The 70,892-nt window shown below is 48.0% G+C and overlaps 1 protein-coding gene and 1 long non-coding RNA gene across 8 annotated transcripts; one reads left to right on the forward strand and one right to left on the reverse strand.

Moving 5' to 3' along the window:
* Positions 1-11,430: 11,430 nt before the first annotated feature.
* On the reverse strand, positions 11,431-17,555 carry LOC307185980. Of its 5 annotated transcripts, none has more exons than XR_013828224.1 (6): positions 17,263-17,555; positions 16,942-17,104; positions 14,069-15,251; positions 13,450-13,604; positions 12,818-12,964; positions 11,431-12,019 (listed from the first exon to the last, which is right to left on the reverse strand). It is a non-coding gene; the product is annotated as an uncharacterized lncRNA (long non-coding RNA). The 5 variants fall into 5 exon arrangements; XR_013828225.1 differs by having other exon boundaries at positions 14,069-14,199; positions 15,187-15,251; positions 16,942-17,555; XR_013828223.1 differs by lacking the exon at positions 16,942-17,104.
* Positions 17,556-17,632: 77 nt separating this feature from the next.
* On the forward strand, positions 17,633-58,777 carry PIGG (phosphatidylinositol glycan anchor biosynthesis class G (EMM blood group)). 3 transcript variants are annotated; one of them, XM_079921061.1, is made up of 13 exons: positions 17,633-17,912; positions 18,818-19,023; positions 26,379-26,588; positions 27,894-28,082; positions 28,998-29,139; positions 35,859-36,071; positions 39,844-40,061; positions 40,221-40,502; positions 41,730-42,187; positions 44,477-44,668; positions 49,707-50,016; positions 53,593-53,756; positions 57,294-58,777. In XM_079921061.1, the coding sequence occupies exons 1-13, from the start codon at positions 17,759-17,761 to the stop codon at positions 57,505-57,507; spliced, it is 2,952 nt and encodes a 983-aa protein (XP_079777187.1). In that variant the 5' UTR covers positions 17,633-17,758; the 3' UTR covers positions 57,508-58,777. The 3 variants fall into 3 exon arrangements, with proteins under 3 accessions (XP_079777187.1, XP_079777189.1, XP_079777188.1); XM_079921063.1 differs by lacking the exons at positions 39,844-40,061; positions 44,477-44,668; positions 49,707-50,016; positions 53,593-53,756; positions 57,294-58,777 and having other exon boundaries at positions 41,730-41,812; XM_079921062.1 differs by lacking the exons at positions 17,633-17,912; positions 18,818-19,023; positions 26,379-26,588; ... (1 more) ...; positions 28,998-29,139; positions 39,844-40,061 and having other exon boundaries at positions 35,914-36,071.
* Positions 58,778-70,892: the final 12,115 nt, after the last annotated feature.

Below are 70,892 nucleotides of genomic sequence, written 5' to 3' on the forward strand. Positions count from 1 at the left end.
CCGCTGAACCCTCACACTGACTCAGCCCCAGGCCTAAAGCCTGGCATAGTGGGTACTGAGAAAGGACCCTATGAACTCTCAAATAAACCAAGGAATTAAATCTTCCCGACCACGAATTTAGCAATGGTTTCTTAGATTTGACAGTAAAGCATAAGAAATGGAAGAAAAAAATAGATACATTGGATTTCCTCAAAATTACAAACCTTTGTGCATCAAAAGAGGCTATCCAGAAAGTAAAGAGACAGCCCACAGAATGGAAGACAATATGGGCACATGATATATCTCATAAGACTCTTTACCTAGAATATACCTGGGACTTTTCCAACTCATCAACAGAAAGACAAACAGTACAATTTTTGAAACAGACAAATAACTTGCATGGACTGCTCTCCAGGCAAGACATACAAATGGTCAACAAGGACATGAAAAGATGGCAAATGTCAGGAGTCATGATGAAAATGCAAATTAAAGCCACAGTGTGATGCCCCTTCACACACAGTAGAATAAAAATAAATTTTCAAATAAATTTTAAAATATGTAAATAAAAATAACAAATGTTGGCAACAATGCAGAGAAATTGGAACCCTTAAAAGTTACTTGTGGGGCTTCCCTGGTGGCGCAGTGGTTGGGAGTCCGCCTGCTGATGCAGGGGACGCAGGTTCGTGCCCCGGTACAGGAAGATCCCACATGCTGCGGAGCGGCTGGGCCCGTGAGCCATGGTCGCTGAGCCTGTGCATCCGGAGCCTGTGCTCCGCAACGGGAGAGGCCACAACAGTGAGAGGCCCGCGTACCGCAAAAAAAAAAAAAAAAAAAAAAAGTTACTTGTGGATATGTACAATGGTGCAGTCTATGTGCACAAACCTTTAGCATTTACTCAAAAATATAATTACCATGTGGTTCAACAACTCCACTCCTAGATATATACCAAAAAAATGGAAAACAGGCATTCAAACAAAAATTTGTACACCAGTTATTCATAGCAGCACTGTTCACAATAGCCCAGGGTAGAAAAGATTTAAATGTCCATCAGCAGGTAAATGGATAAGCAAAATAAGGTAGATCCAGAAGCTGCATTATTCTGTCATATAAAGGAATAAAGTAAGATTATACAGCCGCTGTGGAAAACTGTATGGTGGCTCCTCAGAAACATGGAAAACGTATGATCCCTTGATTCCACTCCAGGGTGTACAACCAGAATATTAGAAAGCAAGGACTGGAACAGATATCTGTACCCCATATTCACAGCAACACTATTCACAATAGCCAAAAGGTGGAAGCAACACAACACATCCTTCAACAGATTAATGGATAAGTACAGTGTAGCATATACACAATGGAATATGATTCAACCTTTAAAACTAAGGTAATTCTCACACATGCTACAATGTGGATGAACCTTGAAGTCATTATGCTAAGTGAAACCAGCCAGACACGAAAAGGACAAACGTTCTATGATTCCACTAGTATGAGGTATGCAGATAAGTCAAATCCAAAAACAAAGTAGAATAAGGTTGCCAGGGGTTGAGGGGAGTCAGTGTTTAATGGCTACGGTTTCACATGGGGAAAATAAAGTTCTGGAGATGGATGGTGAGGATATTTTTACAACAATGCGAATGTACTTAAGGCCACAGGACTGGATACTTACAAATGGTTGAAATGGGGCTTTCCTCGTGGCACACTGGTTAAGAATCCGCCTGCCAATTGCAGGGGGCACGGGTTCAAGCGCTGGTCCTGGAAGATCCTGCGTGCCGCAGAGCAACTAAGCTCGTGAGCCACAACTATTGAGCCCTCGTGCCACAACTACTGAAACCCGTGCGCCTAGAGCCCGTGCTCCGTAACGAGAGAAGCCACCGCAATGAGGAGCCTGCACACGACAATGAAGAGTAGCCCCCGCTGGCCGCAACTAGAGAAAGCCTGCGTGCAGCAGCAAAGACCCGACACAGCCAAGAAATAGAAAATAAAATAAAATAAGTTTTTTAAAAAGCTTGTAAAAAAATGGTTTAAATGGTAAATGTTATGTGTTTTTAACCACAATGGAAAAAATGAATGAAATAGTGATCAATGTTACAATGCGGATAAACAGAGAAAACATCCCAAGTGAAAGAAGCCATACAGAAAACCACCCAGATCATGCTCATCTTGTACACTTTCAATCCAGCAAGGTTTTTAAAGTGAGGGAAAGCCCCAGTGATGGTTCCAAGAAGAGAAAACTGGATTCGAATAGAAAATTACATTTCCACAAAGCTGGGGCAGCTGGTGAAAGTTGAAGCGGGTCTGTGGATAGGATTATAATGTGGAAACCATAATTATTCCTCATTATGGGGTTATGTGCTGGTTCCCTGGGAGAGTGGCCCTCCCACTCTCACAGGGTAAAACACACTGGAGTATTTTGTGAAGGTGGAAAACTTTATACTGCTATTTAAAGTTTTTTATACACTTGAAATTTACTAGAAAATAAAGTACTTATCAAAACAACCATGTCATATGATGCCAGAAATACAGACATCAAACTCAGTTATAGAGGCCGAGCCCTACCCAGATCCAGTTCACCCACTGTGGGGATGCTAACCACCCTTGTAGGAGTCCACATACCACAAGAGGCACCATGGGAAGATTGTATTGGGAGCCACTATGCCTTGGGTGCTGTGGATGACCTGGATGTAGATGAAACAGTGGGATTTCTGAATTCTAGTTTTCCACATTCAACCACCAAATAACTGTTACATCTAAAAAATGAATTCAGTAAAGCTGCAGGATACAAAAACAAAAAGAAAAATCAATACACAAAAATCATTTGTGATTCTATACACTGATAATGAACCATCAGAAAAAGAATTAAAAAAAAAAATCCCGGGCTTCCCTGGTGGCGCAGTGGTTGAGAGTCCGCCTTCCGATGCAGGGGACACGGGTTCGTGTCCTGCACCGGGAAGATCCCGCATGCCGTGGAGTGGCTGGGCCCGTGAGCCATGGCCGCTGAGCCTGCGCGTCCAGAGCCTGTGCTCCGCAACGGGAGAGGCCACAACAGTGAGAGGCCTGCGTACCGCAAAAACAAAATAAAATAAAAAAGAAGGAAAGAAAGAAGAAAAAAAAAACTACCCCAATATAACTTATAAATATGAATGTAAAAATCTATCACAAAATAATAGCAACATGAAACCAACAGAACTTTAAATGGATAATGCCATAAGCAAGTATCTCTACACCAGAAGTTTCAGGTTGCTCAACATATTAAAAGTAAGCAATGTATTAAAGCACAATAATATCAATTAATGCAAAAAAACTACAGGGAAAATCCAGTGTTATTTCATGACAAACACTCAAGAAAGCAGGACTAAAAGGAAATTTGTTCAATATGGAAAAGAGTGGTACAAAAAGCCACCGCAAACATCATGCTCAATGCTGAAGACTGAAAGATTTACTCCTGAAATCAGGAGCAAGGCCAGGAAGCTGGCCTCCATCACCGTTACTCAGTAGTGACTGGAAGTTCTACCCAGACTCTTGAGGAAAAAATGAAAGGCATCCGTGGGTGAATGGAAAAATTAAAACTGTGTCTCTTCACAGAACATAGGTCACATCATCTTACATATAAAACTACCTATAATCAGCAAAGAAATTATTTGAGCTAATCAACTAATTAAGCAAAGTTATAGAACAAAATATCAATTCATGAAAATCTGTCTTATATGTATACGCTAGCAAAAAATAATCTGAAAAAGAATTTATGAGAACAATTCCGTTTTAAATAATGTCAACATCAATACTTAGGAGTATATTTAATCAAGGTACAAGATTTGTTTTATGTATGTAAATTTGTACGTTTGAAATTACTGGAAAGTAAATTACTTTTCAAAACATCATGTATGTCAATAGCACGCCAGAAAAGCAGAGAAAACATCAAACTTCCATATAGAAGCCAAGCTTTACCCAGATCCAGTTCACCCAAAGTCCACATGTCATTTAGAGGCACTGGGGGAAGGTTATATTAGGAGCCACTGTCCTCCGTGTTGCGGACGACCTGGATACGGTAGAAACAGTGGGATTTTTGAATTCCAATTTTCCATTTCATTCCACAAAAAAGCTATTAGAACTAATAAATGAATTCAGTAAACTTGCAAAATCAATACACAGAAATCAATTGCATTTCTAAACACTAATAATGAACCATCAGAAAGAGAAAGAAAGCAACCCTATTTACACCTGCATCAAAAAGAACAAAATACCTGGGAATAAAGTTAACCAAGGATGTGAAAGACCTGCACACTGAAAACTTTAAGACATTGATGGAGAAATTGAAAAACACACCAATAAATGGAAAGACATCCTGTTCTCAAGGGACGGAACAATTAATATTGTTAAAATACCAATTCTACCCAAAGCAATGGACACAGTGAACGCAACCCCTCCCAAAATTCCACGGTATTTTCCCCCAAAATAGAGCAAATCCTCCTAGTATCTCTGTGGAGCCACAAAGGACCCCAAATAGCCAAAGCGACCCTGAGAAAAGAGAACAGGCTGGAGGCATCTCCCTCCCTGACTTCACACTTCATCACGAAGCTACAGTCCCCAAAACAGCGCGGAACTGGCTCATAACAGGCGCAGGGACCAGAGGAACAGGACGGAGAGCCAGAATTCAGCCCACACGGACGGGGTCAGTTAATTCATGACACAGGGACCAAGGACACACCACGGAGCACGACACTCCCCACAGTAAATGGTGCTGGGAAAACTGGACACCCCATAGCTCATGCTGGCTACCCTGCACACAAACCTGACCAAAAACCCAGCTTTGCACACCAAGCCCTGCCTCGGTCACATGAAGAGGGACCCCCTCAGCCGTCAGTCGCCCACAGGAAGCTTCTCCCCACTTTTCCTCACTGTCTCTTCACCTTTCCCTCAGGCATCACCTGGGTCCTCAGGTAACCTGTTCCCTAGTTAGCGTGGACGCAGCCCCACTTTGTCGTGAAGCCGAAACCCCAGCGAGTCCTAAGGCGACGGAGACCGAGCTCCTCTCAGCAGAGACGCTGAGCCGGGCGTCCCACGCGAAGCCCCCGCCCCCGCGCCTCAGGAGGCACAACGCCTCTCAGCTGCGCTCAGAATCGAGTCCGCAGGGAACGCGCATGCGCTGTGGGTCAGAGAGGGGAGCTTGGCGCCACCATGTGGTCAGTTCAGGAAGTGCAGGCAGCGCCTCCCTCACAGGTCACTGGAGACAGCGGCCCCTACTGACAGAACTACGGAATCCATTAAACTGGAAATTCAAACTGAAGTGGAGTCTCTATCCCAAAAGTTTTCTAAAATTAGTTGAGGAACAATTAACTGGAAACCATTTGGAATGAAATGAATGTAGATGCAAACTTTACAACTTATACCAAATTCACTCAAGGTTATTCAGAGGCAAATTTTATTTTATTTTATAATTTATTTTTGGCTGCGTTGGGTCTTCGTTGCTGCACGTGGGCTTTCTCTAGTTGCATCGAGCGGGGCTACTCTTCGTTGTGGTGCACGGGTTTCTCATTGCAGTGGCTTCTCTTGCTGGGGAGCACAGGCTCTAGGCGCGCAGGCTTCAGTAGTTGCGCAGCGCAGGCTTAGCTGCTCTGCAGCATGTGGGATCTTCCCGGACCAGGGTTCGAGCCCATGTCCCCTGCATTGGCAGGCGGACTCTTAACCACTGCACCACCAGGGGAGTCCCCACAGACAAATTTTAAATACAAAACTATTCAAAACTATAGAAGAAAATTGACATGAGCTTGGGTTTGCCCATGTAAATCATGAGCTTTGGAGTTTTAACACACAACACAAAAAGGCAATCTAAAAATGAAAACAAGCAATAACATGGACTTAATTAAAGATTTGTACTCTGTGAATGACCTTACTCAGAAAATCAAAAGGCAAGTCACAAACCAGGAGAAAAATATTTGCAAACACATATCTAATAAAGGTTTTGTCTCAAAATACAAATAACTCTAACACAAACAACCCAATTAAAATAGGGAAAGATCTGAATGGACACCTGGCCAAAGAAGATACACAGACAGTACACAAAACTATGCCCAGGACTACGGGGCAGAAAAACAATGGTCCAGCTCAACTCCCTGAGCCATTTGTGACTGTGGACTAGTCCTGTCCTTCATGGAGGTGTCAGAGACATGGAGAGAGAGGAAGGGGAAGAGGGCCAGTTATGCTTAAACCTAACTCTAACCCTGACCATTCCAGCCACTTTCATTTGACATGGTCTAAGAAGTCCTAGTCATAGTAATGAGATTTTAAAAAATAAAAATAAAAGGAATCTCATAGCAGAAGAAAAAGTAAAACTGTCACTGTTTGCAGATGACAGGGTGCTCTATACAGAAAACCTTGAAGACGACACCCAAAACCAAATAGAACTCATCAGGAAGCACAGTTAAGTTGCAGCACACAAAATCAATCTACAGAAATCGGCTGCATCTCTATACACTCACAACAAAATGCCAGAAGGAGAAATTAAGAAAACAACCCCATGGACAGTGACATTAACAAAGATAAAATGCCTAGGAATACATCTAACCGAGGAGGTGAAAGACCTATACTCAGAAAACTGGAAGACATTGATGAAAGAGACTGAAGACGACACAAACAAATGGAAAGACATACCATGCTCATGGATTAGAAGAATTCGTATTGTTAAAATGATTCCACACCCCAAGGCTATCTAGAGATTCAATGCCATTTCTAGAAAAATACCAATGGAATTTTTAGGAGAACTAGAACAAGACATGAAGCCATAAAACTCCTAGAAGAAAACATAGGCAGTACACTCTTTGACATCAGTCTTAGCAATACTTTTTGGACCTGTCTCCTCAAGCAAGGGAAACAAAGGCAAAATAAAGCAATGGGACTCCATCCAACTGAAAAGTTTTTCAATGGCAAAGGAAACCATCCACAAAACAAAAAGGGCAGCCTACTGAATGTGAGAAATATTTACAAACAATATATCTGGTAAGTGGTTCATACACAAAATAGACCAAGAACTCACTTACACAAGTTAGCCTCCCAAAAAACAAAAACCCAAATAAAAAATTGGCAGAAGACCAAACATGTTTCCAAAGAATATATACAGTTGACCAAAAGACACACGAAAAGATGGTCAGCATCACTCATCATCAGGGAAATGCACATCCAAACCACAGTGAGATTATCAGCTCACACCTCAAAGAATGGCTACCATCTAAAAGACAACAAATAACAAGTCTTGCTCAGGATGTGGACAAAAGGGAACCCTCATGCACTTTTGTTGGGAATGTTCATTGGTACAACCACTATGGAAAACAGTATGGAGGTTCCTCAAGTAATTAAAAATAGACCTACCATATGATGCAGGAATTACACTTGGGGGTATCTTTCTGAAGGAAACCAAAACACAAATTCAGAAAGATACATGCAGCCTTATGTTCATGGCAGCTTTATTGGCAATAGTCAAGATGTGGAAGCCACCAAAGTGTCCATCAATAGACAATTGGATAAAGAAGTTTTCATATATATGTATGAAAACTGGACACACACACACACACTGGAATATTACTCAGCCATAAAAAGAATGAAATCTTATGGCAACATGAATGGACCTAGAGGGCATTATGCTAAGTGAGATGTAGCAGACAGAGAAAGACAATTACCTTACGATATCACTTATATGTAGAATCTAAAAAACAAAACAAATGAACAAACACCACAAAACAGAAATGGACTCATAGATGCCAAGAACACGCTGGTGGCTGCCAGATGGGAGGGAGTGGAGGGATGAGTGCAATAGTTGAGAAAGATTGAGAAGTTCCAAATTCCAGTTATAAAACAAAAGTCCTGGGGTGTGATTTACAGCATAGGGAATAGAGTCCATAATCCTGTAATAACATTGTATGGTGACAAATTGTAACTAGACTTATCTTGGTGATCATTTTGTAGAGTATAAAAATATCAAGTCACTATGTTGTGTTCCAGAAAACTAATATATAATATTGCCTGTCAAGTATACACCAATTTTAAAAAAGAAGAAAAAATACTATCTTAAAAAGAGGAGGGGGAACTGCCCTGGTGGCGCAGTGGATAAGACTCTGTGCTCCCAATGCAGGGGGCCGGGGCTTGATCCCTGGTCAGGGAACTAGAACCCACATGCATGCCACAACTAAGAGTTCGCATGCCACAACTAAGAAGGCCACATGCTGCAACTAAGACCCAATGCAACCAAATATATAAGTAAATACATTTTTTAAAAAGTGTTGGGGAATTCCCTGGTGGTCCAGTGGTTAGGACTCTGTGCTTTCACTGCTGAGGGCGCAGGTTCAATCCCTGGTCAGGGAACTAAGATCCGGCAAGCTGCACGCTGCAGGCAAAAAAAAATTTTTTAATTAAGAATGTGTAAAAAAGAGTGTAGTGAGATAAAGAGCGGGCGTCAGATGAAACTTTCAAAGGATGCTGATTGAAAGGCCAAGTGCCTCCTGCAGTTTGACTCTCAAGTGGCCCAGGCAAACTGAGGACTTGCAGAGGAGGAGTCATGTGATGCTACTGGAATGTTCATTTGTTTCTTTGTTTAAATGGGGTTTATTTTTTTAAAGAAGTTTTGAATTCACAGCAAAATTGGGCAGAGTACAGAGAGGTGCCACGTGCCCCCTGCTCTGCTGTTACTGCTCTCTCCATCCACCCCCTCCCCCCCACCCACACAGGTGCTCAGACTTTCCCTCTCCCCAACTATCCTATCAACATTCTGTGTGTTGGTCACTATCGCTGAATCTACATGGACACATCATGGTCATCAGAGTCCAGAGTTTACACTAGGGTTCACTGCTGGTGTTGTACATTCTATGGGTTTTGACAAATGTATCTCGCCATGAATGTATCACAATGAATAGTTTCACTGCCTTGAAAGTCCTCTGTGCTTGAGCTGTTTATCATACCCCACCCCTTAACCCCGCCACAAACCCCTAGCAACCCACCCTTTCCGTGGTTCGCCTTTTCCCGAATGTCATAGGTAGTTGGTACCCTCAGCTGTGGCACCTTTCCAGATTGGCTTCTTTCAGTGAGTGACATGCAGTTAAGGTGCCCCACCTGTCACCCCGTGGCTCCCTCTCTCTCTCATTTTTCTTTTCAGTGCGAAGAACATTCTGCTGCATGGATGGAGCCCCGTCTATCTGTCCATTCACCCCCCGAAGGACATCTTGGTTGCTTCCAAGTTCTGGCAGTTATGAATAAAGCTGCCGTAAACGTCCGGGCGCAGGTTTCTGTGTAGATGGAAGCATTTGACTCATTTAGGTCCATCAGTACCAAGGAGTTTGAGGGCTGGATCGTAGAGGAAGAATGCGTTTCATTTTGAAAGACAGAGCCCACGTTCACAGAGCTTCTGAAGATGGTCGCTGAGAGCATGTCCGCATGCTGAGGAGTCAAGCCAAGGAAGGAGGTAGAATTCAAAGATGCCGGCAGGGAAGATGTGGCCGAGACCGAACCTGACCTCCACCCTCTTAGAGCTGACGGCTGGTCCTGAGAATTAAATGGGCGTGAAACAGACTCACAGGACGGAACCATACACATTTATTTCCCACAAGTTTTCCCTGACCCAGGGCGCCCTCCTAAGGAAATGAAGAAAGACCCAGAGAAGTGGCGAAACCTAAATTCTTTTCTGTTGGGTTGAACACAGAGAGGCGATTGTGGAAAAGGACCTACACTATGTGGGGAGGCTAAGGAGGTTGAGAATTATGTTGAACAAGGTCTGTTTGTACAGAATTCTCTCACTCTCCACTGTCTGCCCTTGACGATCGCAATGTCACTCTCCTTCCAGCAGAGGGAAGGCGTCTTCCTCTGGGGGGTGGGGGTGCAGTGGCGGCGGGGGGGGGGGGGGGGGACATGTTATCTGCTGCTTCCAGGAAGGAAGAGGAGAAGGTTCAGAACGCCCTTCTGCACCTGCTGTATTGTGGGGGGGGGGGGGAGTTGTTTTTGCTTTGTTTTTTGAAGTGTCAGTAGCTCAAGACAATATTCTGGTTTCCTTTACATCTAAGTCCTTTACCTGGCGTCTGGCTTCTGACAGGAGGAGGGACACGTTTCTGACATGACAGGCGGGGCAAGCAAGGAGGGATAAGATGGGTGCGGGCCCGTGCCTGTTCTCATGTGTTGGGAAGATGATTCTGCTTTTGCCAGATGGGATCTAATTTGTCCATGAACAATCTAGCAAGATATCAGCTGAAAAGAGGAAGAGCAAAGGTCAGAAGAACGTGGAGAAGACGGATGATAGATGCTGGGGTCTCCTGAGCAGTGATTTCATCAGAGGCACATGCACATCCCTGGTCTCTGGACCACCATGTTTAAGGCCGATTTGGTGTGTAAGTCATTTTCAATGTACGGTGGTACCATCAGGCCACTTTGGGGTACTGTCTCCGGCTAACCTGAGTGGTGCCGTCGTGCCCACATAAGACGGGGCTCACCCGGGGTTGGCATGGTGCCAGAGAAAGGGAGACAGCGGTATGTCATTGAGCTTAAGGTATTTCTAAGAGAGTGACTCTCTGAAGTGACTGAGGTAGGAAAGCAGATGGATATCTGTCTCCTTGTTTGTTGGGTATGGGGATGGGGAATTTGTTTATTTTCTGGATGAGGTGAAAGAACTCTTAAAGTGAAGGTGTTTCTACAAGGGGTCTGTCAGGATGAGAGGGTGCAGGTCAGTCCATATGCCAAGAAATCCAGAGAATCTATAATGGCTCAGGCTCAGGCCTTTTCTCAGAAACAGGCAGAGACAGGAGTTGGCTTTGGTCACCACAAAGCTAACTGGCACCTCAGTAGTCTCGACAGAAGGTTCCCAAAATGAATTGATTTGCAGGGGCCAGCATGCCTGCAGCCGTCTGCCCTCAGGTCTCAGCCCCCAGGTGGGGTACCTTTCACAGGAGAGATTTATTTCTTCCTAAAAAGAAAAAAGAGGTAAAAAGTGTCTCTCTTGCATGGCTCTTTTCTTAAGTAACATTAATTCAAAATAATCAATGTCACTAAGGCATACTTTGAGGGAAATGCCCTCAAATGCCCCCACTCCCCTGATTCCAGGGGAGACTTCAGGTGGGAAGCACGAGGACCAACCATCTGCATCCAGGATCCCATCTGTAAGACCACACAGATGTGAAATCAACAGAAATGTAAACAAATCTGCTTGTGTGTGAGAGACAGAGACAGACAGAGACAGACAGACCCTGAGAGAGATGCACCACACCGTTCAAGATGGCCACCTCTGGGGGCGGGGTTGGCAAACCTCTTTTCTTTAGGTCATATTTCAATTTTTTATAACATGTGTGTATTACTTTAATAATTATAAAAAGATTACAATCATATGTCAAGTGTGATCCATTCATCACTCATCTATGGAGTAATTAAAGTACAATATTTTATTTTTAAAATAAAAATGATTTATTAAAAGATTTATTACAAGGACAATAAACATTTATAACAGTAAAGTAATGAATTCTAAAGGAATTAAGAATCAAGTAAAGAACAAAAGTTTTTGGTGACTCAGTACCAGGCCAGCTAGGTGGCAGTACATAGCAGGGTTGGGGCAAGTTTCTCCAGGAGGTTGTATGTGTTCTGAATCAGCCTCCAATAGAGGTGAGGGAAAAGGTGTACAAGAATTGTACACTGAACACATGCAGATTAGAAAAGACAGTCTAGTTATTTTTTTTAATTAATTAATTTATTTATTTATGGTTGCGTTGGGTCTTCGTTGCTGCACGCAGGCTTTCTCTAGTTGCGGAAAGCGGGGGCTACTCTTCGTTGCCTACTCTTCGTTGCCGTGCGTGGGCTTCTCATTGCGGTGGCTTCTCTTGTTGAGGAGCACGGGCTCTAGGTGCACGGGCTTCAGTAGTTGCCGCACGCGGGCTCAGTAGTTGTGGCTCACGGGCTTAGTTGCCCCGCGGCATGTGGGATCTTCCTGGACCAGGGATCGAACCCACGTCCCGTGCATTGGCAGGTGGACTCTTAACCACTGCACCACCAGGGAAGTCCCATCTTGGGTGTTCTGGATGACCTGGATGTGGTAGAAACAGTGGGATTTCTAATTCCAGTTTTCCACATCAACCCACCAAAAATCTATTAGAGAAATTAAGAAAACAACCCCATTTACCGTAACATCAGAAGAACAAAATACCTAGGATTAAACTTACCCAAAGATGTGAAAGACCTGCACACTGAAAATGTTATGACATTGATGAAGAAATTGAAGACGTAAATAAATGGAAAGATACCCTGTGCTTGTGGACAGAAAGAATTAGTAGTGCTAAAATGTTCATTCTACCCAAATACACACATTCAATGCAATTCCTACAAAAATGCCAAGGGCATTTTTCCCAGAAACTGAACAAACAGTCCTGACATTTGTATGGAAACAGAAAGGACCCCGAACAGCCAAGGGGATCCTGAGAAAGGAGAACAGCAGCTGGAGGAAACTCACTCCCTGACTTCAAACCATATTACGAAGCTACAGTAACCAAACAGTGTAGGAATGACACAGAAAGAGACAAAGGGGTCATAAGAATAGAATAGAGAGCCCAAGAATAAGCCCACACACATGTGGTCAGTTAATTTATGCCAAAGCTGCCAAGGACATACCCCAGGGAAAGGACAGTCCCCTCAATAAACTGCCTGGAAAATGGAACATCACAAGCCAAAGGAGGACACGGGACACTGCAGCACACACAAAACTCACTAAAAACCACAGTTTTCCACATCAAGCCCCTCCTCTGCTGGGTCCTCTGGAAACAGACACCCACCCCAGGCAGTCAGCCAGGCAGTCAGCACAGCAAGCTTCTCCCCACCTTTTCCTCACCTTTTTCTCCCAGGGAGGCACCTCCCAGCCAGTCCTGAGGAAACCGAGCTCGTCTCAACGTGGATGCAGCCCTGCACTGTCCCGAAGCCAAATCCTTGGAGGTTCCTGAGGAGGCCAGGCTCCTGTCAGCTGTGCACAGGGCCAGCCCTGTGTGCAGAAAAGGCAGGTGCGCACTCGTAAGAGGAGTGGGCTTGTCACCCTGTGCTGGCAAAGTGGGAAATGCAGGCTGCACCCACTCCCAGTTCAGAGGAGACCGAGTTCCCTGCTGGCCGTCCTGCTGAATCCACTAATGTTTGGAAATTCAAACATATGGCAGCAAATATGCCATGACTTCTTGAAAAATAGGTATAGAACAATCAGAAACCATATGCAATGAAATGAATGTAGACACAGACTTTGCAACTTACACCAAAAGTCATTCCAAAGTGTCCACAGACAAATTTAAAATATAAAACTATAAAAACTATAAAAGAAAACATAGAAGAAAGTCTACATGACCATGGGCTTGGGCACATAGATCATGAGGCTTGACTTTTAACACACAACACAAAAAGCCAATGCACAAAAGGAAAAAAGTTAGTAACATGTTCTTTGTAAATTAATTTTTTTTTATTGAAGTATAGTTGATTTACAATGTTGTGTTAGGGCTTCCCTGGTGGCGCAGTGGTTGAGAGTCCGCCTGCCGATGCAGGGGACGCAGGTTCGTGCCCCGGTCTGTGAAGATCCCACATGCCGCGGAGCGGCTGTGCCCCGTGAGCCATGGCCGCTGAGCCTGCGCGTCCGAAGCCTGTTGCTCCGCAACGGGAGAGGCCACAACAGTGAGGGGCCTGCGCACCGCAAAAAAAAAAAAACCATACAATGTTGTGTTAATTTCTGCTATACAGCAAAGTGACTCAGTTATTATACACATATATACATTCTTTTCCATTATGGTTTATCCCAGTAACGTGTTCTTTATAAAATTAAAAATTTCTACTCGGTGAAATGCCTTTTCCAGAAAACTGAAAAACAAGCAATAAACTGGGAGAAAAATATTTGCAAAACACATATCTGATAAAGAATTTGTACTCAAATTATACAAAGAACTGTAAAACAAACAACTGCATTAAAAATGGGTGAAGATCTGAATAGATGTCTGGCCAAAGAAGATAAACAGATAATAAGTGGACAAAAACATGATCAACATCATATACCATTAGGGAATCACAAAGTAAAGCAAGACAGCGATACGGACCTATGAGAACTACTAACCTCCTCCCACAAGGACGACCCTGATCACTGGAGGGTGGGGAACAACAGCTCTCCTTCATCGCCGATGGAACGCGTAGACGGCCTTGAGATACAGTTTGGCAGGCTTTTCCAAAGCCAAACAAGTCTCACACCTTGAGATAATTACACAACTTCTCACACCTTCAATAATTACACAACTGCTTTGTAAAACTCTATCCAAACAAAAACAAGGATGCTATTGTGCACGGAAACTCTACTCATAATGTCTAAACCTAAATGGAATCAGGATGTCTTCAGTAGATGGATGCATAAGGAAACTGGGGTACATCCATGTGAAGGGGAGCAAAATGTGAAACGCCAAAATACGGAATTTCTAGAGACCCCAAAGAGCTAAAACAATTTTTCACAAGAAATTCAAAGTTGGAGGGTCACACTGCCCAATTTCAAATGTTAGTACACAGCAGCGGTAAATAAAATACTCCCCTCTCCTGAAGTGTGGGTGCCACACAGTGGCTTCATCCTAAAGAAGACACGCAGTACAGACTTAGGGAAAAAGGAACTTCACAGTGGGGAAAATCTGACAAACACTACCTGAGCCAGAAGGGCAACGCTAACATGAACAGTGATAAGTTGCCTGATGTATGTTCCCACGATATAAAGTCACAAGAAAGCACTTTACCCCTGTGATCTGCTTCCTCAAAACCCGTGACCCCATTTTAATCACAAGAAAAACACCAAGTAAATCCCAATGTGGGACAATCTACGAAATACCTGACTAGTCCACCTCAACACTGCTGAGGTCATAGAGTGAAGGACAGTGTGAGAAAATGTCAAAGCCGAAAACATACTAAAGTGACATTATGACTCAATGCCATGGGATACCCTGGATGGGATCCTAGGACACAAAATGGAAGAACGAAGGGAACCCAAATAAAATATGGATTTTAGTTAACAATAAGGTACCCATATTTGTTCGTAATTGTGACAATTCTGTTGAAAACTAGAGAAAGAGGAAAAATTAAAACTCAAATAAGAGAAACCTATTGCATCAAACTGGAAATCCACAGGAAATTGGTGATTTCCTAGCAAAAGCACACAATAACAAAAGGCATGTTAAAATAAGGAAAATACGAACAGACCAACTCGCCTCCCGGGGACTTCCTTCCCCTGCTGGCTGTCCTCTCATTATTCTGGATTCTCACTCCTGGACCAGAAAGGAAAAGGAACAGAGATGTTCAGCAGCCCCTGTAAGGTCTGACCCCCACCCAGTGTCTGCATCTCCCCCAGCCATGCCCAGCTGAATAACGACACACTGCCAGAGGGATTCCCAGGGATCACTGATTCTGTGTCACCTAGGAGTTTTGTTTGTTTGTTTGTTTGTTTCTGGAGTACAGTTGCTTTACAACGTTGTGTTAGTCTCTGCTGTACAGAAAAGTGAATCAGCCTTACGTACACATACATCCCCTCCCTCCTGGACGTCCTTCCCATCCAGGTCACCACAGAACACCAAGTAGAGTTCTCTGTGCTATACAGTCGGTTCTCACTAGTTATCTATTTTATACATAAACCTAGAATATCATAGTTTTAATTCACAGAAACGTCAAAGGCTATTTAGGGAGGCCTATGTGTCTAGGAGTCAAGGGTGGCCTCTGGCTAGCGGCTAAGAGGAAGCCAGGGCCTCAGTCCTACTGCTGCAAGGAAATGAATTCTGTCAACAACCTGAGTGAGAGTGGAACTGGATCCTTCCCCAGTCGAGACTCCAGATGCAAACACAGCCCTAGCCAATACCTCGAATGCAACCTTGCAGAGGACCCACCAAGCTATGCCCAGGCTCCTCACCCACAGACACTGAGATCATAAATCATAAAACTTAGTTTTAAGTTACTAAGTTTGTGGTATTTGTTATGAAGAGATATAAATCTAATACAGACTGTATTTATTTGCTAGGGCTGCCATAATAAAGTACCACAGATTGGGTGGTTTAAGCAACAGAAATTTACTTTCTGACAGTTCCAAAGAACAGAAGTCCAAGATCAAGGTGTTGGTAGTGTTTGTTTCTCCTCAGGCCTTTCTCCTTGGCTCCTAGATGGCCACCTTCTCACCATGTGTGCACATGGTCTTCCCTCCGTGCCTGTGTGTCCCAATCTCTTTTCTAAGGACACCAGTCACATAGGATTAGAGCCCACCCAAATGACCTCATTTTGACTTAATTATATCTTTAAAAGCACTGTCTCCAAATAAAATCACGTTATGACCTACTGAGGGTTAGGCCTTCAATATATGAATTTTGGGGAGCACCCAATTGAGCCCATAACAAGAACCACTGGAAGGGAGAAGATGTTTTTTGTTTTTCTGAGATGTTAGCAAAGTGTGGAGATTCAAAGCTCAGGCTCAGAGTCAGACTGATAGCTCTGAATCTTGGCTCTGTGGCTGTTTAGCTGTGTTACTTTGGATATGCTACTTTACATTCTGACATCATTTCTTTGTCTGCAATAAAAAATAATAAAACTACCTACTTCAAAGTGTTGTTCTGTTAACCAAATAAAATAATCCATTTAAAGGGCTTGATCTAGTGCCCGGCAGGTGATAAACTAGATAAACCTCAGCTGTCATTAAATGGTTATTATCAACACGCATGGTTACTGTGTACTGGTGAGAAGGTGGTAGAAGCTTAGACTGTCATCGTCAGAGCTTGGGAAAACTGACTCGTTATAGACTCATCACATTTAAGGCTCGGAGACACACCTTGGAGTCTGCCTTGGGCCTAGTCTCCTTAAAGGAGAGCCTTAGAAGGGAGGTCGGGTGCATAAGCCTTAACAAGGGAAGGCTCTGGGGAGGAGGATGTGAAGAAAACAGGAGAAAGCAGCAGGGATGTGGTCTTAGCTTAAGACTACCTTCAACTTCATTCCAGAGGAGCTCGGAGCACGAATAGCACGAGTCAACTCTCTTGGAGGCAAAGGAGCTGGGCCTTTATACTGCAACCCCAGTCAGCCATGAGCTCCAGGCGTTTCGGGAGTGGTAACTTCCAGGGCGCAGCAGTTCCCCAAGGACAATTAACTATTCAGAGAAGGGGGCGGCTGTGAGCTGTTGGCCCCCAGCACACCCAGAAGCCGGAGATGGAGGCACCAGGCAGTAAAGGGGTCTGGATGCGGCCCCAAGAAAGTCCCGAGGTCCAATCCCGCACAGGGACACCCAGACCCAGGAAGTCTGCTTGCCTTCTGGAGGTCACTTAGCGAGGTAACGGCAGCCCAACTCGAAGCCGTGGTCGGAGACGGCGTCCTCTGCACAGACCTGCCCAAGACACACGAGGGCTCTCAGGGCGACGGCACCTGACTCAGCAGGCTGCCGAAGAGCAAACGCGGCAAAATGCGTGACAGCTCCTGGCAGGAGGCACGGCACACAGCATAGACTCCATAAACCCGAGACAGCCGGAGGGGCTCAGACCGTAACACGGGGCTGGCGGTGCCTTGCCGGCTGACGCCCCAGAAGTACACGAGACGCCCGTGAGCTCAGGGCCGCCCCGCCCCGGAAGCGCCCGGACCCTGGCGCGTATTTCCGGCGCGACGGCAGCCGCGGGGACGCCGGGCACCTGTCCTGACCTCCCGTTCGCGCTTGCTCGGAGGCGGCTCCCTGGAGGCGGAAGCCGGTGCTTTTGGGCGAGACGTGACTTGGAGTCCGGGAACCCGGATCCCGGCCGGGCGGGTGGGCACGATGCGGCTGGGCTCCGGGACCTTCGCCGCCTGCTGCGTAGTGATCCAGGTGCTCGGGGTCGCGCTCTTCCTCCGAGGATTCTTCCCGGCTCCCGTTTGTTCCTTTTCCGGGACGGAGCACCAAACAGAGTCCCCAGCGCCCGAACCCTCGGCTGGTATGGACCGCTCCCCGGGCGTCTCTGCTCCCCGGGCCCCACTCTTCCCGGAGGACCCTCCTTATGAGCCTCGCCTCTTGGACATCTTCCCGCGGCTCCCGGGTGGTCTCTTCCATTCTGGTCCCCACCCCCTAGGGTCCCCTTCTTACCGTTCCAGCCTCCTTTTATGTATCCTACAAGTTTGTGGCAAGCACCACTACCAGCCCTACTAAGATCCTCCTCCCTGGTCACCGCAAAGTAAGATCTCCATACCCGTAAAGAGTAAGCGTCTCCCCAGCTCTACTCATCCAGTGACACCCCAACCCCCTTACCTGAGCAGATGTTTGGGTCACTGCCTGTTCCAGGCACCCTTTTTGCTCAGGAAGACACAACAGATAAGATTGCTGCCGACCTCTCGTGTTTTCTTCTATGGCATTCCTCTAAGACCCCGTTTTTTCCAGTAGTTAAGACCTCCCTGCCTAGGCCCCTCCCTGGCCCTCACCTACCCAACAGTATATCTTAGGTAAAGGAACTCACGTTTTGGATCAAATCCACACAATACCAGCTACTAACCATGGAAAGACAGTTTGTAAATGCTCGCCCATCCCCTACCTGCAACACTGTGTTTTAGGGCAATCTCCCTAATGTCCCATTCCAGGATACTCACGAAGGGACTCCTCTGTGCCAGTACTCCCCATCATGCTAAGGGGAATTCACTACATAATATTAGGGCTCCCTGAGCTTACTTGTTGCCCACCCCCTGATCCCAGCGTTGTTTCCCAAGAACAGGCCTTTTTCTTTGGCTCAGGATATGTAGGTGTGACAGAGTATGTGCTGGAGAAGTAAGCAGAAACTGGATTATAAGGTGCTTGAATGCTAAATAAAGGTTAAATTCAATTTTCTTTTTCTTTTTCAAACACTCTTAGGAGCCATTTCCAACTGGACCAAGCTCCCACCACCTCTCTTCAGTAAAGTTGTTATTATGCTGATAGACGCCTTGAGAGATGACTTTGTGTTTGGGTCAAAGGGTGTGAAATTTATGCCCTACACAACTTATCTTGTGGAAAAAGGATCATCTCACAGTTTTGTGGCTGAAGCAAAGCCACCTACAGTTACTATGCCTCGAATCAAGGTAAAGAGTTTGACTGAACGTATTATAGGTCATGGTTTGGCTCTTTCAGAGGTTTAGAGGGGCTCTCTGTAGTCTGTTACTTGGAGTCCCAGTTTTAACTAAGTGGAAATTAGTTTGGTGCTGTCAACTTGGCTGGGGCAATAGAATGCTGAAAAAGCCTCCCAGATAGGATGGAACTAAGACCCATGATTTATGCCCTCTGTAAAGGTAGCCAACAGCTCATGCTTCATGGGAAGCATAACATTTAGAGCCAGATCATCTAGGCCAATCTAATCCAAGAGATACCATGCTCCTTGCTAACCTGCTATCTTCTTTAATCATCAGGGGGTCAGTTAGAATTCTGGGAGGAGCCTCTAGGGTTATCTAGTTCAGTCACTTGACTTTATGGATGAGGAAGCAAATTCAGATAAGTTAAATAACTTGTACAAAATTTTAGTATACACAGTGACCAAACCAACATGATCTGGCCTCACAGATACCTGTTTTTACTCTATAAACCGCCTTCAGGTGTTCAGGCTAGTGGGAGTGCCTTTGAAGTACATATGCTTTACTGCTTTACTTAAAAACTGTGGGGAAAGAGAAGAGTAAAGCTTTATTGATTTGCTCAAAAACAAGTTTTTTTTTGAAAATAACATCTCTGCCTTCATGGAACTTTCAGTCTCTAATGAGAGACGTAGCCGTTAAACAAATGAACGTACAAGTAAATGTGCAGTTACAAAGTGTGATTAATGCATAATGAAAAAGAACAGAGCGTGATGTTCAGTGCTGGTTGGGGGCTCAATTTAGATCGGGGTGGTTCAGAAAAGCCTGTCTGAGGAAATTGCATTCACACTTAGACCCGAAGGTTGAGTAAAGAAGTGGGATCAGAAAAGGACAGAGGACCTTAAAAGTTTGTGAATATACTGCAGGCCGGTATGGTGTAGAAGTCTCTGGCTGAACCTTACATCTGTGGATGATCGTGTGACACCTTATTAGTTGGTGAGAAGGTGTCACTTCTTGATTTAAAGCTTGGGGGCAGCATTAGTAGTTACTCAGCAAATGTTTACTGGGTGAGTAAAGCAGTCTGGGATTGAAGGGGTTCATGCCGCATCTTTTACTGACTTTTTTTTCTTGAGTTTCCCATTCTCTCTGCCTCTTTTGGATGTGGTTTGGCCTTCATTCAATATTTATTGAGGATCTATATGTACTGTGTGCTGTTCTAGATAAGAGGGATTCAGTGAAAAAACAAGACAGCAACTGTCCTGTCCTCATGAAGCTTACTTTCTAATTGAGGGGACAGAAAATATGTAAGTATACAAATAAATAATCAAAATTGTTTCAGGAGGTGATAAATGCTACGGAAGAAATTGAGGAGGAGAATGTGATGGAGAGTGATGGGGAGTCGGGGAGGCCACCTGTAGTCAGGATGCTTGGGAACAGCCTTTAGGGGTGCAGTCGTTCTGCTGAAACAAGTCCTGTGGAAGCTGGAAGCAAGGCATCCAGGCTCCTGACCACCAGGATCACTGCTTTCTTTACCTGTCCTGTCAGAAGTGTGGGAGGAACCCATTCCTCCTTTGTTCTGATAAGAAAAGAGTTGTTAGGAATCTGGGCAGATTTGTAAGAAAAAATGTAAGTGAGCGTGGTGGCTCCAGGTTCTGTTCAGTCTTGCACATTGGCCGGTGTGGCCCTCCCTTTGGTTTCATTTTACCAAACCAGTGTTTTGTTTTGGATCCTTTGCAGGTTCTTGCTCCTCATTCTCTATCAGGGAGGAGCTAGTATACAGGAAGTCCATCCTGGAGTTAGGGTTACCTTGCTCTGGAATTTGATAGGATCAGGTAGTGTTGGCTAAGGAGTGTGTCCCCTGCCCTGCCTCCACCTAGGAAGGGACTTAGTTCATCTGGAGGTGCTGATACAATTGCCACGAGACACCAGTTTTAAAATTTCAAGACTAATGTCTCTAGTAGCATGTTCACATGTTAAGATGCTGCAGCAGCTTCCTTCTAAAACATTGTAACTGATTTTTGAATGCCTTTCCTTTTCCTGGGAATTTATAGTTGTAACAGCGGCAGTTACCACTGGCTGTGGTGCACCCGTGGTGCAGGCACTGTCTTGTACACTCTTACCACAGCCCCATGGAAGCTCCATGATGTTGGTGCCACTCTCTTCTCCATTTCCCAGATGAGGAAACAGGCTTGAAGTGTGAAATCTCACAGCTGGCATCAGAAACCGAGCATAACCTTATGTTTGCCTAGTTCCAGAGCGTTGCTTGGTCACACTGTGTCATACAGCAGCACTGTGTTACACAGAATAAGGTGACCAGATCAAATTCTCTTTTAATAGTCACTGCAGAGCCCTCCTTAATTCTCAGAAGTCAGGAAACTGCTGTTCCCAAGACCACAGCAACCCCAGGGAAACCTCCAAGGAGATGACAGACAAGCGCTCAAAATTCCTGGGCTCTCAGCTGCAACTTTTTTGCTGCCTACATGTTTCCTGGGGTGAAGGGGATACCAGGTAGTCCCTGCCCTTCTTAAAAATGTCCGTGTGAACCCAAACTAGTGTGAAGAGGAGGGAGGTACCTTATAAAAGCCCAGAGGAAAGGGTGGGTAGACTCAACCCCAAGTGGTGGGAGACATTATAAACAAAGTCAACTGACAGACAATAAATGGAAAAATTATTTACAGTTAACAAGATGTGAACCCCATGATATGTAAAGAGGATCCAATCAAGGGCAACAATCCAGGAGCAACTGGACAAAGGATATAAAGAAATCCACATAGAAAGAAATTGAAATATGCCAGTAAGCATAGGAAAAGATTCTTAACTGCACTGGTAATCAGATTAAAGGCAACTAAAGAGTCTTATCACATTGTAAAAATTGAAAGGTTGATGATAACACTCCTCACAAGAAATGAGGTGAACAGATCTCTGTATACTGTTTATGTGACTAATTGGACTCAGCCAGCACCTCCACTACCCCCACTGTAGGCCAGTCTGCTATGGTGTGAGCCTGGACTGTAAAACTATCCCAGCACTTCTCACCCAGAACCTGTCCAAACAGATCACGTTGCTCTGCTCTAGTCCCAACAGTCCTCCAGTGGCTTACACTCTGCCTCCTAACCCAGGCCTCAGGGTGCGTGGTCTTCCCCCGTTTGCCTCTTCACCCTCATCTGAGCCGATTTCCCTCTTCCTGTGTGTTTATCCACGCAGATCACACCTAGCTCCGTTCCCCATGTATGCTGCCCCCTTTCACCTTGGGGTTTTTGCAGTTTGCTGTGTTTTGCCCTGGAAAGCCTCACCTCACCTCACCTAGACAAAACTCCACCTTCACGCCTCAGCTCAAATGGCACTTCCACTGGAGGCTTTTTAAAAGCAATTGCCGTTACATTTTTCACAGAACTAGAACAAAAATTGCACAATTTGTATGGAATCACAAAAGACTCCGAATAGACACAGCAATCTTGAGAAACAAAAACAGAGCTGGAGGAATCAGGCTCCCAGACTACTATACTACAAAGCTACAGTAATCAAGACAGTATGGTACTGGCACAAAAACAGAAATGTAGATTAATGGAACAGGATAGAAAGTCCAGAGGTAAACCCACGCACATGAGGTCACCTTATCTTTGATAAAGGAGGCAAGAGTATACAAAGGAGAAAAGAAAGCCTCTTCAATAAGTGGTGCTGGGAAAAATGGACAGCTACATGTGAAAGAATAAAGTTAGAACATTTTCTAACACCATAGACAAAAATAAACTCAAAATGGATTAAAGACCTAAATGTAAGGCCAGACACTATAAAACTCGTAGAGGAAAACGTAGGCAGAACACTCAATGACATAAATCACAGCAAGATCCTTTTTGACCCACCTCCTAGAGAAATGGAAATAAAAACAAAAATAAACAAATGAGACCTAATGAAACTTAAAAGCTTTTGCACTGCAAAGGAAACCGTAAACAAGACCAAAAGACAACCCTCAGAATGGGAGAAAGTATTTACAAACAAAGCAACTGACAAAGGATTAATCTCCAAATTTTACAAGCAGCTCATGCAGCTCAATATCAAAAAAACAAACAACCCAATCCAAAAAATGGGCAGAAAACCTAAATAGACATTTCTCCAAAGAAGACACACAGATTGCCAAAAAACACATGAAAAGATGCCCAACATCACTAATCATTAGAGAAATGCAAGTCAAAACTACAATGAGGTATCACCTCACACTGGTCAGAATTGCCATCATCAAAAAATCTACAAACAGTAAATGCTGGAGAGGGTGTGGAGAAAAGGGAACCCTCCTGCACTGTTGGTGGGAATGTACATTGGTACAGCCACTATGGAGGACAGTATGGAGGTTCCTTAAAAAACTAAAAGTAGAACTACCATGTGACCCAGCAATCCCACTACTGGGCATATACCCTGAGAAAACCATAATTCAAAAAGAGTCATGTACCACAGTGTTCATTGCAGCACTATTTACAATAGCCAGGACATGGAAGCAACCTAAGTGTCCATCGACAGAGGAATGGATAAAGAAGATGTGGCACACATATACAATGGAATATTACTCAGCCATAAAAAGAAACGAAATTGAGCTATTTGTAATGAGGTGGATGGATCTAGAGTCTGTCATACAGAGTGAAGTAAGTCAGAAAGAGAAAAACAAATACCATATGGTAGCACGTCTAAAAAATCTAAAAAAAAAAAAAAACTGGTTCTGATGAACTTAGGGGCAGGACAGGAATAAAGACACAAACATAGAGAATGGACTTGAGGACATGGGGAGGGGGAAGGGTAAGCTGGGATGAAGTGGACAGTAGCATGTACACTACGAAATGTAAAACAGATGGCTAGTGGGAAGCAGCTGCATAGCACAGGGAGATCAGCTCGGTGCTTTGCAACCATCTACATGGGTGGGATTAAAGAGGGTGGGAGGGAGACGCAAGAGGGAGGGGATATGGGGATACACGTACGCATAGAGCTGATTCACTTTGTTATACATCAGAAACTAACACAACATTGTAAAGCAATTATACTCCAATAAAGATGTAAAAAAAAAAAAGAGGAAGAGTGACAAAAAGAAAACAGACATACAGAGAAATAAAAGGGACACATGCGAGACTGTGTCCTTTGAGTGACTGAGAGAGCGGCTAGCCTTAGTTTCTGTTAGCTTTCCAAAAGTTAAATCTCTCCTCTCTGCTCGTGGGTACTCAGTATCCATAAAATAAATTCTCTTTTCTGCTTTCAAAAATAAAAATAAAACAATTGTCATTAAATTCGTCTTGGATATATACATTGTATATCCAAACACTGGAGTACTTTGTAGCTGTTTTTAAAAAAGAAGGTGAAATACCTGTATGTTTTCTGTGGAAAGGGGTTCATGATATGTCATTAAGTGAAAAAAGCAAGTTGCAGAACTATCTATAGTTTGTTACCATTTTGGTTAAAAAAAAAAAAAAATACGTACTTCATGTATTTCTGATTGTACATATACGGATGAAAGGATACTCACCCAAAGTAACTGGTTACCTTTAGCAAGTAGAATTTTGGGGTGAAAGGCTCACATTTAAAAAAATAACTTCATTGAGGTAGAATTTTCATACAGTACAGTATAGTACAGTTTGATGACATTGACCGAGTATACACATGCGTGCGACTCCACCTCGGCTCTGGGCCCTGATCCCCACCCGGGAGTGCTGGTGGCTGTCGCTGTTTTGCTGACTTGCTGAGGCTACTTCTAGAGAGTCTGTCTCTCCTGAAGTCCTGAAATATACACTCACTGATGTCTCTGCTTGTTGTGTTTTTTTAATTCCTGGTTTTTTTTTTAAGCCACTCTTCCTGAGGGGCAGCCAGGTCGGGATGGCTGAGTGGTGAGCCAATGACTGGTCACAGGTTGTGCTTAAACACATTGTGGTGTGGCCTCCACTCTCTACAGGGGGTCTTTGTGTGTGGCTCCAGCCCTCAGCCACTCTTCAGGCAGTTTATGAGTCTTCCCTGACTCTCACTTTGTTTGAGCAGGGCCTGTGTTCAGCTGGAAGGACCAGGCAACTAGGCCCTCTCTGTTCTCGCCTGAGTGTACACTCACCCTGTGTGTGCACACAGCCTTCCAGATTCCAGGACCATGTGGGAGCTCACAGAAGCCTACCGCATCTGTCCCATTCCCCAGACCCCCTTTGCAGACCCCCTTTTTGCTGTGTCTTACTACAACCAGCATTGCAGCCTCAGGTAGCTGTGACGTTGGCCCTCCCTGTTTTCGCTTTGTCCCTGGCATGGGGCTTCTCCGTGGAGTGCTGGATTGGGCAGGCCCCTCCGGGTCCTCGTGGCTGCCACATCACAGAACTGGGTGTGCGGGAGGGGAGCAGCCCAGGTTAAAACACCACAGGTACTCTCAGTTCTTACCGAAATGCGGACGTGTTTTGGATAAGAACATTTCAATTTGTGTATATCTTCGTTGAGTTCAAAGTCTTGAAGGGGTTGTTTTTGACAGTTTTATCCAGTTTTATCGTTGCTCTTCAGGGAGAGGGTTTGCCAAGCTCCTCATTCTCAAAGTCCAAGATTAACTCATTTTTGCGTTACTTTGCTGTTAAAGAAGTCTTGGCAAAATTATTACACTTGTTAGCATTGTCCAGATTCCTCTATTTTCATTGCACAGGTCCCTGGATGCCAGTGTTGTAGGTTGTCAGCAAACTCCAGATCATGGAGACCCACGACCCATTTAGATTCTGCTAAAATGAGGGAGGTGGTTGACTTAGTTCTATAGCAGAAAGGTGTGAAGACATGTCGCACCCACCTGCTCCTCCAAGAAATTACGGTGCTGGGTGGGGCGGGGAGGTGGCCCCACCAGCATCCCTGGGCGAGTTTACTGTGAGGATTCCTCAGAGTTCCTGTTTAGGGACCGCTTTCCTCCCTGGGTGTGTGGGAGGCTGCTCTTTCTCTCGGGCGGGGGGGTGGACAGTAGAATGACTGGGTTTCAGGATCAGTGTGCGGAGTTTGCTTGTCCCATGAAGCAGATCTGAAGCTTAGATGAGGACCTGATGGTGGGTTTGGGTATACAGAGTGCATACCACCCTTTGCCATTTGTTTCATTTCTTATCATCCGTCACTGCTTTTTTGACCACAGCCCTCTAGCTACCCCACGGCCTTCTCCTTTGTCCTCTCATCGGCTGAAATATGATCAGTTCTTCACTTACTGAGTTTGCTGGTTTTGCCAAGAATCTGTGTAGCTTTTCCCCCTTTGTCCTAATACTGGCCCAGCCTTCAGCACTGGTGTTGCTTTAGCTCTATGCTTGCCTCTTCCATTCGTTGGAATCACCTTCTGTGCCTGTTCCCACGCTGTGCTTGGACTCTGTGGTCTGACCCCTGAATGCTTCCTTCTGCAGGCGTTGATGACGGGGAGCCTCCCCGGCTTCATCGATGTCGTCAGGAACCTCAATTCTCCCACACTGCTGGAAGACAACGTGATCACACGAGCAAAAGCAGCGGGGAAAAGAATCATCTTTTACGGAGATGAAACATGGGTGAAGTTATTCCCAAAGCATTTTGTGGAATATGACGGAACAACCTCTTTTTTTGTATCAGATTATACAGAGGTCAGTTTTTAAGAAAAATATATTCTATGAGACAGAGCCTGCTACCCTCTAACAGTGAGAGGCAATGTTGTTTTGTATGTGGCTTTTATCAATATACTGAGAATAGTGTGGAGAGATTGAAAAAATTGTTCCTCCCATAATCAGCTACAAGCCAGGACCATAAACCTTAATGCAAGTGTGAGCATAGTTCTGTGAGCCCAAAGCCCAGACCGGGTGAGCACCCACTGACGGGTACCGGGGGTCAGGAAGGGCTTCCCAGGAGGAGCCGCTCAGCCGGAGTTTCGACAGGTGAGTGGGGCCTTCGCAAGTGGACAGAATGGGGTGGCAGAGTCTGCGAGTCAGAGCCTGAGGTCCCCACGGTCTGCCTGGGATCCTGCCTTGCTGCTGTTCTCCTGCGAGGGCAGCAGCATGAGGGCAGACATGAGCTGGGCGAGCCTACCTGCTGCGGAGGGCATCGGCCCTGTGCTGCGTGTGCAGCCTCCGGCAAGGAGATTAGACACCCCCCCACCCCGCTCCGTGTTGGCCCTGGGGCACAGGGAGGCCCGCAGGGCAAAGGCACCATCTGAGCTGGAGTTGGATGGACCCGTTTGCTTGGCCCGGGGGAGCGCCTGCCGTCCTGTTACACCGACACCCTTTGCCAAAGCTGACCGTATAGACACAGCAGTCACTGCCCACCCTGTGTGTGACGGCTCAGAAGCACTTGTCTTTGTAGTAGACTCTCCAGGGGGAGGGAGGGGTCAGGGCTGACCTGGCTAGTGGCTCTGTCAGGGGCTGTGTGGCTGGGAACTGCTGAGTGTGTGCCTCCTTCTTCCCCAAACAGCCTTCTCGTAGGACACAGGCAGACGTCCCCAGCTTCACCCCGCTGGTTTCTTGAACTCTGGGCACTGTCCTGTCTTAGCTAACTGCCTTAGCCCTCACTTGCCTCATAACAACCTGACACCCATTTAACTTGGTTATCTGGTCAGCTTTAGTTTCCGCTCCGGTAGTGATCCTGAAGAATTGTTTTGTGAGAACAGCCTTTGTTTGTTTAAGTTATAATATGTTCTATCCATAACTTAGAGACATAAAAACAGTATTAGTGAAAGCTTAATCTAATGCAAACATTTTTTAAGACAGTTTTTATTTTGGGGGCTGCTTTGTTTGGTGTTTTGGTTTTGGTTTTGGTTTTGGTCTTTTCGAACTCCCATGAGTCCTAGTACCTAAAATGAGCCCGTAGGTTTTAAATGACCATATCACTTTTCCTCGAAGAGTGAACACCAGGGAAATCAGGGAGGCTATTCATATGCACTCTTTTTCCCTTTAAAGGTGGATGATAATGTTACAAGACATTTGGATAAAGTATTAAAAAGGCGGGATTGGGATGTGTTAATCCTCCACTACCTTGGGCTGGACCACATCGGCCACATTTCTGGGCCCAACAGCCCGCTGATCGGGCGCAAGCTCAGTGAGATGGACAGCGTCCTGATGAAGATCCACACCTCGCTGCTCTCAGAGGTGGGCCTAGAATGTCAAGGTGCCAGTGTTTCCTAGAAGAAATGTAGCTTCTACAGTGAACTGGGGTGACCTTGTGTGAGCTTCATACCTACCATCACTCAAGCAGCCTTCGCCTACAGAGCACGTGCCGTGTGCCGGGCACCGTACCCAGCAGCCCTGCAGAATAGCGGCTCTTAATATCTCGACCTGTTCATCCAGCTCATGTGTCCTGGAGGCCTTCTCTGTCGCTGTTGTCTGGGCATTTGTGGAGCTTAATCTCGAGCCAGGAGGGAAGAACAGGAAGCATGATCAATGAGCACATAAGTATTCTAGACAGTGATCGGTGCCGTAGCAGAACGTAGGGCAGGGGGAGGGCACAACATCTGAGAGAAAGGCTGTAATTTTAAACTGCGTGGTCAGAGCAGTCGTCCTTAAGGACGTGGGAGACGTGAGCCGAGACTTGAAGGGCAGGGGTGCCGCCGCGCCATCTGTGAAGGTGTATTCCAGGTGCAAAAGCAGCAAGGGCAAGTCAGAGCGTGTCAGGTACGTGCAGGGGCAGCAAAAGCCACTGGCCAGAGCCCCAGGGGCCAGGGGCAGCTCTGTTTGACAGATAAGGAGACTAGGGCATGAAGAGCAACGTGCCCAGGCGCCCATAGCTTGGAAACGGCAAAGACAGAAACCAAGCCCTGATTCTCTGCCCTGAGAGGCCTAACACAACCCTCCTGTGCTCCGTGACCTCCATGTGATTCCGTTTGTTTTATTTATGACATTACTCGACGTTGACCCTTCGATCTGACTATAAGCTCATAGGTTAAAAAGAAAAGAAAAGAAAAATTTAGGAAGAGCTACTATTTACAAAGTAAAGCTGAAATCTGAGAACACATGATCTTCTCCCCAGGCTGGGTTCAGCTGAAATGTATTTCCTTTACCTTCTAGGAGAGAGAGACTCTGTTACCCAATCTGCTGGTTCTTTGTGGTGATCATGGCATGTCTGAAGCTGGAGGTCACGGAGCCTCTTCTGTGGAGGAAGTAAACACCGCTATGATCTTAATCAGCTCTGCATTTGAAAGGAAACCTGGTGAGAATTTGGGAATGTTTAACACTTTAAAACTGTACTTTATTTCTTTGCTTTCTGTAGTTTGATTTTAATTTTAAAAACCATTTAACCATTTTTGGAAGCTGTGTAAGTTTGGAAAAGAACCCTGAACGATGTGAGAATGAAAAATAATGGGACAAGGGCCAGTCAGGATTTGGAGTTTACGTTTCTTGCCGATTCTTAAAATACAAATGTTCTTTTTGGGAATTGTGTGCCATGAATGTCACCGCCTCGATATCTGGAACTGTTAGTAAAGAGTGCCAGTGGCTTCGAGACATCTGAAGTGCACGTATGAATTGAGAGAAACATAAAAATTTTAAGTTAAGAAGCAGTATCCGTTATCTGAGACTATATGTTGAACAGCAACGTCAGCGAGAACCACAGGAGCAGGACTGAGTAGGACTGAGGGCCCGCATTCAGCGCTCAGACACAGCGCAGCTCTCCAGCCCAGACACGCCGGTGCCCTCGACCAGCACAGACCTGTGCACAGCCTCTGCCCCCTCACGTCGTCACACGCAGGCAGCCAGCTCACCAGCTGTTTCCACACTGGACGCTCTGGCTTCTCTCGGGTGACCCTTCAGCACCGCTCAGCAGTGCTGACCCCTAGTCCTGGGACCTCCACGTTTCTGGTCTCCCTCTCCCTCTCCCTCTGCTGTCCAGTCGTCTTTGCTGGCTTAGCCTCCTTGCCCTGGCCTTTTTTCGGGACTGCCTTTGTTTCATTCTGCGTTCACTCCTGAGATGATCTCATCCACTCCCATGGTTTTAAATGCCATGAATAGGCTCACACGTGTCAGATTTATCCCTCCAGCTGTCTCCCCTTTTCCAACCTCCAGACTGTCTACTCCACTGCCTGCTGATGCCTCCGCCTGGATCTTCCACAGGCAGAGCAAACGTGACTTCACCTGCAATCTGCCCTCCCTGTTTCCCCGTCAACAGATGGCGCCATTCACGCGGCTCTTCAAGTTGGAAACGTGGGCGTCCACCTCGATCTGCCCTCCCTGCTCCTCGCATGAGCCCAACCGCCCGGCTCCCAGCGCCCACACGTGCCACCTTTCAGTAGCTGAACCTCGGATACAGTAAAACTCCCGCGTGAGACTTCTCGCCTCCCTCACGGCTTTGTGTTGAGCCACATCCTTCACTACTCGCTGAATCCTGACCTCTCCCGCAGGTCCTCCGAGTGATAACTCTTCCTCACGCGCCCGACCCCGTGCTCCTCAGCCCCTCAGCCTGCTCATACGCTCGTCCTTGGTCTCAGCCAAAAATCCAAACCACCTTCCTTCCGGTCGTCTCACAGTGCTCGTGTATTCTGCCGTCATCCTTCGCGTGGTTTGTAATCACAGCCTGAATCGTGTGGTTGCGTCCATCTCTCTCCTTGCTGTGCGCTACACTTGGGCAGAGCAGAGTCTGTTTTATTCATCACTGTATGCCTTGGGTCTCAACATTGCCTGGCATTTGGTGGATGCTGAAAATATTTATGGAGTGAATGAGTCTTCCACTTGAGTAGGGATTGGTTGGGGAAGAAGCTCCACCTGTTTCCTTTTGTCTTTTTACAGCACTGCCTCTTTGGGTGTCTGACCTCCTAAGGTATAAGTTTTTGGCTCTTGTAACCTGAGCCTTTCCTGGGTGCCCAGCTGGAGCCTGCCTTCCAATGAGTGCACGCAGTGCCCATCAGAGCACTGGCCTCCATACACCCAGCTTTCCCGCTCTGCACGCCCAAAGCAGAGTCCCGTGGGGCTCCTCTACCTCAGTGAGAGCCCCAGGCCAGAAACACATCCATCTGTCCACCCATGCAGCAGAGGGGTACTGAGCGCCCACGGTAGGCTAGGCGCTGTGCCGGCACTACAGACAGGGAGCTTATAGTCTGGGGGGAGAAGAGACAACGAAGCTGACATGCATTTATTACAGGAATGTTAGGGTTATTTTTAACTAAAGTGCTGATGTTTCATTGCTCAGATGGGTTTTTAAGGATCTCCTCCCTGGGAGGCCTGACACATCTTCAGATAGGAAGGGCCAGGGCGGCTGTGCATAGGAACTGCCTGCATGGGCTACTCACGCGGCTGACCTCAGTGCCAACAGTGAGTCTGAGCTCTTTCTTATTTTGTTTACTTGTTTGTTTGCTTTAAGGGTAGTTATACTGCCTTGTCATCACGCTTATTTTTTGAGCCTTTTAGTTCATTCAGAGTTGGTTAGCCATCGTCATTGTCAATTTTGGGACATATCACCTCTTTAGTGGTCACCACCACTTCCCCCAACCCAGTAACACACCCACCCCAGCCACCGGCAATCACTCATCTACCTGTCTCTACAGAGTTGCCTCTTCTGGGCATTCCATGTAATAAATGTAGTGTCTAAATGGTCTTTTAATAAATGGACCATGTAGTAAATGGTCTGTGTGACCAACTTCTTTCGCTAGGGTAATGTTTTCAAGGTTCATCCACATTGTAGCAGTTGTCAGGACCTCATTCCTTTCTGTTGCTGAATAATATTCCATTGTACAGATGCACCACACTTGTCCATCCATCCGTCCATCAGGTGATGGATATTTGGGTTGTTGCTACTTTTTGGCTATTATGAATGATGCTGTAGATAACGTTTATGAACAAGTTTCTGTGTGGACATGTATTTTCTTATGGTGTCATTTTCTTTCTCTAGTACAGCTTCGCTACTCTTCACCTGTGCTGTTGTTGTCAGATACATTCCATTTCTATATGTTGTAGGCTGACAACATATATATATACACACACACACACACACACACACGCACACACGCACACACACGCACACACGTATGGTTTTATATACACATATATATGGTTCTATATAATTGCTTTGGAATTTAAGAGAAAAAATGTATTCATGCTGTCTTTTATAACTATATTACAATTTCTGGTACTCTTTGCTTTTTTTTTTTTTTAAACTGGATCAGATTACCATCTGGAGTCACTAGCTTTCAGCCTGAAGAGCTTCCTTCAGGGTTTCTCGTAAGGCAGGTTTGCTAGCGATGAACTGTCGTTTTTGCTTTTTTAGTCTGTGGATGTCTTCATTTCACCTTGACTTTTTTTTTTTTTTTTTTTTTGCACTACGCGGGCCTCTCACTGTTGTGGCCTCTCCCTTTGCGGAGCACAGGCTCCGGACGCGCAGGCTCGGCGGCCATGGCTCACGGGCCCAGCCGTTCCGCGGCATGTGGGATCTTCCCGGACCGGGGCACAAACCCGTGTCCCCTGCATTGGCAGGCGGACTCCCAACCACTGTGCCACCAGGGAAAGCCCCACCTTGACTTTTTGAAAGGTCATTTTGCTGGATGTAGGATTCTTGGTTGACTGGTCTTTTTCTTTCAGCTCTTTGTATGTGCTGTCCTACTGCCTTCTGGCCTCTGTGGTTTCTGATGAGAAATCAATCATTAATCTAATTAGGTTCCCTTCTTTCCCTCCTTGTCTTTCAACATTTTTATTATGTCCGTTAGTTTGTGTTTGTCCAACTTGGAGTTCATCGAGCTTCTTAGATGTGTCAATTTGATGTTTCCCATCAAATTTGGAAGATTTTTTTGTCTGTTTCTCAGGTTGCATAATTTTTATCAGTCTGTCTTTAAATTTGCTGATTCTTCTGCCAGTTGAAAATCTCCTGTTGAGCCTTTACAGTGAATATTTCATTTTAGTTATTATATTTCTCAACTTCAGAGTTTCCCTCTGGTTCTTCTTTATAATTCCTGCCCCTCTGTTGATAACCTCTATTGGATGGCACACTGCCATCACACCTTCCTTTACTTCTTTACGCATAGTTTCCTTTAGTCCTTTGAACACATTTACGATGACTGCTTGGAAGACTTTGTCTGTTAACTCTGACATCTGGGCCCTTCCCAGGAAGATTCTGTTGCCTGCTTTTTCTTCTCTTTGAATTGTACTTTCCTGTTTCTTGGCATAATTGCTTGGAGTTTTTGATGAAAACTGAACATTAAATACTATATTGCAGTAACTCTAGCTACTGTTCCCCTCCCCTCCAAGGGCCTGTCGTCATTGTTTGCGTGTTGGTTTGTTGAGTACCTTGGCTGGACTGCTCCAGGGAAGCCTTGACCCCCACTTGTAAAGTCTGCTGTCGTTCCCGTGAGGGCGCCGCACCCTGGGAGCCAGCGGAGCTCTGTGACGGTCACTTTCTGTGGCGGCTCTAAGTTGTTGCCTCTCTTGCTGCCACACCCACCCAGCTGTTGGCTCCCCTCATTGCAGGATGATTGCTGTCTCGTTTTCGACAATTTATAATCAATGTGCTCTGCAGTCTGGTCTCATCCTATTTGGGCCACTTTGCAGAAATCATTTCGAGGCCAGTCTTTGAGTCTCTTCTGATGCCAGGGGAGCCCTTCTTAGCTGTCTTTTCTCCCTGATCCTCTCTGGTAAACTTCCAGCTGGCCTGTGGTTTAACCTGTTGCTCTCATGAAGCTGCCAGCTTCCTCTTAGTTGCTTACCTCCAAAACCTTCATAGTTTTCAAGAGCATCCTTAGGCTTGAATTCCCCATATTCTTTTTAAAGTAATGTCAGTTCTTGTTGATACGTCTCTAAGTCTCTTTTAATTTATATGTCTCCATCCCCATCCTCTTTTATTATGATTATCTGTTGAAGAACCTGGTCAGTTGTCCTGTGGAGTCTCTCTCTGCATTGTCTGCTAACATGTCCTTTGCTCATCCGGTAAATCCCGCTGACCTGGAGTCATGAGCAGATTCAGATCCTGTTGGTTCGGTTGGTTTGGACCAGACTCTTCCTAGCAGGAGGCACAGAGTGTCCGACTTGTCTGCTGTGTGGTGATGTCAGTAGCCACTGATGCCCACCTAGGGCCACTAATTCACTAGAGGTTACAAATAGTGATGTTTTAATTCTGTAAGTCCTTTTTTTTTTTTTTTCACTAATTAGCCAAAATAATTCAGTAAAGAGAATCTTCCCCCATCTACTTTTTGGTTACCCAGCATTACCATTTATATAAGAGAGAGGAGGTCACTGACGGCTTATTCTTCCCAATTAATTCCCAGTTTCAAATCAGTGAATTAGTTCACTATGAGTTCACTAGCGTGCTTCAACTATGACCAATTAGTTTTTATTTTTATTTTTGGGACATTTTGAACTCATGGATTTAAGCTTGTTTCAATTCACTATAGATACTATTTAATATTATCTAATATTCCATTTGTCCCATCTTTGGGAACTGGGAACATCTTCAGATGACCTCCTGAGTCCTTCTGACCTTACAGTCCCAGAGGCCTTAGTATCTCTGAGGGCTCTGTTGCTGTCTAGTCCGAGCAGGTGTCCCAGCCGCTTGTGCACAAGCCCTTCCCTGGACCTGAAATCAGCTGCTTCTCCAAGATGCCCTGGTTCCTTTCAGTGGAAAGGGGTCTTTGAGGACCACCATCTCACAGCTAGCAGTGCTCATGCATACTGGCTTACTCATTTCTGTACAAAGTGAGGAAATCTCTTTAAAATAAAATTGATCTTGAGTTCGTATTGATAACTTGCCCTTCACTTCACTGCTGTAAAATTACCTCCTGAGATCTTTCACCTGTGCTGTCTTCCTCCCGAGCTTAGAATCCCGGTTGTCAGTACCCTCGGATCTGACGGAGTATCGTGTGAGGCCCTCAGTGGTCTCAGCACAAGACCAGCACCATCGCTAATATCAGAGCAAAAGCAATTTAAGGTGGGGTTTTTGTTTTGGGTTTTGTTTTGTTTCAGATCAAAGCACCTAATGTAAGAAAATTCTAGAAGGAAACAAATAATAATGTTGGGTGGAAATGTTCTTCTGAGTGAACCCGGAAGCCATCAGTGAATGGTTGGTCAAGAAAAGGTTAATACATCTCATCAAATTAAAAAGAAAAATTGTATACAACCAGAAATTGCCACAATCAAAGTAAAAGCTTTATAAACTCACACTAGAGTGTCTAAGAGACTTGCACCGGCACTGCCTGTCCCGGGTAGACTCTCCTGGTGACCCCCCAGCCCCCAAGACCTGCACTGTAGCTTCTGAGGTCTGTGGGCCAGATGCTCTCTTTACAGATGACAGAATTCTGAGTTTCTTATCCAAAGCCTCCCACTGGATGGTGGCACAGCAGGAGCCTGAGCCCAGTGTCCTGACGTCACACCCGTTCTCCTGGCAGGAATTCGGAGGCTGGCCAGCCACTGCTGGCCTTGGACTTGTTGGTAGGCGGTGTCTCGCTTGTCAGAGTTGGTTATGGAACTTGGCCCGGCTGGACCCAGCCTTGTTCTGCTCTCCCCAGTAGAGGCACCTGCTGCTGCTCAGGATGCGTGGAGAAGTCTGCATCAGCTTCCCTGTGGGGCTGCGTGGACTGCTCTGACTGCAGCGGAGCAGGGCCGCCAGAGATCCACCCTCAGCCTCGTTCAGCAGGGTGACCGTTGACCTCACCAAAGTGAACATCCCTCGGCATCCACCCCACGCTGTGAAACGCGCGGTGCTGAGTTTCCTGCGTTAGTGCCTCTCCCGCGTATTGTGTGCTGCTTTTTAGGGACGCACCAGGCTCCGCAAAAAATGAGGATTCAGTGTTTTTACTGACGTGAAAAACAACGATGTGGTTTCCGTCTGAATCTACACAGGACGGTTTGAAGAGACGGGTGATTTGACTTACGTTACTTGTAGAAGGTCAAATTGAGGAGTGACCACCATCACATGTGTCCTAGGGCCTGTCACTCAAGCTGTCTTCTTTTTTCTAGGTGACGTCAGACGTCCAAAGTATATTCAACAGACTGATTTGGCTGCAACACTATCGATAGGGCTTGGTCTGCCGATTCCAAAGAGCAGCGTCGGCAATCTTATATTCCCAGTTATAGAAGGAAAGCCAATGAGGGAACAACTGAGATTTTTACATTTAAATACAGTACAGCTTAGCAAGTTGTTGCAGGAGAATGTTCCATCATATAAAAAAGGTAAGCCGCTTAGCAGCTGCTAACATCTCTCATGCTGTGTGTGTGTTTCCATCGCGCCTGATGTCCCCGTGGTGTGCACTACAGCAGTCTCTGACTGTGTGTTCCTTTTCATTAGAACCCTGACTATCACCATTAGCAACACCCACAGATGCAACCATGTAAGTCAAAATCTTTCATAAATTTACTTATTCAGCAAGTGCTGAATTTTTTTCACTAAGTTCCTGTTTGGCCAGGGGCTGTTGGAAGGACTAGAGACACAGCAGGAGGAGAGCTCTGCCCTCGTGGAGCTTATCATCCAGAGCGGGGGAGAGAGGAAAGCAACGACAGATGTCAGATAGTGATGGGCACCTTAGGAAGAGGCTCAACCAGGGGAGGGTGGGGATGCAGGTGGGCGAGGGCCACTGGGGCAGGTTGGCCTGGGAGGGAGCCTTGTGGCAGACGCAGAGTCTTGTGGTGGGGATGTGCCTGCACAGTCAAGGAGTGACCGGGGGCCCGAGTGACTGGAACTGGCAGAAGGCAGAAGGAGATGAGGGCTGAGGGCTGAGGGCCTTTTGGACATTGAAGGGGTCCTCACTTCCATTCTGAGTAAGTGGGGAGCTCCTGCAGGGTGTTGTGCAGAGCTGAAACCTTCCACTTGCATTTTCAGAGGCTCTCTCAGGTGCCCGTGTGGAGGGCTGTGTTGTGCTGCAGCAGAGCCAGGAGGCTGGTGCGCTACTTCAGTGCAAGGGGAGGGAGCGAGGGCCCAGGCAGTGGGATCCGGGACAAATGGTTGGTTCTGGATCTGCTTTGAAGGTAGGATTGGCTGATGCACTGGATGTGAGGTGAAGCAATCCAGTGACATAAGGAACAACTTGGGGTTTGCAGCTGAACAGTGAAAGGATGCAGTGAGCGTCACTGAGGTGGGGAAGGCTGTGGGAAGAGCGGGCTTGCAAGGCAGGGTGCTTGTGTGTATGCTGGGGGGCTGGGGCGGGGTCAGTGTCCACGAAGCCAATAAAGAAAGAATTTCAAGAAGGAGAGAGTGAGCATGTGTGTTGAATGGGGTTCGAGGTAAAATAAAATGAGGAATTGAGGGGACTTCCCTGGCGGTCCAGGGGTTAAAACTCCACACCTCCACTGCAAGGGGCATGGGTTCAATCCCTGGTCCGGGAGCTAAGGTCCCGCAAGCCACGCGGCGTGGCCAAAAATAAAATGAGGAACTGAGAACCGTCCGCTCATACGGCAGGTGAGGTCTCAGCAACTTTGCTGACAGAGCGGTTCACGTGGAGACAGCCTGGCTGGTGTGGGTGCAGGTGAGGACCAGGGACAGGGCAACGGTCTGGCATCTGAGGTGGATGGGGCCCGAGCGGGGTGTGTCCTTAGTTTTAAGGACTGCGAGAAACTAGAGGTGTTTATATCTCTTTTTTTTTTGAGGGTGTTTATATCTTGGTAGGACAGCTCCCCAGGACCATACTTTCAATCAGTTTACTCTGACCCATCCAGGGACGTCAAGGCTAATGTTTGACGCTGGGGCTGGGGCTCGCTGGGAAATGCAGAGGAGGTCACCTCCCAGTTTGAGGCAACATTTGATGGGATGTTGGCAGGTCTGCCTACTTGAAGTGGTGGGGTACTGCCCAGTGGAGTGAACGCCTGTGAGTTTGTGGGGAGATGTAAACTGACCTTGAGTTGGTTGTGGAAGACACACCCTGCCGTCGGGGAGTGGTTGGGAACCAGATGTCCCGAGTGGCAGGAGGGCATGGGGAGCACAAGCTCTTAGATCGTGAGACAGCCCGGCCAGCAGCTCTGTCAAAGGTGAGGCCCGACCGCTGTGCACATTTCAGTGCAGACCAGAGGCAAATAGCGTATGAGTTTGGTAGCTTTTGCAAATCCGTTGTTGTTGGTAGTGTGTGTCCTTTCTCCTATACCAACAACTAATAAAAATGAAACCCAGAAAACGGTGGGGTCGTTTGCTTATTTCAGGGATAGCAGGGTAGGGAGGATTGAGCACTGCAGTGGCTGTGGCCGTAATGAGCCTGTGAAATGAACAGAGGCCAGTCCCCGGAACCAGAAAGCACCCCCAGGGCTTCACACCCCCATCCAGGATGTCAAGGCCTGCCATGATATCCACCCCAGTCTGATGCAACTCGCTCGTCTGACCACTTTTTGGTCGTAGTGGGGGCTGTTATCACCTTTGGACCTTTGCGTGTGCTCTTCCTACTGATTGGATGCTGTTCTACCTGTTCCACAGGTTAGTTCTTGGGCATCCTTTACATTTTAGCTTCACTGTCAGACCTCCCTTGTCCCCCACACTCAACCCCATCCTTAAGTCAGTTCCCTTTCCATTACCAAGGGTCTCTCACCATTCCGTCTATAGTATATTTTCCCTCCGTAGTATTTTTCACTATTTGTAGTTTCATGCATGTGTGACAACCCTGCTGGATCACAGACCCACATTGTCAGGACCTATTCTGACGCATCTAGCATGTAGTCAGTGTTCAGCCCATTTTTGTTTGGACGCATGCACAGGTGCGCCCGTGTCTCTGGGACTCTAGGCGGTGGGGTGCAGACACAGGTGCCCCCGTGTCTTTGACTTTGGGGTGTAGCAAGTACGGGTACCAGCTTGGATCCAGACTTAGACCCCAGCTCTCACCTGCCTGCCCATGAGCGGGTGTCTGAGTTGCCTCCTCTCTGAAATGGGTGTCTAACCTTTCCAGTCCCATAGGTCACTGGGAGAGGACCTGAGTGAGGGCTTAGGGTCATGCCTGCCACCAGCACTTGGTACAGGTCAGCTGGCTCCAGCAGCAGTGGTGGGGCTGCAGGCATCGGGGCCCATGCTCAGGGGTTGTGCCGTGAGGATGCCGGGCTGTGATCAGGGAAGGCGGGGTGGGGGCACTGCTGGTGGGCTGGGCCAAGGCCCCTGAAAGGCATGGCCCAGACCACCTTGGAACAGCTCTGCTTGAAGTTGAAAGAGCATGTTAGGTACCAGGGAGTCTCGGGAGAGAAGTTCTTGCTCAGCCGACCAGCCGAGTTACAGTTGAGTCTGGTCCAGCCCTGAAAGGAAGGAAGGCAAGACCCCTGGCCTTGGGCGGCGCGCCACTGTCGTCCCCAGTGGGGAGCCGGCTGCAGCTGGGGCTGGGCTCCATCCACGAGCCATCACGCAGCCCTGGCTTTATGTCGGCCGTGGACCATTCAGCCGGTGTGGTGCGTGGGAGACATAGCTCAGCGTTGTGGTAGGAGGGCTGGGAGACTGCCACCCCTTCCCAAAGAAGACTGGTGAAGAAGGGAAGCAGGTGAAAGAGGGCCTCTGGCAGTGAGAGGCAGGAGGGGCCGGCCTGCCTCGGGGAGGGGCACGCGGTGGAGCGGGTGTCAGGCCCCTGCCTGCCCCGTCCTCAGCCAGAGCGTGAGGGTCGGAAGGATTTTGTAGAACTGAGGGCTCTCATGCAGTGCATTCCTGGGACGTTTTGTACTGCACCTTGAGGAAGAAGAGTGGAGAGAGAGAAGGGGGAGGAGGCGGCAAGCGGGAGGCGGAGAAGGCGGGGCTGAGCAGCGGGCAGACGCTGCTGTCCGTGGCGTGCACCGAGGGCTGGCGGGCAGGAGGGACGGCAGAGGACAGGCTGGCTTCATCCGCTGTTGGGGTTTTACCGGAGGTGTTGGCAGCCACCCCCACCCCCGGGGTTCATCTTGGTTAGGTGTCAGGCTCTGCCATGTGCCGTGAATAACTGAGCACTCTGAGATTACAATCACACACGTGCGTGCGTGTCGGTGATATGTGTGTGTTGCCTTTTCTTCTCGGCAGAGCCTGGGTTTGAGCAGTTTAAAGTGTCCGAAAGGTTGCACGGGAACTGGGTCAGACTGTACTTGGAGGAGAATAGCTCAGAAGTCCTTTCCAACCTGGGAAGCAAGGTTCGCAGGCAGTACTTGGACGCGCTGAGGGCCCTGAGCCTGTCCCTGAGCAGACAAGCAGCCCAGTATGACGTCTACTCCATGGCGGTGGGGACCGTGCTGGTCCTGGAGGTATGGCTGCCTGTGCAGTGTCGCGGCTCCGCTGTTAAACTGGGCACCTAGCTTGGCCGGGATTGGGTAGTTTAAAGGACGTAGAAAGTTTCTAGAAAAGCGAAGGGAGAGCCCCCTGCGTGGTGGAGTCGCGGACGCCACCGCTGCTTCTTGTTGCAGGTCCTCGCGCTGCTTCTGCTCAGCGGCCCCCGGGCACTGAGCGGCAAGGCCGAGCTGGACGTCCCTCTGCCGTCGCCCGCCTTCTCTCTGCTCTGTTACCTGCTGCCCCTGGGCCTCGTAGCGCTCCACGTCACCGTGTGCACCTCCGCAGGCGGAACGTGCTACCTGTGCAGCCTCCCGTGGCTGACGGCAGGCGGAGTGATGGTGCTGATTTCCACACTGCTCTGCGCAGTCCTGTCTGCTCTCACCGGGATGTTTGCCGGCGGAAAGCGTCTGAGTAAGGTAAGGCTGGCTTTCCAGATAGGCTGTTCTTGTTCCTCCAGCTGATGAGACACGGGTTAAGCCCCTGGTGCGTACCAGGCATGGTGCTGATGGGAGCCGAGGAAAGGGCCCACCCTTCATGGGAGCCAACAGGACGTGCTCACAGGGGCTGGTCTCCCGGGTCCCTGGGCATCCCGACTTGACACGCTCAGACCTGTGCTATGAGGTCTCATGCCTTCCTTCTCAGTTAGAAAGACAGGGTCCCTGGCGCTGTAACCAGGGGACTGTCCAGAGCGGCTGGCACAGAGGGACAGGCAGCTGGCTGACGGGGGGCCAAGAGGAGACAGACCCCGCCCTCATCCTGCCTCATAAAATGCAGTTTCCTCTGCTAGACTGATGTTCTCTTTTAGAATTCTTGCAGCCTTTGGCCTCTGACACCTTCATTCATCAGCTGCTTGTGGTGGCAGGGTGGTGAGAGAGAGGTGGGCAGTCCCAGTTGGTCCACAGTGCCCAGAGCCCACGGGACCCAGTGCAGTGACTCGTCACAGGGCCACAGACGCCCCCCCCAACCTGTGTGGTGTCGTTTACCACACATATGTCTCCCCGCTGGAGCATGGGCTTCCCTAGAGCAGTCTGATTCTCCAGGGCCTGAGCAGGCTCACAGTATCAAGCTCTGGCATGTACTAGCTGCACGCAGTTAGCAGAACAAATATTGAGTAGTACTGAATGACGGCCATGGAGTCCTCATTTTACTTTAAATGCTTTAAATTAGTGTATTTACGGGCTAGTACTGTGATGCCAACTGCTGTAATGGAAACTCTCTGGATTTCTGGAAAGTTCTTGGAGAACTTAGGTGTCTGGTTCGGTGGAATACACCCTTGGGGCTCTTTGGTTTCCAGTAACAGGCAGTGGCTCAGAGGGCAAGGACAGGCTGCAAGGAGGGTCCGGCCTGGGACTGGTGGGCAATGCTGCAGGCTCCGGCACTGCCGAGACTGCTTGGGTCCAGACAGCTTCAGTCTCCTTGTCACTCAGCTTAGGACTTGCAGTCCGGGGAGGACCGCCCTGCTGTTTCCACGTCCGCCTGGCGGTGCTCGGGGGGACGGGGAGTAGTGGGTGCCGGGCGTGAGGGGCAGCAGGTGTCTGTCACGGCAGGTTAGGTTCTGTGAGCGAAAGCTGTAAGCTCGGGCAGCAAGAAGATGATGTGCTGTTCAGATTTTTCCCATATAAAATACATTTTCCTTTTTACAGAATCCACCTCAGTGCAACTCAAGGTGGTCGGAGTTAGATCTTCTCATCTTGCTGGGGACCGTGGGCCACACGTTGAGTCTGGGCGCAAGCAGCTTCATCGAAGAGGAGCCCCAGACGTGGTACTTCCTCGTCAACACGCTGTGTCTAGCTCTGTGCCACGAAATCTACAGAAACTGCTTTCTGGGAGACGACTGTGCGCCTCAGAGTTGCCCGCACGCGGGAGAGGACTTTGACGGGGTCGCAGCGGCCCCACAGGGCAAGAGCCCTGGCCCTGACGTGTGGGAGCTCGACAGAGCGTCCAGGCACCCCTCTCCCCTGGGAGCGCTCAGAGGCCCTGAAAGGTGGATGGTGCTGGCGAGCCCGTGGCTGATTCTGACCTGCTGCCGGCTGCTTCGGTCACTGAACCAGACGGGTGTGCAGTGGGCCCACCGGCCTGACCTGGGGCACTGGCTCACCAGGTGAGGGCAAAAGCCGTGGCCTCGGGCCAGACCCTCCGTAGGCCTGTTTTTCATATTCAGGATAGAAATGGCATTTGAGATCTGAAGAAATAGAAAACTAACCCATGATTTGACATTGCGAGGTGAATTTATTTGAGGCTAGCTTGATAGTTTGATTTTTTATCGCTGAATCCCTGTAAGTGTTCATGTTTGAGAACCTGTGAATTTTAAAATGATCACTGCAGCAGGATGTAGTTTGTCACTCGCTGCCCTGACCCGCTGGTGCGAGGCTGGGGTGACGGGCTGGCAGGGCCTGTGCCCAGGAGCCCTTGGGAGAGTGGCTTTGCCTTCTGTGCTTCCGCCCTTCTCTCCCCGCCCCCAGGAAGGGCAGCTGCGTTGGCTGGAGCCTGTAGGTGAGCCTTCAGCCTCCTCTGAGGCCTCTCACGAGTGGCTGGGAAATGGAGTAGAAAGTATAGCAGATACAGAGGATTGAAGTACAGAGAAGAAACTAGGACAGAAAAGACCAGCATTTGGTCATATCATAAGTTTTACTCTCTGTCAGTGAAGGCTTAGAAAACTAAAGTATGGGAGCAGTGAAATGAAAAAGTGTTTCCAAGAGTGACAAGGGTCACTGTCGGATCGCTGGGAAGAGCTTCTGTAAGAATTGTCAGCAGGAAGCAGGGCTCAGGAAGGTCGTAGACACGTTCCTAAAGGAGGAAGTGGCAAAGGAGAGAACAGGAAGTGCTCGCTCCTGCTCGTGATTCGGGAACTTCAGTTAGATAAGAATGTGCGGTTTTATACGTGATGAGGGAGGGGACAAAAACCCAGGCTTGGCGAGCACCGGGGAGTCCTGGGGCCACACACTGGCACAGTCCTTTTGGAAGATACCTGGAATTGTACATCAAAGGCCGTAAGCTTGTTTATTCCTCTGGCCAAATAATGCTCATGATAAATTTCTACCAAGTGTTAACAGTACTAGCAAACCTCCGGCAACCATAGTAATCACAGGTAGCGTTTTCCAGGTTCCTGCTGTGTGCCCACTCATTTCATTTTCACGGCAACCCTGAAGAGAGGGCGCTGGCCTGTCTGCGCTTGGGGTGTGGAAGCAGGGGGAGCTGAGGCAGCACCAGGCAGAGCCAGAGCACGTGAGGGTGAGAGCGTGCTGGGGCAGCGCAACGACCTCACTTCTTATTTTCCTGGGAAGCTGCAGCACTGCGGGAAGATCTGCTGATTTCCACCCACAGATGCACTAACATGCTGTGTAGGGATGCCGCCACCACCCCTGGCCCACTCTCCAGGGTGCAGCTGTGCCCACTCCTGGGTCTAGACCCTCCTCCAGCACACTGGACCCCCACCCCTTTCCATCAAGGGCGCTCCCCTGCTGCAGCACGATTCTCCCTGTCAGTTTGTAAAGAGGCTGCAGTTTCGGTGATTCCTCCTCCAGGGCGGAGCCTTTGAGAGACGCCCAATCACCGTCCCTATGCTCCATTTTCCATTTGTGACAATTGACAATGCAGGATCTGCATGGAACATGCAGCTTACAGAGCAACACCAGAGGCCCCAGCGTGGCCCCCATCACCGTCTGCATTCCCGGGACCCGTGCCCTGACACTGGCCTCCTTTCCTCTGCATCTTCCCAAGTTCGTCTTTCCGCGTGGCGTATACATGCCTCGGCTTAACGGCCCGTGAACACGTGGGCTTTGTGAGTGTGAGCTGCAGTGACTAGCATGGGAAAGAGCCCTGCCTTCCCAGGGCTCAGCTCGCCGAGGTGGCAGGGAGCAGTGGGCAAGGGCCGGGCAGAGAGAGGGCCTGTGACAGCCACGTGCCCAGCCTCTTCACCAGGTCTCCCCGCCTGGGAGGGGGCAGACGCTCCTGCGTGAGTCTGTGTGCACTGACGAGTGAATGGAAGAGGACAGTGCCAGGATGTGTGCGTCTCCCGTGAGCGGGCGCACGCTGGTAGATGTGCACTTTGCACACAGCCTCTTCACCTGTGGTTGGGGAAAATGAGGCTGCCCCAGAAAGGGGGCACCAGGGCAGCCAGCGGGCAGTGTTGAATATATCGCTGCCCTGGCCAGTGCAGAGCTGATGGTAGCTACCAGTTGTGAATGAGCAATGAGAGATTGGGTTAACGGCCCTTTATTTGTTCCACTTTAAGAACCTCTGTTTGAATTTAAAAAACAAAAAATTTTTTTTTGCTTTTCAGGAAAATGAGCTCTTTTTACTACAGTTCTGAGAAAGCCACTTGGTGTGAATCCATAATATCGCTAGTTATCCTTGGTAGTAATTGTTGGCATTTTACATTTCATTTCAGCTCTGATCATAAGGCTGAACTGTCTGTTCTGGCCGCAGTTTCCCTCATCATGATTTTTGTGTTGGTTCAGAAGAGGTGCTCCCTGGCATCAAAAGTGGCCATGGCGTTTGGCCTGCTGGGCATCTATTGCTACAGGGTGGCCATTGGAAATCTGCTGTTCCCCTGGCAGCAAAACAACAAAGACATTTCAAAGTAAGTGTACTGGCAGACACAAGCACTTGTTTTTAGATCTGTTCTAATGTTTTATGTACTAAAAAATGCCATGCAATCTTGAGAACATTGGAGTTTGGTCTTTGTGAATTGTGATTTTTGTCAACGGTTACTGACAATGCCTCAGTGAACCAATTCTGTTAGCCTCTTTTTTTGAAAGGAGAGAGACGAATAACCTGGAAGTAAGGTCACTAAGATTTATTTATTTTTTTTTAGTAAGGGGTTCTTTAAAAATAAAGAATTTAAAGGATTCAGTTTTGCTCCATCAAGAAGTAACTAGTAATGAGGATAATAACGAGTGGATGCTGCCTAGGAGTTGGGGGGGTGAAGCCTGCCAGAAAACCAAACTTTCCCGTAACTTACGTGAGTTCCTGGAGCGGGGGCTCATGGTGATTGAATCGTCAGGACCACTTTTTGCATGTCAAAGTGGCAGCTTTTTTGTTTTTAATGGTGATGTGGGCTGGGGTGGGCAGAGCCTGTTCTGGAGGGCTGTTCGTAAAACGTGTTAAGAACCTTGACTTTGTCCAACCCTCTGACTTGGGTGTCCTCTTCTAGAATTTATCTCAAAAATACAACCAGAGGTGAGGCGAGAGACTGGGGTATGGGCATGCTCTCTGAAGCATTACTTTACAGTTGCACAGAGTAAAAAACAAGGTAGTTGGCCAACAGTAGTGGGTAAGCCTCGGAGTTACGGTTTCAGGTCTTACATTTAAGCCTTTAATCCATTTTGAATTTATTTTTGTGCATGATGTAAGAGAGTTGTCCAGTTTGATTCTTTTAAACGTAGCTGTGTAGTTTTCCCAACACCATTTATTGAAGAGGCTGTCTTTCCCCCATTGTATATTGTTGCCTCTTTTGTTGTAGATTAATTGCCCGTATAAGTGTAGGTTCATCTGGGCTCTCTCTTCTGTTCCATTGATCTATGTGTGTGTGTGTTTGTGCATTACCATACTGTTTTGATTACTGTAGCTGTGTAATATGGTTTAAAGTTAGGGCACGTGATACCTCCATCTTTGTTCTTCTTTCTCAAGATTGTTTTGGCTATTTGGGGTCTTTTGTGTTTCCCTACAAATTTTAGAATTCTTTGTTCTAGTTCTGTGAAAAACACCATTGGTATTTTGATAGGGATTACATTGAATCTGTAGATTGCTTTGCATAGTATGGTCATTTTAACAGTATTAATTCTTCCAATCCAAGAACATGGGATATCTTTCCATCAGTTTGTGTTGTCTTCAGTTTCTTTCATCAGTGTCTTATAGTTTTCCAAATACAGGTCTTTTACCTCTTAGTTAGATTTATTTCTAGGTATTTTATTCTTTTGATGCAGTTGTCAGTGGGATTGTTTTCTTAATTTCTCTTTATGATAGTTTGTTGTTAGTTATAGAAATGCAACAGACTTCTGTTTATTAATTTTGTACCCTGCAACTTTACTGAATTCATTGATGAGCTCTAGTAGTTTTTTGGTATTGTCTTTAGGATTTTCTATGTATAGTATCATGGCATCTGCAAACAGTGACAGTTTTATTTCTTCCTTACCAATTTGGATGTCTTTTATTTCTTTCTCTTATCTGATTGCTGTGGCTAGGACTTCCAATACTATATTGAATAAAAGTGGCATCCTTGTCTTGTTCTTGAGTGGGCATCCTTGTCTTGTTCTTGATCTAGATCTTTTCACCACTGAGTATGATGTTAGCTGTGGTCTTATCGTATGTGGCCTTTATTATGTTGAGGTATGTTCCCTCTATACCCACTTTCTAGAGAGTTGTTTTTTCTTTTTATCGTACATGGTGTTGAATTTTGTGAACTGCTTTTTCTGCATCTATTGAGATGACCATATGGTCTTCATTCTTCAGTTTGTTATTGTTGTGAATCACCCTGATTGATTTGTGGCTATTGAACCATCTTTGCATCCTTGGGATAAATCCTGCTTCATCATGGTGTGTGATCCATTTAATGTTTTGCTGAATTCGGTTTGCTAATATTTTGCTGAGGATTTGTTACCTGTGTTCATCAGTGATATTGGCCTATAATTTTTCTGTGTGCAATATCTTTGTCTGGTTTTGGTATCAGGGTGATGCTGGCCTCATAGTATGAGTTTGGAAGCATTCCTTCCTCTGTAATTTTTCGAATAGTTTGAGAAGGATAGGTATTAACTCTTCTCTAGATGTTTGGTATTGCTTTCCTAATCAGAGAAAGAAAAGCAAGTGTTATACTCTCTAAAAAGGTGTCAGGGTGAATTCTGAGGGCTATGGCCCGGTTGTTTGGGTGGCTGAGGGGCACAAGGGCCACACCTGGAAACAAGACCTGTCAACTGGTGTGGGACGTCAAGGTGATGCCAAGGGCCTGGCTGAGGTGACGGCAGAGTGGCAGGCCTTCACCTGAGGCAGGGAGGTCAGGTGGGGAGGGCATGGTGGGGAGACATCTTAAAGACTGTTCACTTCAAAGTCTGAGACTCTGGGCAGGTGTCAAGGCTGGATGTCACATGTGAGGGCGTCCAATCCAGGGGTGTTTGTTTAAATCTCAAAGTGCAACACATGAATAAATTCCTCTTTCCTCTCGGATACACCTGATTTCACTTCAAGACTTCGATGACTTCCTTACCTTTCATGGATAGAACAGCATGTACCTTGTTGGTGCCCAAAATATAGGCCAGTGCACCCTTTCATTAACCTGCACTGCTTGGTTCACATCCGTCCCGTAGAACGCTTCCATTCTCCACCCCGGTCTGTCCTGATTCTAGACCCCTCTTGGTTCTAGATCTGCCCCAGTTCTAAAGCTGCCCTAATTCTAGGTCTGCCTGAAAGCAGCTTCTCTCCTTTCAGTCCCCGCAGGCGCTGCTGTCCATCAGTATTCTAGAATCCTCTACGTTTAGCTCTTGACTTTCATCTCCACTCTGAAGCCCAGACCTGGCTGGAGCAGAAAGCCCATGTTCAGTGGTTCTGGATGTGCAGACACAGCTGGCTGGTGAGGGCAAGAGGTGGATCCATTAAAGGCATCCGGTGGCGCTCTCCCTCCTGTTCACAGTCAGTCCTCCTTGATACGGAACCCAGCCCCTTTCTTCTTTGAAACTTCTCTGATTCCTTGGACCTTTGCTCATTTCCCCCTCTTTGACCCTGTGGGTCCGTCATCAGCACTCAGCTTAGCACACACCTTGGCGTGGTTGCATCTGACCCCAGCTCCTCCACCAGGGTGAGCCCCATGGCGGGCCTCATATCAGCCTCTCGTGTCTCCATGTTGCCAGTAGATAGTGCTCCACTCTTTACATTAAACTGATCATCCTAAAAAAAAAAAAACATTTTTTAAAAACGCAGAAACTGGGCTTGCCCGGTGGCGCAGCGGTTGAGAATCCAGCTGCCAGCGCAGGGGACACGGGTTTGATCCCCGGTCCGGGAAGATCCCACATGCCGCCGAGCAACTGAGCCCGTGCGCCACAACTACCGAGCCTGTGCTCTAGAGCCCGCGAGCCACAACTACTGAGCCCACGTGCCACAACTACTGAAGCCCGCACGCCTAGAGCCCATGCTCTGCAACAAGAGAAGCCACCACAGTGAGAAGCCCATGCACGGCAATGAAGAGTAGCCCCCGATCACTGCGACTAGAGGGAGCCCCGCACGCAGCAACAAAGACCCAACGCAGCCAAAAATAAATAATAAATAAGATAAATAAGTTTATTTTTTAAAAATGTATAAACCTTTTCCTAAGAAAATCTGATATAGGAAAATTCAGTTTTCAACACAGATACATTCTTTTTTTTTAATTGATTTACTTTATTTATTTAATTTTGGCTGCATTGGGTCTTCATTGCTGTGTGCAGCTTTCTCTAGTTGAGGCGAGCAGGGGCCACTCTGTTGCAGTGCGTGGGCTTCTCATTGCAGTGGCTTCTCTTGTTGTGGAGCACGGGCTCTAGGCGCGCGGACTTCAGTAGTTGTGGCTCACGGTCTCTAGAGCACAGGCTCAGTAGTTGCGGCACATGGGCTTAGTGACTCTGCTGCATGTGGGATCTTCCCGGACCAGGGCTTGCTTGAACCCGTGTCCCCTGCATTAGCAGGCGGATTCTTAACCACTGCGCCACCAAGGATGTCCCCAGATACATTCTTAAGGTGAACATTTCATTTAAAATTTGATTTACTTAGCGTCACTTTAAATAATCAGCTTTTCTAGTACTGTATAAAATGTTTGATTTATGAATTGATCTAAAATCTGTTTTAGATGTATAGTGCCATGTATAGTGGCACTATTCCTATATATAGGAATGTATAGTGCCATAAATTGTATCCTTTACAGATGATGACTGTGCTCAAGTACTTAACCCACAGTAGTATTTAACATTTACCGTGTGCCAAGCGCTTTACGTGCGTTCTCTTGTTTAATCGTCAGGACAGCCTTGTGAGGTGTAGGTACCATTTCTCTTCATTTTATGAATAAGAAGCTGAGCATCAGAAGTTGTAATTAACTTGCCCCAACAGCAGAGCTCGTCTGTGGCAGTGCCCAGACTAACCTGGCGCCACCTTCCTCCAGACCCGCAGTCTGGACCGCACCACTGTATGTGTGTGTCTGTACACACATGCAAGCACGTACTTAAATCTGCTTGGTTGTGAACATGCTCGGTTGTGTCTTAGCATTTATGAACTTACGGAATTTCCTGACAGAGCTGGACCTTATCCTACTGCAGTGGTTTTTCAAACTAACTATGCAAAGTAGGTGGACAGTTCTTTCGGCTACAAGTAATGGCTCTGGTCCTACACCTAGGTGATCCTTGGGCCACAGGAGCAAGTTTTCCTGTAAGCCGGCTCCATCAGAGAAGTGAGCACAGAGCGGACAGGCCTGCCGGCCTCTGGGCGGGGCGTCCTGGGAGGCTGATGTGCAGAGGCAGACGCCCTCACTTCCACAGAGCTCCCCCGGCGGGTGGGTCCTGAAGCTTGTACTGTCAGCTCAGTAGACACGTGGTTTTCATGGGATGACGTGTGCTTGAATTTTTCTAGCTGGTGCTAATGAATCTGACTTCTTTTGCTTTCTTTAGGGGCATCACCGAAGCTCGTTTTGTTTATGTCTTTGTCCTTGGCATTCTGTTCACGGGCACCAAAGGCTTGCTTAAATCTCAGATCACTGCTGATGACTTCACAGTCAAGACCGTGGGCCTCTGGGAAATACACAGCGGGTTAGTTCTGCTGGCGGCGCTGCTCCTCAGACCTCACAATCTTCCCGTCTTAGCCCTGAGCCTCGTCATCCAGACCATCATGACTCAGTTCGTCTGGCGGCCCCTGAGGCACGACGCAGCTGAGGTCACCGTGATGCATTACTGGTTCGGTCAAGCGTTCTTCTATTTTCAGGTAGGCTTTCATCATCATCGTGGGTAGAAGACTATTAACTTTTTATGTCGTTTATCTTTTAGTTTTTCTTTGAGAAAATTTTACCATAAGCTAGGAAGTTACACCGTATGTTTAGTGAAAGAACTGTCAGTATGGCGTGGTGAATCACGCTTAAATTGCACGTATAGCATAAAGTACGTTTAGTTAGTTAAGACAGACGTCCTTGGTGGGGTGTAGAGTAGCTGCGCCGGATCTGCTCTCAGCGGGCGGTTAGGGCAGCGCATCATGTTCCCGTGGCTTTATCAGATGCGGGTGATGACTGCTCTCACCTGCTCCCCTGGCTGTCAGCACTAGGCATTTCTGGGGCTCCCCACTTGGTTATTAATCTCTTGGGCCCCGTGCTTGTCACGTCCTCTCCCGTGTTGAAGGGCCCATAAAGGCAAGTCCAGCCGCCTCCAGGGTAGACCTCAGTGTGCAGCTGTGTACTTGGGAAGCACCTGGACAGGTGAACAGAGCATCCAGCTCCCGGCCTTGGAGGGACCGAGTTCCACCCCAGCCCTCCCGCATCGCTGCCCTGGGTCAGGTGGCCCCGCCCTCGACCTGTACCGCACGCATCACCCCTGAGGGTGGAGCGCAATCGCCGGAGTCCCCATCTCGCTCCGCGCTGTCCGGCCAAGGAACTTTGCAAACCGACTGAACGTCTGAGTGTGTTTTCCCGTCTGTACAGTGAGGATCTGCATTTCCTCCCTCCTCTGTCCAGACCCTGGAGCTTGCCTGGTGCCCCGTGTCCCGGCAGCTTGGCCTGGGGCCTCTTCCTCATCTCCTGGTTTCTGGCTGCTTCCAGCCTCACCACAGTTGCATGGCTTTTCCTTTTGTTCCCTGAAGCCCAGAAGTGGGCAGGGGTAAAGTACTAGAAATCTGTAAGTCCTGGAGGGATGTGACCTGACCCTCCCCCTGTCTGTGCCTCCCCAATCCTCCAGCCCCACTTTGCTTCCATCTCCCTTTCACTCCAGCTGTAGCCTCGCCCCAAGGACCCCCACTTTCAGTGCCTACCGTTGTCACCAGGACCCCGCAGCGACGCCACAGCCGGGGTCCTTGCGGACCCAGGGCGTGGACCGCACCTCCCTGGCGTCTGAGCCGCCCGTCACGGGAAGGTGCCCTCTCTGACGGCCGAGCACTGGCCCGCGGATTCTGTTCCTGTGTGTGCCGCATGCTGTGTTACCACCGAGGACACGGCTGTTCGTACCTCTCAGAAGGTCACAGGCGTCCTGGATGTGGGGAAATGCAGAGCTTGCATTTCCAGAATTGCGGAGTACCAGCCGGGAGTGGGAAGACAGCGAAGGGACCAGCGTGAACGTGGGCCCCGAGGGAGGAGGGAGGAGGGAGGAGAGCGGCCGAGTGCCTCTTCCAGGCGCGCCTGCGTCAGAGCTGTCCTGCCGGCCGGTTGGCGTAGCTCATGTGTGGCCTCGGAAGGACTGTAGGTTTCACTGCACATTTCAAGAAATGTCCAGATGGCCCACGTCAGTCTGTTTCCTCTCTTCATCTGGACGTCACTTGCAGGCCTGTTCCTGGGGGTTGCCTCCCGTCTGGAGGTCAGTTAATGATGGTCACTCTGTCTCTGAGCACAAGTGGCTTGGTGGGGAATGGGAACGCTGTCACATCGGAAGATCGCCTCGTCCCTCTGCCTTCTCCAGGCTCCCCAGGGCCCAGCTGAACCGTGGGCCTGTCTGAAGAACACAGGACACCCCTGCCCGGGGGCGCACAGCCCCACAGCTCTGCGTGGGACGCCTCCCGGCAGCGCCCACACAGTCTGCAAGCTGCAGGTGCGTCCTGGGGGCACAGCAGACCCTGCTGGCCTGATCAGGCAGGTGCCCACAGTCTCCCTCTGAACCCAGACGGAGAAGGCGGCTACTGCTCAGGCAGCCTGGCTCCGCGCTGAGGCCTCGGTGTCAGGAAGACTGAGCACAGGTGGCGCCCGAGCGGGGAGGCAGACTCTGGCGTTCGGTGTGCTCCTCTGGGGGCATGTGGCCTCGTCCCTCGGGGGTGAGCACGAAGCTTCCGTGACGGCGTGTGTTGCTGGCGCGTCTCAGGCGCTGCCCGTGGGCAGCCAGAGTGCATGAGTCCAGCGGCCACGGGCGTCCCTGCAGCGGCGCCGTCAGACGTGCTAGAGGTCCTCGGGGGCAGCGCAGGTCGGCCCTTGCACGGCGGCCCCCACAGCAGGCCAGACGAGCAGCAGTTGTGCGGCCTTGGGAGCAGAGCGCCCCTGGGGCCGTGCTCATCTCCCCTCCCACAGCCCTTCCCTCGGGCGTCTCCCTTTTCTCACTGTCGGGTTTCCTGGCAGGAGAATCACAGGCTCTCCGCTCCTTCTTCCGGCCTTCAGCTCACCAGCTCCTCGTGGTATGGGGTCAGGAGCGTGGTGCCCAGCTGGCATCCACAGCTCTCCGCGGGCCCCTGGGTCTCTCCCTGCCTCGGTTCCTCACCTGCACGGTGTCAGGACTGTTGAGGATCTAGAGAGTTAACGCAAGGAAAGCCCCAGAGCATGCAGGCCGCGCCTTAGGTCGACCCTCTCTGACGGCTGAATCGGCTTCAGCGGGACCTCCAGCGACCTGCCTGGTGTGGGACCCGCTTTTCCATCTTCGGCCCACCTCCCCTCAGCGTGGCGTTTGGGACTCTTGTTCTCCCTCCCCTGCTCCTCTCAGCAGCTGTAGGGTCTCCTCCTTCTCCAGGGAGGGAGTCGTGCAGTTGGGGGAAAGCCCAGGCGGACGTGGGCAGAGCAGGGGGTCAAGGGGGAAGCTGCACGAGGGAGGTTATTGTCGAGGGAAGAGCGCGGCTCTGAGATGTTTGCGGTCTGCACCACGACCCAGTGACTGCCTGGAGTGCCACACGGCTGAGGGAGAAGGCGGTGGGCTTCACCCAGCCGGACTTGTGTCCCAGGCCGTCGGGTCAGGAGCTCCCGGGAGGGGCCTTCGCTGGGCTAGGACAGACATTTGTGCCGTCAGACCCGTAAACATCATGAGTGTCTCAGAAAAGGCCCCCAGCGTCAATAAAGACTGAGAGTGGAGAGGGACTGAACCTCGTGAGACCCTTCCCTGGGAGTCAAAACCCCACCCTCCCTGCGTGGGGCAAGCTGTCCTGTTACTGGCCCAGATCTTGCATCTGACACCTGAGCCGTACGCCAGGCAGCCAGCCCGCCCTCCCTCCGCCACCTAACAGTGGCGTCCACCCTCGAGCGAGCCGTGTGGCAACACCGCCCTCAGCTCCCCCGTGCCACGTGCAGCCCCCAGACTGGGTCCCTGAGGAGGGAGGTCGGTGTGTCTGTCTGAAGTAAATAGATCTGGGGAAGTTTGGAATTTTCCATAGTTCATCATCAGACTTACATTTGTATAGTCTCTCGAAGGTAAAAGACATTCCACTTGCTCCTCCTGCCTGGGTGTGAGGCGGGCAGGTGGCGGGACAGCATCTAAGGTCAGCCCCGGAACCAGGAGTGAACGGGCAGCTGGGGCGCCTGTGTGTCCAGGTCACCGCGACCGGCTCTCACAGTTGCTAGTGGCCATGGTATGAGACCAGCCGGCTCAGCCTGTTTCTCCCCGTGTCCAGGGAAACTCCAACAACATCGCCACCGTGGACATCTCAGCAGGCTTCGTGGGCCTGGACGCCTATGTGGAGATCCCAGCCATGCTCCTGACGACGTTTGCGACATACACGGGGCCTGTGCTGTGGGCCAGCCACCTGGTAAACTTCCTGACCTCAGAAGCCAGCAGGTGAGGCTCCTTCGTCTTTAATCTGATGGCAGATCAACTCATGTTCCAGAGGCAGGGTGCCTGAACCCCAAGGGCTCAAAGGTCTCGATTTTCATCCGTTTCCTTGACCTTGAACAGTCCACAGTGCGTGGCAGGGCTGGTCTGTGTGGGGGCGGCTCAGACACCCCTGCTGGCTTTCTCCAGCTCATACCAAGGTGTGTCTCCAGAGGGACAAGAAGGAAGGTCTCTTTTCATTTTCTCTGCTTGCCGGTGACCTGGTTGGAGCACGGGGCAGGGGGGGATGGCGCGGGGGATGGCAGACGGGATGGCGGTGGGGAGGGGGGGTTCCCTTTGGAACAAGAGAACAGGAGATGCTGCTTCTCACTTCCAGGATCCCTGCTGGAGGGAGACAGGAGCCTGGACAGTCCTGAGGGGCTGGCCATGAGGGTGCGACTCTGTGTTGCCCTGTCCTGCCCCCATGAAGTCCAACGGTCACCAGCCCCAAAGGCTCCTTTCCCAGCAGACTGACGGGGCAGCCCACTGCTCTGTCCTGCCCAGCACATCCATCCGTCCACCCCTCCCCTGCCTGTTTACTCCACAGCATTCCCCTCCCCTCGCATGCAGTGCTTCCTTCCTTGTTTATACCCGCTCCCCTCAGAAAGGGGGCTTCGTGAGGAAGGGGGCTCCAGCTTCTACCCACACAGTGGCCTCGGTGCCTGGGCCCACCTGGCAGAGCGCAGCCCAGGTGCTGTGTGGCTGCCTGATTCTGCGCTGCCCACTCGGGCCCTGGCTCCCCGGCCTGTAAAACGGGCGATGGTGTCGCCGCCGTGGGTTGTAGGCCCATGTGAGGTGCCGCGGGGTGTGAGGCTCCCTTAGTGCCTCTGAACTCCTAACACGCTCCCCTCCGCACCCCGGGGGGTCAGGCGGGTCAGGGAGGCCCCAGGAGGACACTTTGCAGCTGAGGGGAGGGCGAGCTTTCTGCCCCCGCCCCCCTCGGGGCCCGCACCTCCCCGCCCGAGTTAACAGCACAGGCCTCACTGTGGTGACGTCTGACCCCACACTGAACCCGCCCCCGCTTCCTCGGCCCCCTTCACGGGTTCTTCTCAGTCCCACGTGTCACCCCCAGACCAGCTCCTGAGACACAGGCCTCCGGGACCCTCTGCCTCTGCACCAAGCTCACGTCCACATCGGTGGACGGGGCAAAGGTGAGCGTCAGATTTTGGAGCAAGAAAGCAAGGGACGGCTCCCCCTGAGGAGGGTGGGCTTCTGCTCTGAGGCCGCGGCTCCCGGTGGGCTCCACCTGCTCTCCAAAGTGCCATGGCTGAGCCTTGGCTTCCCCAGCGAGAGGCTCTCTTTCCCCAGCTGCAGGCTTCCTGAGGACGAGGAGTGCCTGCGTGTGGCCTCTGGGGTGTCTGTGGGCAGACTCCCCTCTGATCAGCCGCTGCCTATCTGGTCTCCCGCGAGCCGAGCGCCTCTGGCGGGAGCGGACGGACGTGGGGTCGCTGTGGGGGAGCCCAGGACGCCCTTCCAGGCTTTCGTGCTGGACGTGAGCCCACGTCAGCGCAGGATCGCTGCCGAGCTGGGGGTTCTTTCATTAGCGGATTCCTAGATGCCCCGGGGGGTGGGTTTGGTGGGGTCGAGAGGCCCAAACTGACCGACAGGTGTCTTTGCATGTCGGGGACCAAGGGGCCGTGAGCCGGTGAGGTGCGCTCACTGCTGCCCCAGAGGGCTGCCTGCCCTGGAGCACGGCTCTCTGCGTGTACCGCGTCTGCAGACCCCAGGTCTGCTGGGCAGGGGGACCCAGGCGGGTGAGGGCCAGACGGTGAGAGCCTGGGCTTCTGTGAAGAGCAGCTTCCTGGTGCTAAATTCACAGCTTGATTTTCCTGGCGCTTCTCATCTATTGCACTTGTACTGGGGAGAAAAAAGACAGATGAAAGCATTTCTTTAAAGTGAGTTGAAGCATTTTAATCAGTTGGAGAGTGTTATATGACGTTTTCCCTAATTAAGGAATGTTTCTCCTTTATTTTAGAAAAGGTTTTTCTTCATTTTCACTCAAGTTTCACTCATTGTTTCTACTTTTTCTAGTAAAATAAGAAAACTATAACCAGATTAAAGTGGTAGAAAAAGAAAACATATTTCTAATGGCTTAAAATTTGGGCACTGGGTGGCCCGTGCCCCTCTGCTTTGGGAGCTGGCCTCCGGTCTGGAGCTCAGCAGCAGGGACAGCCGAGTGGTCCAAGCTGCAGGTCCTTCGTTCATCCCCTAGGTCGCAAATTGTCATTTGTTGAGGTTACGGGAACTGTCACCCCACTGGCTGTCGCTCTGGAAGGGACCTCAGTCAGTGTCTTCCGAGTGTGTGAAATCGAAACACAAGGAAGTGAGTGTCCTGAGCTCCCCTCCCTCACTGTCTGGTCAAGAGGGGAGTGGGGTCAGCAGGCTCCCAGCTGAGCACAGACGCCCTGATGCCCCAGGAGAGGGCAGCAGAGCCCGCGCTGAGGCCCGTCATCCACTAGGCCTTTCCCTAGGGTGCCCTTTGCTGGGTGTTGGGGGAAAGGCCCTGGGGAGGGAGGAGGCAATGCTTCGGGGCCCAGCTCTCCAGGGATCCCCTGCGGGATGGACTGGATCCCAAGTGGGACCCAAGGCGTGGGCATGAGGAGTCACTCCAGGAGCGCGTGGTCTGGTGGGGCAGCGGCGAAATGAGCCAGTCACAGCACTGCCGTGAGGGGTCAGGACGGCATCCCAGAAGAGGGCCTGCAGGTGGGCGTCGAGGCTGCGTGATGCGTCAAGAAGGAAGCAGAGCGTGCTGCCTACTGAGGGTGACGGGCAGCTGGAGAGCCCAGCAGGAAGGACGGGCACTGAAGCCCCAGTGGGGAGCCAGCTAGGGCCAGGCAAGGACACCTGCACGCGTGGCGGAGTCCCTGCGCCAGGAGGGGTTAGCAGCAGCGATGCATGTCGCGGAGACTCCGTGCGGGGTGTGAGGAGAGGCGCCAGGACCGGAATCTGGAAAGCCTGGCCCCCGAGGATCTGTGGGTTGACGAGGAGTGAAAGGTGCCTGGGTGGTGGAATTTGTCATCCCGAAATGGTCACAGTCCCCGGAAGGTGCCTTGAAGAACAGGCTAGATTTATGTAATGTGTGGGGATGGCTTGGAAACAAAGGCAGTGCGTGCATGTGCCTTGAGGGGGACTGTTCTTATTTCAGGAGTGAGCCAACGTCCCCAGACCAGACCAGACACCCCCTGGACACCACACGTATCTCATCCTTGCGTGATTTTCTTTTCATTGTTTATATGTTATAACGTGTATAATTTTAAAATAAATAACTGTAGAATTTGGGGGTGCATTTTTCAAAACTATTTTGCAGATTGTGGTGGCCCTAAGTGACTGGAGGTGCCCGTCTGCAGCTGTCCTCTCCTCGGGCGCCACAGTGCCCACCAGACTAAGTCCCAGGAACAGGAATTACTGTAGTCAAAGTACAAATATCGATTATGTGTGTGTGTTCACGCCTCACATGAGCCAGCAGTGGCGTGTACTAACGCACGTTTCCCTTTTTATTAACAGCGGTTCGGCGCTGAGTCATGCCTGCTTCTGCTACGCACTGATTTGTTCTATTCCAGTTTCTGCATATATCATTTTTGTGACATCCCTGCGTTATCATTTATTTATATGGAGTGTGTTTTCTCCAAAACTTCTCTATGAGGGAATGCATCTACTCATCACAGCTGCTGTCTGTGTATTCTTCACAGCCATGGACCAAACCAACACAAAGTCTTAGACTAAGTTATTAAAAAGAATATATTTTTTAAACTTTACTGTTTACTTCATGGATTTGTATAATGAAAGAAATCTGTTTAAATGCAAGATCATTCTTAAAAAAACAAGGTGTGAATTCTATAATGTTGATAATAGTTTCCATTTCTTTGACTACCGTACTTGAATTTAGGTTAAATAGTAAGTGGTTTAAAAAGGTCATTTTGAAATACTTAGTTTGGATACGAATTGTATTCCCCTGTTGACAATCACTCCAGAAACGTCTGAACTTTTAATTTCCTCTGGATAAGTTACCCAAATATATCTGTTTAAACTGAAGAATAAAAAGTTTCCAGGTTTGTCACAGTGCACGGGAGCCTCGGAGGGCCTGGGGGCTCTGTGGGACAGGGCTCATCTGCTGCCGGGGTCCCCTCGCAGAGCTCAGGAACTACCGGGGTCCCCAGCTGCTTGGGTTTATGTGGGCTACGTCTGTCAGCATTTATGGCATTTAAAATTAAAACTAAGGCATTCAAAAATATGTATTCATTTGAAAGTAAGGTTATAAACCCATTGTGTGTTAATATAACATTTTAAAGAAAAATATTTTTTCCAAAACAAAAATATTGAGCGAGGAGAGTGGCATTGCTTTACATTTTTGTAAATCTAATGTCTGACTTAATTGAAGGTGGTTGCATTCTGCATCTGTCTGTTGTGGTGTGTGTGTGTGGTTGCAGCAGTCGCACAGATATGTCATTGGAAAAGGGAAGAGTACTTTAATATCCTTTTCTGATCATCATGGATGTTCTTTCTTGATACTGCACTAAAATTGGACCTGTGGTAGTTTCTTAAAGGTTAGTTGGAGAAAGAAGAGATGAGCGTGTGTAAAACAGGGGAAGACCTACTCAGGTCTCACCTGAGTGAACAGACTGGCACCCATGTCCGCTGCCAGGTTTGACAAGGACTGTGGCCATGTTAGGTACTGTTGTTGGGGAAAGCTGGGTGAATTGTACGTGGGCCTCTCAGTAATATTTTTATAACTTGGGAGATTTAAACTTTTCAAAATAAAAGTTATTTTAAAAAAGAACAGATCAGTTGCATTGTGGAATCTGCAACCATATCACTGAACTTGCGTGCTCTGCTTCATTAAAATCCATTGATCTGTCTTGCTCCCTGAATGGATCTTTTCCGTGGGGGATCGGTCCGCTTCTGCCAGCATGTCCTAAGGGACCTGGTGCCCCTGTGCTGAGCTACGGCGGGGAGGTGCACCGTGACCACAGGCATAGCGGTTTGACCCACTGTTGTTCTTAATGTGCTTGGTGCCCATCACAGGCAGCCTGTAGAGTTCATTCGAAAAAAGAAAGAATGAACCTCTGATCGTTCTTGCTGAGGTACTAGGAATTAGAGCCTGATTTCAGCCCCTGAACAAGTATTTGCTTCCTGGGTGCCAGCACATCCTGAGCTCTGGGGAACCTTACTGAACAAAACAGGCAAAACCCTGCCCTCATGGAGCTGACATTCTAATGGAAGAAGGCAGATAAAACTCAGATCCATTGTTCCCTGCTGAGAAGAAAATAATAAAGAGGGGAAGTGTGTAAAGAGTGGCCAAAATGCTGTTTTTAGAGAGGGTGTTCACAATCAGCTATTCTGAAGAAGCAACTTTGAGCAGAGCCCTGAACAAAGCGAGGACGAGCTACACCTAGGTCAGCACAGCCCCGCGGCAGGAAGGAGCTGAGGGAGATGGGCAAACGGAGGGAATGGAGCGGGCTGGCCAGCTGCTGCTGCAAGAGTGCCACAAAGCCAGGACAAAGGGGGACTGACCAGAGTACTGGAGGGGCACGTGCCCCAGGGGGAGCCGCTGAGGAAAGCAGGCAATGCCCTGTCTGCAAGGCCCTTTGCCTGTGACCCTCCCACCATCCTGGACTATTATTACCAGAACTAACCACAGATGAAAAACAGGTGTAGAGGCCGAAAATTCTGTTTGGGGCCACAAAGCTAGTGAATGTGTGGACAGTCTGAGCAGACACTATGAGGCTCTGCTGTGGTGAAGGACGTGGGATGAAGAGTTAAGTGCAAGAGAGCTGGTCCAGGGTCAGTGGCCCTCTGGGCTTAGTGGCCAGCGGAGGGCAGAGCAGCCACACAGCAGGAATGCAGAGGAGGAGCAACCTGGGGATGCAGGCAGTGTGTGAGAACGCTCAGGGTCACCCCCGACCTGGTGTGAGAGGAGAAGTCTCCAGACCTCGCCTCCTGGCCCTGTGTCGGAAATGGCAGCATTCCCCCACCCCAGGTGCCCATCACACCCCTCAGTGGCATATGCCACCCATCGATGCACCCCGTCACCTGGCCTCAGTCACAGGCGTCTCTCGCCTGGGTTCTGAATAGAGCAGGCCACGGTCATCTTTGAAAGTAAAAACCAGGCAACAGTGCCCTGGTCAAAACCCTTCTAGGGCTCATCTCATTCATTTAGAACAAAACCCAAGCTCCTGGTCCTGGCCTGTGCCGCCCTGCCCTCACCTCAGCAGATGCCCTAGTCTGCAGCCTGCACCAGCTCCTTCTGCACACAAGGCAGTGCCCAGTCGTGTGTGGTACAGTTTATGGAGCTGTGCTTTCCTGCGCTGTTTTCTTGACCTTGAACCTTCTTATTTCTCTTTTTGCTGCCCTCTTCCCCCTCCTCCTTTACCTTCCTAGGGCCTGCCCCACCCCACCTTTTTAAGGAAAAATAGTATTTTTCGTCATTTTTTAATTGTAAATACTTCAAACAATGAAGAAAAACACACCTATGATTGTGGATTTATGTGTTTCTTAGATCTGTTAGATTTTCTTCATATATTTTAAAACTGTTATTAGACACATATACACTGTTTGTTATATTTTCCTTATATATCTACTTTGTATCATCATGAAATATCCCTATTTATTTCCAGTAATACTCCTTGTCTTAAATTCTATTTTGTCTGATATTAATACTGCCACTCCAACTTTCTTATGATTACTGTTTGCATATATCTTTTTCCATCCTTTTAATTTCAGCCTACTGTGACTCTGTTTAAAGTGGCTCTTGTAAGCTCAAAATTTGCATCCTGATTTTTTATCCAGTCTGACAATCTCTGCCTTGTAATTGAAATATTTAGTCCATTTACATTTAATGTAATTATTCATACAATTGGATTTAGAGCTGCCATTTTTCTCTTTGTTTCATTTTTGGTCATTGTTATCATTCTTCTGTGTCTCCTTTCTTGTCTTCTTTGGGTTAATTTAATACTTTTTAGTGTTCCATTTTATCTTCACCATTGTCTTTATATTAAACTAACAGACTATCTTTTAGAATAGTTTTTGTTGTATGGAAAAATTCAGTGGAAAGTACAGAGAGTTCTCATGTTACAGTCTCCTCTCTGCACACACACACAGTTTGCTCTATTATTAACATTGTGCGTTAGTGTGGTACACTTGTTACAACTGATGAGCCAATATTGATACATTATTATTAGCTAAAGTCCATAGTTGACATTAGTGTTCACTCTTTGTCTTATATATCTACTGGTTCTGAGAAATGTATAATGACATATATCTACTGGTATATCATCATATAAAATAATTTCACTGCCCTAAGAATCCCTCGTGCTCCACACCCTCCCTGGAGCCCCTGCTCTTTTTATTGTCTCCATGGCTGGAATGATACAGTCTGTAACTTTCCCAGGTTGGCCTTTTTCACTCAGTCACATGCATGTAAGTTTCCTCCATGTCTCTTTGTGGCCTGATAGCTCATTTCCTTTTAGTGCTGAATAATATTCCACTGTTTGGATGCACCACAGTTTATCCATTCACCTACTGAAGGACTTCTTGGGTTCTTCCAAGTTTTGACAACTATGAATAAAGTTGCTATAAACATCTGTGACTGGCTAGTGTGCTCAGTGGGATTTCAGCCCCACTTGCCACACACCAAGATCTTGGGACACAGTGTAGAGCTGCATGCAGGGACCTGAGCAGAGCAGAGGGAGGTCCCTGGATATTAACTGTGCAGAGACCCCCCCCCACCCAGAGCCCATGTCAGGAGGGATGAGAGCTCAAGAAGGAGGTCTGTATGAAAAGAAATCCTGGATTACTTGGAACATTTGAACACATGGAGAGAATGTTTTCACTTCTGTCAGAAGTTGGGGGTGGGGCTTCCCTGGTGGCACAGTGGTTAGGAATCCACCTGCCAATGCAGGGGACACGGGTTCGAGCCCTGGTTTGGGAAGATCCCACATGCCACAGAGCAACTAAGCCCGTGCGCCGCAACTACTGAGACTGCGCTCTAGAGCCCGCGAGCCACAACTACTGAGCCCGCGTGCCACAACTACTGAAACCCGGCGCCTAGAGCCTGTGCTCTGCAACAAGAGAAGCCACTGCAATGAGAAGCCCGCATACCACAACGAAGAGTAGCCCCCATTTGCCGCAACCGGAGAAAGCCCACGCGCAGCAACAAAGACCCAACGCAGCCAAAAATAAAAATTAATTAATTAAATACATTTATTAAAAAGAAAAAAATTAAAAGTTGGGGATGACATGGCCACAGGTTCATGGAAAACATCAGTTAGCTGTTAATTTCAACAAAAACAAGAAAGAGAATGTAGTCGCAGAACCCCATTTACCTCACCTGTGGACAATGTTTATGATCTTAATAAAGGAGAATACTGATTTGACCCCTAAAAATCCAGAAACTCTACTGGGGAGAGAAGGTTGTGTGTCAGGTGGAGGGTATAAAAAACTAGTCCCAATGTTCAATAGTAAGAAATCAGCGGGGGAAGGGATAAATTGGGAGATTGGTATTGACATATACACACTACTATGTATAAACTAGATAACTAATAAGAACCAACTGTATAGCACAGGGAATTCTACTCAATACTCTGTAATAACCTATATAGGGAAAGAATCTTAAAAAAAAAGAGTGAATATATTTATATGTATAACTGATTCACTTTGTCATACACCTGAAACTAACACAACATTGTAAATCAACTATACTCCGATAAAAATTTTTAAAAAAAGAAATCAGTAATCGTCTAAAATGGAAATAACCAGCACAGTAGTCATTTTTTCCATACATATGGAGGCATATTATCAAAGAAAATGGTTGCTTACAGGGGTGGAAATATGAATAGACAGATAAAACAACAGTACAATTGACTTTCAAATTAGACGTAGTATTAGCTTGACTTAAAATTGAACACTGGATTAGTATAATTTACCACAGTAACAGATTAATCCAGGAAAAAACTGTGGAAGGAAAATCAAAATGGAGTCAGTATTGCTAAGAGAGCTCTGAAATGGAGCTGGGGGCCACTGCGGGAGCTTATACGGTCCCAACCTGAATGGAATCTGACCTTTTGACCAGTTAAGCTCCCAATGAAGGCATCTGCCGGAAACTCCAGCTGCTAATCTGACCCTCACCCTGATGACAGCCGTCACGTAAGGACGAATAGCTTCTTTCTTGCGTCAGAGCACAGCCTCACGGCTTTTGCTTTATCAGCCTCTGCCTCTTTCTGTTCCCTGGAACACGCTTTTGGTTTTACCTGAATCTGTGCCTCCTGAATTATAATTCTTAAGACCCCAGATAAACTCTTTCCTTAGTTGCAAGCTTCTGTGGCTTTTTTTCCTCTTTGGTTGACAAAACAAATGATCATGATAATCGATGGAAAAATACATAGATAAATTCAATGCTTATTTACATTGGAAAAAAAACCCACACACACAAAAAAGCAAATCCATCCCCCCAAAAAAACTCTTAGCAAACTAAAAAGAGAAGAAACTTCCTTAATGTTAAAAAAGTTATCTACCAGAATTCCAGGCAAACCTCATATTTAATGACTTAGCTCAGAGAAAAGAAGAGGAGGCCTGTCATTCCACCTCTACTCAACTTTGTGTTGGAGATGTCCAGGAGGGAAAACTTTCCCCTTGTACCCACCTTGAGTTTTTGTGGCTGGACTAATAACATTGACACAGGGCAGATTAACAGGAGACAAAGACAGAAACTTAATTCATGAGCACAGAGGTCTCTTAGAAAGGACTTAAGAAGTGGCCAAAGCAGGCAGCTTTTAGACTTTTTAGACAAAGAAGCAATAAATTTGAGAGTAAGTGACAGGACAAAGAAATTTAGGTTTGGGTGCTTGACTAGGAAGGAATTTATGGGACTTCTCTGCTGGCACAGTGGTTAAGACTCCGTGCTCCCAATGCAGGGGGCCCGGGTTCGATCCCTGGTTAGGGAACTAGATCCCACATGCCACAACTAAGAGTTTGTGTGCCACAACTAAGACTCAACACAGCTAAATAAATAAATAAATAAAAAGGAATGTAAGCAAAATTTGGGTTTGAGTAGTAAAGAAGTAAAGGTTTGTTTAGACAGGTTTCTCGCCCTGAATTCCCTGTCTCTGGAGATAAGGGTGTCCTTCTACGTCCAGATGCAGGGAGGGCACCTTCACATGGGAGACATTTCCTGCTTTCAGGGCACAGAGAGGAATGTCAGAGTGTCTCTCGTGTGTTGGCCACTTCCTAAGTAACTTTAATTCAAACTAACTAAAATGCCATTGAGGTACATTTTTCTACCTACCTTGGGCCCCAGCAGAGGTCTTAGCAAGAACACTTGGATCACTTGCAGAGTGTTTGGAAACCAAGGACATCATTTACGTCAACTGAAATTTTTAAATGCACAACGTGACAGCTGTGAGTTTCAGTTTTATTCAGGGACATTACTGATCACAATAGCCTAGGAGACAGTCTCTCAGGTAGCTCTGAGGAACTGCTCCGAAGAGGTAGGGGAGCAGTCAGTATATGTGGATTTTTTGGCTGGGAACTACTCCCATCGGGGAGTTTGAGCCACCCGTCTCCTCGCGTGGCCCCGCGATAAACCTTTCTCTGCTCCAAACTCCGACGTTTTGGTTGTTTGGCCTCACTGTGCGTCGGGCACGTGGACTTGTGTTCCGTAACAGTAGGTTAACAACTGCAGTGGTTAACGACCTGGCCCTTGTAGAACCAGATGGAAGACAACATTATTAGCCACAGATGATATTGGAAATGGACAAATAATTAGAACTAAAAAGAAATTTTTGCAATGTTGTTGGTTACAAAATTAGTACACCAGGTCAGTAACAGTCTTTACACCAGCAATAACCAAATAGAACATGAAGTTTTTAAAAAGGCAACATTTACAATAGCCACAAAAACTAAAATGCATCTCAGGGAAAATCTAACAAAAATCAGGCAAGGCAGTTACAAAGAAAAGTATTAAGCTTTATCGAAAAACATAAAAGAAGACACAAATAAGTGGAGAGATAGACCTATTCAAAGATGGAAGGACTCAAAATTACAGGATGGCATTCTGCTCAGAGTAATGTGTAAACCCATGCAATTCTAGCCCGCGCCCTGGCAAGGTAACGCAGGGTACGTGACGGTCTTATCTGAAATGCACATGGAAAGTGCCAAGAGCAACATTCTGAAGAAAGACATCGGACATGCAGTTCAATGGAGAAAAATGAATGACGTGGAAGAAAATTTGTGTAAATATAGAATATCAATACATGTGAGTGTCCGGGAGAGGGAAATTTTCCTGCCCCTTCTAGGTTCTTCCCGCTGGTCTAACAATTAAATTGACATGAGTCAAATTAACAGGAGAAAATCAAACTGTCAATGAAAAGTTAATTAGTCAATCTAAGGAAGAAATGGAAAATTTTATTTGCTCCAAATTTGAGGATTATAACCCATGAAGAGCATCTCAGAAAACTGAGAACCGTTCTGCCTGTTAGAAGTCAAGGCATAGTTACGTACGTTTCTTGAGACAGAGGGCTATACATCAAAAGATGTGTTATTGACAGTTCACATAGTCCAGATCTAAGCGGCATCGTGATGGGGCATGTGACCCCTTAGAAGATCGAGACGGAATGTTATCTTTAGGGAGTTGCCTTGTTGGCGCTGGGAGAACGTTGCTCTTTACGGTTGAGCAGGTGTTCCTGCCAATGGGGAGGTTTGCTTGACGCATAATGCGGATCCACAAAGCACGGTGAGGGCAGAGAGGAGGCCAAAGGGCAGAGGAAATTTTTTATGTTTAAATTTTTCTTGTCTTGCCATAAAATATGAGTTTTATTTCACAAAAGTTTACTAATACGTATACAGGGAGAGACCCAGGAAAACTGACCAAAATGGCCAAAGCCCTCACCTTTAATACCATCCTCAGCTAAAGACAGAAGAGGATGTTTAGGGTGGGATGAGTCAATTACGGGCGGTTACAGGAAAAGCACAGTAAACAAGGGTAAGATTGTGGCGCAGATTTAAGTCAGTGCCTTCTCCACTGTTAAGAGTTTCTAGAGGTTTGGTCACCCTCCTCTTCCTGGTACAGAGGTGAAGACGCCCTCACAAATGGAGACTTCCCTTAAAAGTGTAAATGTTTCTTACAAAAGGGAAGGAAATGCCTGCTTGGTTTTCAGAGTTTTCCCCATGTCCTGCTGTTTCTTAGAAAATAACCAGCTTAAAATAATATGCTGTGAGACACATTTTAGGGTGGCAAATTTTGTTCCCCTATGTGAGAGATGATGTTACAAACAGCCTAAAAATAATAGATTTAATAAAGGCACTGAAATAAAAAAGAAAAGGTGTGAGAAAAATTAGCTACCCATACAATAAAGATAAAATGATAAAGGAGATACATGGACAGACGACAGAGAGATACACACACACGTCTGATGACAAGTTAAAATTATAAGAGAGTAATCATAGTGAAACTGAAGAGGACCCTGTGGGGCTCCTGGACACAGAAGCCTTTCTGTGTCCCCTATTTCTTGTTTATAGGGAACAGACTCCAGCCTCCATGACCTTCCCTGAGTCCTAAATGGCAGGTCCAAATAGTTGCTAATCAGGGAAGGGAGGGGATGCAGAGACAAGGGAGGAGTGGCCAAAAAACAATAGCGCAGCCTTGGGGGAGGGTCCTGGTTCCCCTCAAGGGATACACATAACAATATCTTTGGGCCTCCCTGGTGGCACAGTGGTTAAAAATCCGCCTGCCGATGCAAGGGACATGAGTTCGAGCCCTGGTCCGGGAAGATCCCACATGCCGCAGAGCAACAAGCCTGTGCGCCACAACTACTGAGCCCTCGAGCCACAACTACTAAAGCCCAAGCGCCTAGAGCACACGCTCTGCAACACAAGAAGCCACCGCAATTAGAAGCCTGTGCACCGCAGCGAAGAGTAGCCCCCGCTTGCTGCAACCTGAGAAAGCCCACGTGCAGCAACGAAGACCCAACGCAGCCAAAAATAAAATAAATAATAATTTTTTTAAAACACCAATATCTTTGAGCTTCTTACAGAACTAAAACCCCCAACAAATGGAAGACGTCAGCATTCTTCATTCCAGAGAAGACCACCTGGGGCCAGATTAAAGGAGCGCAGGCCCTGCACACACCCTGATCCTTACCAGCAACCTGCCTTTGAACCATTATAAAACTCTCACCAAATCCTCCCGGGTGGGGACACACAGTTTTTGAGGGGCATGAGCTCACTGTGGCCCCCTTTGCCTGGCAAAGCAATAAAGCTCTTCTTTTCTACTTCACACAAAACTCTGTCTCTGAGATTTGATTCGGCACCAGTGCACAGAGGCCAAGTTTTCGGCAACAATAGCTCAGGCTATGATCTTGGGCGGCCTTGGCCTGCAGCGACTTGAAGCAGGATTTCGATTCCTGGCCAGAGACTGAAGTCAGGCTGCGGCAGTGAGAACGCTGAATCCTAGCCACTAGACCAGTGGCCAGTGACAAGGCCCTGGCCCGTACGGCTTTGCAGAAAATGAATTTCCACAAAGAAACAGAAAGTAGTGAAATAAGTGAAGTGTTTATTAGGAGGAAAAAGAGTACGTGTGAATAGGCACACGGGGAGGCTCAGAGAGAGAGTGGCCTTCGTGGTAGTTTTTTTTGTTTTCTGGGGGGTTTTGGGGGGGGGGGTTTTTGCGGTACGCGGGCCTCTCACTGTTGCGGCCTCTCCCGTTGTGGAGCAGAGGCTCTGGACGCGCAGGCTCAGCAGCCATGGCTCACGGGCCCAGCCGCTCCGCGGCATGTGGGATCTTCCCGGACCGGGGCACGAACCCGCGTCCCCTGCATCGGCAGGCGGACTCTCAACCACTGTGCCACCAGGGAAGCCCCTTCGTGGTAGTTTGAATCACTTTTATGGGGCATTTCTTCCAGGTTTCCTTTGGCCAATCATCTTGCTTTGCCTCATTTGGAGTCCGTATTTGTTTTATCTCAGGATCCTCCCATGTACGTGCATGCATCTCTTAGCCAAGATGGATTCTAGTGAGGAGGCCTATGGGTAGGTTGACATCACTCCCTTTTTGACCTCCAAGGAGTCTTTCTGTGCGTGTGTAGTCGGGAAGGTTTCCTTGACCTCAAGAATGAGAAATACGTGGCCTCTTATCTGGGCGGGGCTCAGCTCCTCCGCCTCTGCATCCGGCAGGATCTGCCCACGGGGGACAGACTCCAGCTGCTCAGCCTGGGGCCCATCTATCTCCTGCCTCAAGGCATACGAAAATGGAGTCAGGCAACCACTGAGGACCTGGTCTCAGACACTACCTGCACCACTGAGAACGTGAACTTTCTGAACCGTATTAAACTCAAGGACACCACCAGCCGTTCTCAAGACAGTATCTGCTGGCCACTGCCAGCTGTAACCTTATGATCTCAAGGTCTCCCCTTCTAACTATGCAAACATTTCGGACTCCAATCAATCCTTGCTAAACTAGCATCCTTACTTCTTGCCAGCTCCAGTTATATTCTTGAGAAAAAACTCATTTAACTAACTGTAGCCTTGCTGATTTTGCCTTCATACGCATCCCCCGTTTTGTAGTCCCGCAGAACACAATGCAAGTAATCTTGAATTTGTGTTTCCTAACACCTAACAAACCCCAAATAAACACCTTTTTATTTTAATCAGGTCTCACCTCAGATTCTAAAATGTTGGTTAACACATACATTTATATCTAAAAATAAAGGAGAAAGTGAGATCTCTACCTTAAATTATAAACAAAGATAACTTCCCAGATGGATTAAAGGCCTTATTGGGGAGAGGGAACTTTCTCACTCTATCCCTCGTGAGTTCTTGTGGCTGGACTAGTAATAAAACTGACTCAAGACAGATTAACAGGAGAAAAAGAAACAAAATTTAATACATGTGCACAGAGGTCTCATAGAAATAGTACCTAAGAAGTGGCCAAAGTAGGCAGGTTTTATACTTTTTAGACAAAGAAACTATAAATTTTGTGAAGGATTGAGAGGACAAAAAAACTTAGGCTTTAGTGCTCAATTAGTGAAGAATCTGCTTTAAGCAGAGTCTGGGCTTGGGGAATAAATTTTAAAAGTAACAAGGTTTGTTTAGACGGGCTTCTCAGTCCTAATTCCCTGTCCCTGGAGATAAGGGTGTCCTTCTATGTCCAGATGCAGGGAGGGCACCTTCACATGGGAGACTTATTTCCTGCTTTCAGGGCACATTGAGGACGTTCAGAGTGTCCCTTTTGCATTGGCCATTTCTTAAGTAACTTTAATTCTAAATAATCCACATGCCATTAAGGCACATTTTGGGGCAGCCTACCCTGGGCCCCAACAACTTAAATATAAAAGCAAAACTGTAAAACTTTTACAAGAAAAGGAAAAATATCTTTAAAACATCAGGATAGGGACTTCCCTGGTGGTCCAGTGGTCAAGAATCTGCTTTCCAATGCAGGGGCCACGGGTTGATCCCTGGTCAGGGAACTGAGATCCCACATGCCGCGGGGCAACTGAGACAGCGCACCGCAACTACGCCCGCACACCGCAACTACTTAGCCCGCGCACTACAACTAGAGAGAAGCCCGAGCCCTGCAACGAAGAGTCTGGGGGGCCAAAAAAAACAAAAAAATCCAAAAACAACAAGCCACCGGGATAGGGAGAATTTCTTAAGCGAGAAACGAGAAGACAAGCGTCGACTTACAGAAAAGTGCACAACATATGTGTTGTGAGCTTAAGTTTTATTCAGGGACCTTACGGAGGACAGCGGCCTGGGAGACAGCCACTCAGTAGCTCTGAGAGACTGCTCTGAAGGGGTCAGGGGAGAAGCCTAGTTTATATATCATCTTTGGCCTGGGAACACGCGCAGTAAAGCTTACATCCTGGTAAAAGACTACTGCTATTCACAAAGAACAGGCATCTCAAGTTAAAGGTTTCAGTGCTTTTCTATGTAGGGGAAGATGCAAGAGCCTGGCTTCATTAAAATTCTTCCTGAGACATGCACCTTATGATCTAAGGAGACTGCTTGTCCAAAGCACAGATCGCCCATCCTGCTTTCTTCCTAAATTCCTCTCAGGGTGCGTGTCGGTCAACACTGCAGCGGCTGATGACTTAATCTGCGTTTTCTTTATTTATCACAAGCCATATAGGAAAGGATTAATAAATGTGATTTACTTTTTGACAAATGACACCCCGAACAAACGAAAAGGCAACTCAGCTCTGGGATAAGGAGTAGTGTACCCAGCGTATGTGTCTAGAAATCAATCAGTAAAAAGACAAGCAATTTTTTTTCATGCTGGAGAATAAGAATGTAGGAGTTACAGAGCAGTCAATACCTCACTAGTAACTGTGGAAATGCAGTGAAAACTGTGAGATACCATTTCACAGCAACTAACAAGAGGAAACACGAGGGTCTCTGAGGGAGGTTCAGGAGACGACCCTGAGCTGCAGGGCGGGCAGGCCCTACACGCGCCTACCCAGAGCCCCCATGGTGCAGCTCCTGGGAGGGCAGAAAGGCACAGGCCCCAGGAACACACCTGAGTGTGGGGCTTAGAGAAGCCTTCCCTGGGAATGAGACAGGTGAGGGGTTTTGTGCAGCACGGACTGTAAGGGGAAAAAGGAAATCCCCTAGGAGTGACTCAGTGGGGAAATGGCAAATGAGCTCAGGGTTGGCTACACGATCGGACACAGCACAGCAGTTAGAATACGGGAACAAGAATTCCAGTAAGACCACAAACAAATCTCAAAGACATGATGTTGAGGTTAACACACTACGTGTCCTGCGATATTATCATTTACAAAATGTGCATGTGATGAAAATGTGTTTCGCAGATATATTTGCTCTTCACCCACAGTTCCTGGCTTCCAGTTCCCAAAACCCTTGGAATTTTCATATCGATGAGAGCAACGGGAGTATCCTTTGTTACAATATTTGGCCTCTTGTCTTCAGTTTCTGGAAGTGTTTCACGGCCATGAAGGTGAAGCGGCTGTCCTGTTATCTGTAACAAGCCCTTTCTATCACAATTGGGTTTATGTTAATGAGGTGACTTTTGTATCCCAGCCCAGGATGGGGGCTGGTTGCCAGGAGAACCAGCCAGGTGATTAGGGGGCTGGAACGTTCAGTCCCACCCCCTCATTT

Source organism: Stenella coeruleoalba (genome assembly GCF_951394435.1).
Source record: "Stenella coeruleoalba genome assembly, chromosome: 4".
NCBI classification, from domain to species: domain Eukaryota; kingdom Metazoa; phylum Chordata; class Mammalia; order Artiodactyla; family Delphinidae; genus Stenella; species Stenella coeruleoalba.

Coding starts and splice junctions, on each gene's coding strand:
- PIGG (XM_079921061.1), top strand. CDS start 17,759: ATGCGGCTGGGCTCCGGGACCTTCGCCGCCTGCTGCGTAGTGATCCAG. Junction 26,589..27,893: donor TTGTATCAGATTATACAGAG/GTCAGTTTTTAA, acceptor TTCCCTTTAAAG/GTGGATGATAATGTTACAAG. Junction 40,503..41,729: donor GCGGAAAGCGTCTGAGTAAG/GTAAGGCTGGCT, acceptor TCCTTTTTACAG/AATCCACCTCAGTGCAACTC.